The sequence below is a fragment of the Ixodes scapularis genome, unplaced genomic scaffold (genome assembly GCF_016920785.2).
Source record: "Ixodes scapularis isolate PalLabHiFi unplaced genomic scaffold, ASM1692078v2 PGA_scaffold11__112_contigs__length_91849675, whole genome shotgun sequence".
Classification (NCBI taxonomy): Eukaryota; Metazoa; Arthropoda; class Arachnida; order Ixodida; family Ixodidae; genus Ixodes; species Ixodes scapularis.
Window position 1 is genome coordinate 62,675,063 of NW_024609837.1, and position 72,089 is coordinate 62,747,151.

A 72,089-nucleotide genomic window follows, 5' to 3' on the forward strand; every position below is an offset into this window, starting at 1 on the left:
AAGGACAATGACACCGCCTGGTGGTGTTTGCAAAGAAAAGGGTCTATATACAGAGTTTGGTCAATGGGAGGAGCCACCGGGAGCCGAGGCGGAGCGGCGAATGCAGCGCCGCCATCGGCGCAGCATTTTCCCCCCGTAATGATCCTGTGTAGTAAAAAGAACCCGAGAGGACCTTAAAGGAGACGCGTACATCGGCTCAGGTAGTATTTCTTTCTGAATAAGGGTGAAAGTACACGAATGAATAACTGTAAGGTATTGATATCAATATACAGTTTAGGGGTGCTGAGTGCATTTACTGAGCAAGAAAAGGTGACATTGACGAGAACCGTTTACTGAAACATGAGGCAAAACTGTGAGCATCGGGTGCGCGTTCGGGTTCCGGGTCAAAATTCCCACAAAAACGAGTCCAGTGTTGTCCCTTTCCACTCGGATCAGCTTTATAAAACTGACCGAAGAAATATACAAAAAAGATTGGGTTGTGTGCATGTTTATACAGCCTAAAACTTCGTCTGCCTAGACGGGCGACGAGTCGCCCAGCTGTAGATGAGCAATTTAGTTAGTGCAGTACAACCGCTAACCTGGGGTTTTCAACGTGCATCACGCAGTAGTGATACAGGACCGCACGCCGGTACGATGCTCGTCCAGATCGAAACGGGCAGGGGTGGGCATTGAACCCAGGATCCCCGGGCTTTACAGCGCGAGCTTTCGCTCCACGTGCTCCAAGCTGGTGTGCGCTAGCCCACAGTTGGGTAACAACGACAAGTGGGCGGTTATGCATCTGGAAGTGTTTTTTAAAAGGGTGGTGCAACGATTTTCAGATTTTGGCCAATTAGCTGCGGAAATTAACCTGTGTCACCCATAGAACGAAGAACAGAAAACGGCATTTCCTTGCGAGCGCGAGTTTTTATGTAAACAAAGGAAACAAACCGAAGGTGAAAGTGCCTCTCAGCTCTCCACGTTGCCTTTCGTGTTACGTACTCTGGGGGATCACGTGGCTTCCCCTTGGGTTCTCTCTTTAGAGGCCCCAGCCGCTTCCTCCGCGATTATTGACTTTTAAAGAATTAGCATCGTCGAAGGTCGTGGCGAGTGATCGACACAAAAGACAGTACGCCACGGGGGTGATGACGAGTGTAGCAGCGGAGGGGGACAGGTTTTTGTTGACTTCCGCGTATCCCCCAGAGTACGTCATACATCAGTTCCGTTAACCACCACATGCGGCTGCAGATCGGCAAATATTTCGTTTTCTTCTTTATGATTACGCACAGGAACAGCAGTTTTTCGGGGCAGGGTGACGCGTTTTTGGTCACTTGTGCTTGGATAAACAACATAAAAAATACACACTGGCATTTCTTTCAACAGTAATATCCTTGCACTACCTTTTAAAAGCAAAGACGCAAAAGGTCTTTTGTACTTCCAGGGCTATTCTTGAGAGTATCACCTAGCAGCGTGACGTGGCCCCGTCCCTTCAGAATCAATTGCCTCCTTTTCACATCGCAGAGCCCTGTCGGGTTTCGAATCCTGAGGCGGTGGTGGACTTCCTGAAATGTGGGGAGTCTGGGAGTTGGTTGGCATTGAGTATAGATGTCGAACATATTGCAGGGATGAAAAGAAGAACGATGCCGGAGGTCGCGCGATGTGAGCGCTCGCGCAAGCAGTTGGAAGCGAGCAAGTAAATAAACCGGACGTCTTGTCCGGCCAGCAAACGCCTGGCAAGCGAAACCCGCTTCTTCTGGTATCAGAATTGGAGCTCCGCTCCTATCAACGCCTTCGCCGGAGCATGGAACCTGCTTCGGACCCTTAACGGGACCACACCAGCAATGCTACCGCCGTAAATGTGGCCCTGTCGGACCCGCAAGCTTCTCAACTCACGGTTTTAATCACAAAACACCTGGAGCAACTCCAAGCCTCGTAGGCCAAGCGGGAGAGCCACCTTCTTCAGAGCTCAACGACAATGTTTCAAAAAATGACCGCCTCCCTCACCGACCGTCTGGAATGCTTAGAAGCCCGGCTCCCCGCACTCGAGGAGCCTCTTACCGTTAGCGTTCCAACGCAGGCCCTCGTGGGGCTCGCAAGTCTGAGGCTAAAACCGTCAACATACGATGGTACCACTACTTGGGGATCTTACAAAACGCAATTGGGTGATTTCAGATAAGATCGACCAAAGGGTGGCTGGTCGACATTTTTAAATCAACTGATGTTTTTATATGACATTTTCTAGTGTCTGGTATAAACGAATCCACACTTAGTTTTGACCAGAAAAAAAATTTGCAGACAAGAAAAATCGTAAGGCAGGGAGAGGTGGACAGTTGCAATAACGCGCACTGATGGAGGGGGCAAGTTTGAAAGTGAATAATTAAAACAATAAAATTAGGAGAATTTTAAAACTTTTTACAAACAAACTATGGGTACAACTTGCTTGTAATATAAAGTAATAATATTTATTAAAAATTTATTTAGTTTTCTTAAAATTGCCAAACATGCCTGCTCGAACGACAAATGGCAAACTTTGGAAATCTGTATCTCATGAAATAATTTAATCATTATTACATAACTTGCATACATTATTTTACTAATATATGACTATTATTGAAAAAATAAATAAGGTATCTGAGTGACGCAATAGTTACAATATATTTAGGCAAACATGGGAAAAAAATCAAACAAAGAAAAATTTCAATGCGAATAAAAAAAAACACCACCTTAGATTTTTTAAATTTGGGTACCCTGTTATACTCTATTTCGGCATTCATTTCTATTAAAAACATGTTGCATCATTGCACTGTGAAAGAAGAAACAACTCCCCAAAGTAGGGTCCTTTTTCAAAGCCTACACTTAGCAGTGTCCTATATACAAGAAGTGACTCTGAGTTCCAGTTTCATGAAACTTGCACAAATCTTTTATATACATTTATTCAGATGAGGTCATTGATAACAAGAGCGATCGGTCACACAGTAAAAGGGAGGAGAAACTATATACAGCATTTTACATAAGCGTACAAAGTGGTATCATATTAGAGACTAATGATTTGAGAAAAGATGATGCAGTGTGAAGTTGTACCTTCCGGTATATTTTACATCTGGAGTAAAATAAATAACTTTACTTCCACACACAAAAACAAATATATAATAGTAAGATATTTAGGTTGGCTGTGTATTTACGATTACAAACAATTTCAGGTGACGGATGCCATAGTGCCTAACTGGAGCAGCTTCGATGCTCTCGGTGTATGAATGAATCGTGGCAAGCCGATATATTTTATCCTGCTCGAGGATAACATTTCGGTATTTTTTTTATAGTGATCAAATAAAAATTATTAGTAACCACCAACAAAAACAGTAGGTTAAATACCCCGTGAAGAAAAATGTGATAAATAAGATGTCCCTGCATTCAAAATGAGCAGTCCTTGGGAAATCAAATTCGGCACTTTACGCTAAGGTTTTCCTCGCTGTACCCATTTAATAAAGTTGCTTCCAAGCAGATCCGACTGTCCGTGCTACATATACGTCACAGGTCCCTTCTGTTGATGACTTGCTGAGCCGCCACGCGTGCCAAGACTGAATGCCAGGGAAGGCGCGCACCGTCAGCCACTCTTCTTTTTTTTGTTCACGATACCGAACAACCTCATCTTCGTCCAGATATACAAGATGCACGCCTTTCAGTTTCTTTGATAGAACGCTCACCATTGTCCTGGCCGTCTGAATTGCGCTTACTGAACGTTCTCTCAGGTTGTTCAGCGTGGCCTGGTGCTTCACGAGTCCGCCAACTCCGTCACATGCATTTTTCCCATGTCCAGATGCAGAAAATAGCCACTGGGCTTGTGGGCAATCGTCCTTTGCAAATTGGTGAAGCTGGTAGCGATTCTTGAAATGACTGGCGGCACCGTCACTTACGTACGTCACGTACGAGTATACCGCAACGTTGTCTTCAACCCACTCCTTCACTTTTTCTAGAGCCAAGCAAGCGTGAGCGGCGTCGTGACACAGGTCCTCACTGACGATGGCAAAGCTGTTTGTAGATTTTCTTGTCGTCACTACACATGTAAATATCGAAACTTGTTTTTTTTTTCCAGTGATATGCTTGTACTTCGTTAGGAAGCACGATGGTCCAGTTTTCAGCAAAGTCAAAATGAAAGACAATGCTCCCGCGTTGCATGCAGCTGCTTTACATCGTAGATCGCTTTACCTTGCGTTTGCCGGATATGGTTGTGAAGTACCCAACTTCCAACCGTCACTTGGATGACTTTTAGGAAAGTCTCAGGTTCCAAAGTTTTTTTCACAAGGTCGCCGGACTCCCATGTTGCAAGCACAATCTCTTCATCCTCCGGGATATCAAGTTCCTGGAGTGTAAGAAACTGGCCTTTTGGGCAGTGATCACAGTCGCCTTGAAGGCACAGTTCTGTTGCTGAGTCGCACAGAAATGCCGAGTTCATTTCACCAGTGTTGAATGTTGAGCCTGTAACGTTCTCTAGAGCGGCAATACAAAGATAATAATTGGCGCAGCGCACACAAACGCACACTTCCTGGTGTGGAATACATTGGACCCATCTAGGGCGCAACGAATAAAATTTCGTTAGCCCAACGCCGGAATCGGGATGCTTGTCTTTGTATATACGGAAGGCCTCTCGTATTGAGCGTGTCATGAAGCGCTTTGGCACGAACGTTTTCTCTCCGTTGAGCATGACAGAGATGACGTCCTTCTGGTTGGGACTTTGGCGCGAACATTGTAGCTCGTCTTTCGTGAAGTACTCTAGGGCAGCAGACAGGTTCTCAGGGCTCACCTTGCACCTCGTGTAAGGATCCGGCTCATACCACACGCCATGCTTTTACTTGAGTTTTCGGGATTTACTGATGAGGTACATTGAGGCCTGTGGAATCATCTTTTGAACCTCATTCTTCGTCAGTGTTGACGGCAGGAGTGTAAGCAGTTGACAACGTTCCCGGAGAGAGGTGGCGGTTTCAAAGGCCTGCCGAAAGTTGTCCACCCACTCAGTGCATGTGGAGCATGTTGGTTCGGACGACCCCGATGGTGCGTCCCTGTCGTACGCAATACGTAGCCTTGAGCGTATATTCTTGACAGCAACCTGCTCTAGTTCTGTCTGCTTTCTCTTGACATAGGCAGGCCTGTCCCACTTCTTACGACGCTTGGTTGTCTCAGCGGCGACACATCTGTAGGTAGTATGCTGCGATTTAGATCTTCAATTGCTTCTTCAGCTGGCACAAATATGTCAGGGCACTGCTCTGAGCTTCGCATCGAGATCTCCTTAGTGATGTGCATGAACCAATGGTAGCACAGGTAGTCCGTCGCACTCACTTTGGTGGAACAGTCAGGCGGAAGAATTTGCTTCAACGAGTTTAGGTCCAACTCGCCAACACTTCGAAAATTCCGCTGCTTTGGTATAGTCTTTTTGTGTTTGCAAAAGTAATCTGCACAAAACACTCGTTCGGAGCTCCAGGACGTCTTCATAATGTATACATAAATAATAGAAATTAAACCCCAACTGATGGCATATAATTGCCAAGTGAAAGAACTACTGGGTGCACAAGTGACAAGTCCGAGGCTGAGGAGCTCACTCACTGCAAACGTACATTTGAAAAGAGAGGTCACAACTGAGGCTGTCGGCAAAGCTTGATCCACGTCAAAGGAAGAAAGAGGGAAAGTCTCCAGACAAAAAATTGTGGTCAGCCGCCTTCGAAAAAGACTTTCCGGAATCGCACTGTCGTCCCTCCACGAGCTGATAGGAAAGCACCCGAGCTTCTACCACGTGGTTCATGACACAGCCTGAGCCATGTCGGCGACCGGCTCGCGTGGGGTTGGCGGTGGGGTTACGTTGATGGTCACTCGGATTAGCCCTTGCTGTACTGAGCTACCGCCTGCAGTGCCTTATCGCCGGCTGGTGTCAACAACGAGAACACACACACCCTGTCTACACCAAAACTACAAGCGTTCACCGCACACGCGTCGCCGCCGCTTTTAAGCTTTTGTGAAATTGCTTTCTTTTGCCGCGGAGAACCGCCTTATCTTAACTACGCGCCTGAAATCCTTCCAGGCGGGCGTACACAATATCAAGCGTTTCGAGAAATGCCCGTGGAGTAGAACTATGGCAAAATTCGGAGCCCGCGATGTCGATATCGTCGCCGTTGTGTTAGTACGCCGTCGCGTACTGCAGTCCCCCGTTGGGGGAGGGGGGGGGGCGGTCTTACTACGATAACATGGCGACAGCGTTTACACTCTATGTATTTACGCGAGGCTCGAGTATTTGGGGATAATGCTGCCGGCTGGTGTGCCCCTTTGTGCCTGATATTATCGCCCGTGACGCCAGCGAGTGAGATGGCGACAGGCTTGACTGCTCAGTAAACAGGCGTCGGCGGCCATGTTTTGCTGGTTGAAGCGAACCCCCTTGTCCTTGACAGCGAGCGGGGAAATGCGAAAAAAAGATTGTATCGGCCGTTTTGCCAGAACTAGCGACGAGTGTCGTCTGCGGTTTCCGGCAACTATTTTGCCATAATCGTGAGCTTAGCGAGGAAATGATTTTTGCTAGCCACAGAACACTACCACGCAGAAAGGGAATGCTTGAACATGTTTTTGTTCTGGATATATATCAGGGATATATATGAGAGAGAGAGAGAGAGATGAAGGTAGAGCGGAAGAGGGAATAGCATATAGTGTCGCAGGAGAATAAAGTAAACAATGTTCCTAGTGGCCGATGGCTGTATGATCTTTTCTCGGATCACTAGTCCGTAATATGATACCTCTTTGTACACAGTAGTTTCTTCTTAATTTAAGTGTGTGAACGATTTCTTTAGTTATCATTGGCCTCATCTGAATAAAAATAAATAAAAGATGAGTGTTGGTTTCATGAAACTGGAACTCAGAGTCAGTTCTTGTATAAAACACTGCTAAGTGTAGGCTTTGAAAAAGGACCCTATTTTGGGGAGTTGTATCTTCTTTCTCAATAAAATGATGCAACATGTTTTAATGGAAATTAATGCCGAAATAGAGTATAACAGGTTACCTAAATTAAAGAAAAATCGAGGGTGGTGTTTTATTTTTTATTCGCATCGAAATTTTTCTTTGTTTGATTTCTTTTCCATGTTTGACTAAATATATCCTAACTATTGTATCACACAGATACCTTAGTTATTTTTTAAATATTATCTATATATTAGTAGAATAATATCTGCAAATTATATCATAATGATTAAATTATTTCATGAGATACAGACCTCCAAAGTTTGCCATTTGTCGTTCGAGCAGGCATGTTTGTCAATTTTTAGAAAAATAAATAAATTTTAAATAAATATGATTACTTTATATTACAAGCAAGCTATACCCATAGTTTGCGCCTAAAACGTATTAGAGTTCTCCTAATGGTATCGCTTTAGTTATTCACTCTCAAAAGGGCCCCCTCCATCAGTGCGCGTTAATGCAACTGTCCACCACCTCATGCCTTACGATTTTTCCTGTCCCCAAGTATTTTTTCTAGTCAAAACTAAGTTTGGATTCGTTCATACCAGACACTAGACAATAACATATAAAAACATCAGTTGATTTGAAAATGTCGACTAGCCATCCTTTGGTCGATCTTATCTGAAATCACCCAATTCAACTTCATCGCAGAAGCGAACAATTGGGCTGACGCTTAAAACGCTCGAACCTTGGCCGCTCATCTTGCCCGATCAGCATTGAGTATATTGCTTCACCTGCCATCTGAAACTCGCCAATCCTACCAGGCCTTGGTCGCAGCATTGGACGAACGTTTCGAGGAAGCGCCGTTCCGCTTCTCCATCATGCGCAGCTTCGCAACCGTCCGCAGTCAACGGTTGAAACGAACTCTCAACTCGCCGATGACATCGAACGTCTCGCGCGTCTTGGCTTCCCCGGCTGCCCAGAGGACACAAATCAAGCAGTCGCCACCATGGCATTCATTGAAGCTGTCACGTCTGTCGACGAGCAAGACGCCGTTCACCTGGCACGCCCCCAGACTCTACAGGCCACACACACTTGTGCATTGGAGGTAGAAGCTGCCCTACAGGCCGCTCGATCCACGTCACTGCGACCCTTGATGCAACCACAGACGCCAGCTCTAAGATTGCAGGCGTCTCCAGCTTTCGTGTGCTGGAATAGCTACGAACCAGGTCACACGCGGGCACAATGTCCGAAGAACGACCCTCATCTTGCTAGCCAGACGCCAACAATTCCAATGCGAAGGAGAATAATAAGAACCTGTGCCTTGGCCTCATCCATGATATCTTTCTACCTCCAGAGTAATGTAGACGTTGTGCCCGTGCACTCACTCGTCGATACGGGGACAACAGCATCTGTCATCCCCCCTGAAGCTCTGCTGAAAGTGTACCGACTCGTCCGACCAAACTCCGAAAGATACGCTCTGAAAACCGCCACAGGGGAAATGGTAACTTCATTGGGCTGCACAACCGTGCTTTCTAGCGTGGGAAGCCTTCAAGTTACGCTGCCTGTTGTCTTCGCGGCTGCCGATGAGCAATGCATCCTCGGCGTCGATTTTATTAAGGCACACAAGTGTGTGTTCGACTTCAACGCTGCATTTGGGAACCGCTTCGTTTCCCTTGGGTGCTGCCACGGTAACGGTGCTCTGCGACAGCGGCATGCCAATGAATCCCACGTCCCCTTGTCCCTGCTTCCACGTATTATCTATCAATTTAGCTGCGCACTTGCTACCATCTACGAGAGGGCAACTTCTGGCCTGGACAGGACCAACGCTGATCAGCTTCGGCAGCTACTTGAACGATTTTCGAACCTTTTCAGCACAGACAATACAGATTTGGGGCTGACGTCAGCTGCAACACACCGAATCATGACAGGACACGCTGCCCCGGTACGGCAGTTTCAGCGCGTTCCTCTCGCTCAGCGGTCATGTGTCAACAACATGGTGAAAGCGATGCTACAGCAGGGCGTGATTCAGCCGGTATGTTCCCCTTGGTCTTCACCAGTTACACTAGCGAAAAAAACGACGGATCAATACGATTCTGCGTAGGCTATGGACGACTTAATGATGCCACAAAGAAAAATTATTTACCTTTGCACAAACCGATGACATCTAGGACGTTCTTGCAGGATGCACGTGGTTTTCTAAGCTTGACCTCAAGAGTGGATATTGGCAGGCCTCAGTACATCCTGCATTTACCACAGGTAATGGCTCATACCAATTCAGAGTGATGCCATTTGGACTCTGCAACGCTCCGGCTGCATTTCAGAGACTAATGGAATTTGTTCTGAACGGTCTTATTGGCACAATTTGTCCCGTATATCTTGATGTCGTCGTTGTCTTTGGCAAACCATTCTCGGACCATTTGGCGAACTTTGAGAGAATGTTTGCACGGCTGCAACATGCGAATCTGTAGCTGACACCAAAGAAATGTTCGTTGTTCATCAGACAAGTCGAATACCTCGGGCACATCATTTCAGTGGATGGGGATTCCACGGACCCTCGCAAACTATCTGCTCTGGCTGAGTGGCCGACACCGACATCCACCACTGACGTGCAGAGCTTCATCGGGTTGGCATTTCACTACCGAAGATTCATCCCCAGTTTCGGCATATTGCCAAGCGGTTGTATGCATTGACAGAAAAAAAAAAATTAAAAAATTTGTCTGGTGTCCGTAACGTCAGCACGCTTTTGAGGCACTAAAAACAGCACTCACGTTGCCGCCAATGCTGGCCTACCCAAAAGACACCACAGAGTTTATACTCGACACCGGTGCTAGCGCTTTGGCAGTTGGCGCAGTCTTATCGCAAGAACAGGGTGGGCAGGAACGATTCATCGCATATTATAGCAAAGTGTTCACCAAGCCGGAGAGAAACTACTTTACCACCTATCGCCGTGACGACGGCGTCACGCTCGCTGCCCTTTCAGTTACGAAGAGTCGCAAACTGCAACTGTAGCGTACTGAAATGAAATACTTGAATACATATTTACCTACATGTGCTGACTGAAAGGTATAAGTTAAGCTCATTGCCATTGCTAGGAGAATAATCGTGGCTACTGGTTGGTCACAAGACCTGTCAATCAACGCGCCCAAGGTCATTGAAACATTTTCGGCCAATTGCGTGCCCTTAGACTCGCCCTATTCCTGCCAATAAGGCTCTGCCCCTTCCGAGTCAGTTTTCCGACCGGCATCGTGAGCCGAAGTCCTAGCGGCATGTTGTGCACTTTTTGCTCCAAGAGCTTCAAAATCATTTGTAGTGTTTTGCAATGACTGATCTGAAGGAACAGCGTGCGACTGCGAAATTCTGTTTTATTTGAGGAAAAACTGCAACGGAAAGTCTTGTCACGCTGCAAACAGCTTTAAAAAAATGCCCTGAAAAAATAGGAGGTCTAGTTGTGGTTTTCTTGCTTCAAGGTCGGTGAATTATTGATCAACGCTCAAAGTCATTGAGGGCGATCGTCAACATCATCAATTGACGAAAACGTAGAAAAAATTCAGGATTTTGTCTTGGCAGACCGTCCACGTAGAATCGAAGAGCTTGTTGAACTAAATCGAGCGTCCTGGAGTTCGTGTAAACATGTTTTGATGGCAAATTTGAACATAAGACAGTTTCTGCAAAATTAGGGTTAGGTTTTTTTACTGCTTATCGGAGACATTACCGAGTGAACGCTTGCCAACAGCTGAAAGAATTCCTAAAAATTGGCCCAAACTTTTTTTTTTTTATTTATTACAGGTAACGAATGCTGGTGCTATAGGTACGACACAAATGCAAAGCAACAATCAAGTCAGTGGAAGATTTTAAGTTAGCCATGACCCAAAGAAACGTTTTATTTCAAGTCAAATGATAAACGGTGCTGAATTTTTTTTTTTAATTTATTGTTCACATTGAGCTCGTTCTTTCTGGTTAAACTCTTTATCAGGTGATATTCCTGGGGGACTTTCGAAGCTTGCGCAATTCAAAGAGCCAGAAACGCCCTGATTTGTAGGAAAGGGGGAGTGGCGGTTTTATGCCTACAATTTGTCAGCACACACAGCCCTGTCAGTACATCATTTTTTAACAAAAATGGCATGATACCAAAAATGGCTCGACCCCCTATTCACCGGACGTTGCCCCGTGTGACTTTATTTATATTCGCTCGCATGGAAAAAGTCCTGAAAGGAAAGTGTTTTGCAAGTGTAAAACTAATCAAACAAAAAACAACAAAAGACACACAAAAAAGCCGGAGGAATTGAAAGGCAATATTTTGAAAAAGTTCCTGATATTTCTTGGGAAGTGAAGAACACGTTTGGACAGACGTATTCAGACAAATGGAGACTGGTTTGAGGGTGATTGACGCGCCAAAGTCTACAAATAAACAAATGCCTTTTATTAGAAAATTCGGGTTATTTTTGGGTTTCCCCTTTTTTGTGGTTTAGCACAGCACTTGTTACATATGACTGGCACCTAATCATTTCCAGTTTTGACCTCAGTGCCAGAACCTGAAAACACGAGTGCCAGCAAACCGCCGACGCAGCGCTCGCTTCTTCACTAATTGGACACGAGTGCTAGCCGCGCGGTTTGCTGATTGGTTGCGAGTTACTCCCGCGGGCCACATCCCGTGTCACATAGTAGAGACGCCAGCGACGCGCTGAACACAAAGCGAGCTCTCTAGTAGTAAGGTGTATATTTGAGCTGGTTAGCGGTTGTTGTACCTGTCTTTAGTGTTCCTGCCGAGCGCCCGCGTTCTTTCTTAATTCTTTTTTTTTTTTTCTTTTTTTCTTTTTTATTTAGGTGCGCTTTCTAGAAAGGGCCGCTCGTAAGGAAGCCGCAGCGCGGAGCAAGTTTCTTTTATCTTGTCTCAAACACCCAGATAAAGAAGGGTAGCGACACAGTTAGGTACAGGCATATTATTCCTCTTTTTTTTTTTTTGGTTTGTCTTGAGGCGCAGCTGTATCGTCGGAAAGATCGCCAAGACGGCGGGGAAGACGGCGGACTGACCGCGGGAATGGGGGAGATGACGCCCTCAGGGGCGCCGTCTGCCTAATTGGGGAGCCGGGACAATGGGACGCACTCCCATGGGTGGCTGCCGTATGGGGCTTCTGGGGTTGTAAACCGCTCCGAACATGTCGGCTTTGCTTTGATTGTATGAGCGGGCTGGGTTGGTGGGTGCGCCCATCTTCACGGCGCCTTCTTGTAATGTCTGTCGAAAAAAACGTGGGGTCTTTGTGCGCTTTATTTTGGTTATTCGTTTAAGACAGCATGGTGCTGTTCTGCTTGTGGGCTTTTAGGACCGACCGTGTACCAGAAAGAAAATAGCGTGGGGAAATTGGGCGATTGGTTCGGGCGAGTAGGAGAAGGAACCTGACTCCGACTCTAAAACGGAGGGGCCAATGATGAGAGGGGCTTTATGAGACGGATCGAGGCGGGTTGCGGTTGGGTTCCTTGTTGGGATCTGGAGGACGGAAAGTGCCGGGCGGCGATGTCTGGTCGCGCCCATCACTGTAAATATACTGTGTTAAAGAAATCTATCTAAAGTAAAGTTTAAAACGACCCGAGTGAACTTCACTTCGCAACGTGTTCGCCATCAGGCCCCTAGTTGCAAGTGGCCGAACATCATCTACATCAGAATGGCAATCTGGGCTAGTTGGTTCATGATAACTTTCAGGGCGCCGAAAATACACAATGACAAGATACAAGAAAGGAGACGTGAACAAGGCGCACTCGCAACTAGCGTTTAGGAAAAAAACACTCTCTTATATGCTCATGGCAAACAACACAGTCATACTACACAGTCACAACACAACACAGTCCGGTGCAGCCTCCTTCTACGAAGGGGGCTACACCGGACGTAGTATGACTGTGTAGTATGACTGTGTTGTTTGTCATGAGTATATAAGAGAGTGGTTTTTTCATAAACGCTAGTTGCGAGTGCGCCTTGTTCACGTCTCCTTTCTTGTATGTTGTCCTCGTGTATTTTCGGCGCCCTGAAAGTTATCATCTACATCAACGACCTTTTATGTAACTGACACCTTCACCCTTGTCCTTTGGCGCGCACACTTTTTAGCTTCATGTTTTGCTCTTTCAACCTCGCACGTCGAAGGTAGCGCCGCCTGCTCAGCTTCAGAATCACAGGCGTCCTTCCATACTTCTTTTCAATCTGAGTCAGAACGTAGTCAAAGGCTGAAAGACACGAAAACACATACACCGAGACTAAAAAAATTAAAGACGTTTGCAAATCTCTGTAATGCAAAAATAGAGCGCAGCTCTTGAGAAGGAGGAGAAGGTGCGGAGAGGAGAGTATGCCACTCCTCCTCCTCCTCCGTACCTTCTGGCCCTCCCCCTCCTCTTCCTTCTCCTCTCCCCTGCTCCTTTTCCTCCCATCCTCTTCCTTCTCTCTCATCATCCACCTCCCCTACAATTACCTCCTCCTTTTCTCCTCCGCCTCCGCACTTTCCCCTCCCCCTGCGTACCCTCCCATATTCCTCCTCCGTACCCTCCCCCCCTCCTCTTCCGTACCCTCTCCTCCTCCCATAGTTTCCCTGCTAAATTTTGCTGAAAAACTGACGTCACGTGACCTCAACAGCAATTCAATTGCCTGCTGAATTGAATTGCTGTTGAGGTCACGTGACGCCAATTTTCCTTCTAAATTTAGCGGAAAAACTGAATTTGTTCATAGGTGGCGTCACACTAAGTCATGTGACGTCGTTTTCCCCACTAAATTAAACGGGGAATTAAATTGGTGTTAAGTTCACGTGACGTCAATTTTTCCGCTAAATTTAGCGCTGTTGCCCCGACGCCGACGCCGCGAAACCCGAAGACAGGCGTCTATACTTCGTTTCAGCTTCGGTCCGAGCGCGGCCGATGTTAAGAGCCGAAGGGCCAATCAAGCAGCCAAAGAGAGACAACGTCATGGCGTGCTCTCTGCAGTTGATAGGACCAGCCGGTATTCGCCGCGTCTCTGCGCGCTCCTCTGCCGGTTAGTCCTATCCTGCGCAGAGAGCACACCATTACGTTGTGCCTCTTCTCTGTTTGATAGGCTCTTCGGCTCATAACATCGGCCGCGCTCGGACCGAAGCTGAAACGAAGTATAAGAGTTGCGCTCTAAAACGCGCTGTCACGGAGTACCTTGCGCGTTCGGTTGGGTGAGTCGGATACAACATGCTCAAACAAAGAAGCTGTTGTTGTTAGCGTTGTAGGTTGGAAGAAAGAAAATAGACGCAATAGTATGGGTGGGGTCATAGGCCAGTCTGTCACTGCCTCGAAGAAAAAACGATGAAAGCGGTGACGTAGCGCTTTGAACATTACTTGTTCGGTGAAATGGGCTTGTAGTGTCCACTACGCTCTGACAGAATAGGCCTTCCTCTTCCATCCTTAGCCTCTGTGAACACTCTCATCTTTATGTTTGCTCTCTCGCACCCCGCGCGTCGACGGTAGCGCCGCCTCGATAGCTTCAAGACAGTAAGCGGCAGTCTCTAAAGTATGGCATTACTTTTCTGTTTATATGGTCTTTAACCTTTTTCGTTTCGTTAAGTCTCGTCCCTGGATTTATTCTTGCTGCGGCGACGGTAATGGCGGCGCTATGATCGCAAAAAGCTCGACGCTGCATGAAATTAATAGGGAAAATAAGTCCTTTTTTGCCTCAATTGGTGATTAGTGTAATATAGATTCTGCCTTCTTTCGCTTACTGTAAATAATCGCATCAAATAAAATTAAAATAAACGCTATGTGTAACTTTAGTCCCTGACATGAGTGTCCTGTCATCCTTGATCACGAGCTTATTTCCGAAGATATTTGTTTGTACCTTCTTCAACAGCCTAACAATTAATATTTTTTTATTATTACAAATGTGTACGCCACACATTTTATCATTCTGACGTAAAGTGGGCATCACGATTGTCAAGGACAAGAATATGATTGTTCCAATTCACGAGCGAAATGTTCCACAATAAAACTTCCCGGTAGAGGTCCTAATGAGCCAGTTACAGAAATCCAATCGCTGAGATTAGCAAATAATAAATCATAATAAACGTTTGAATCCGGAACTTTGATTTTGAGCTGGACATGGAGATGAAAATTTAGTTTTGCGCATCGAAAAATGCCGGTGTGACCTCGTAAATTTGGTATAATCGTGGCGCAAGTATTACAGTAAACTAGAAAGAGCTGGTCGAATTAGTGGCCTACAATTGTCTTAATCAACAAATTGGATCCGCCATGTGGCGCAGAGGAGGAACTGCCCCTTCTGAACCTCAGTTCTCAGTCTCATATTGTACTACATCTTTAGGTTGACACCTGTTTCATGTTGTTTTTTCCTGCCTATTCTACGAAAAGATCTCTCAGCATGAAGTTGGAGCTAAAACCTGCAGCTGCAACTTCACACTGATGCTTCCTCCATATCTCCGCGGAAAATTAGGCAAACGTTTGTTAGTTTTGCGTGCGTATGTCTCATAATTAAAATAATGTATTGGCCAGGCCATTACTTTGTCCCGTCATCCGTTACTTTCCTTTATTCATTGGCATCAGTACAAGGAGTGTAGAGAAACTTGCATTTCTTTTTATATATATGACATAGGATACCCCCCCCCCCTTTCCTCAAAAGAAAAGAAAAATATTCGCTCACACGTTTGAATCTTGACAAATGTTTTCGAGGGTAAACCAATATTTATCTCGTCATTTTCGCAGCCGCCTTAATAAACTCCAATAATTATTCCAACGTCGACTTCTTCCGTACGAGCGCGGAAAATAAAAGTGTAAACTCTTTCCATAAAAAAGAACGCCCGATCGTTCGCAAAATTATGAACTTACAGCGAAGGCTTTCTGTCACCGCACACCCTAATGTTCTCCTGAACATGACCTTCAGTACCTTGGCGATACTGTTTTCGAAAACGAGAACGCTCCTAAATTCTTACCCGTCGCCGTCCATCCTCTGCCAATTTGCAGCCGTTCGAAACGAAGCCATCTCCGCGCTTCCAGCCTTCTCTTCTACGTCCCTGCTTGCCGTCGCCGCTCTCTGCTCCTATATTCGTCAGCTCATGGGCAGGCTGTCACTTAGGGAGACTTAATTAAGGAAGCTGGGGGTTACAGTTAGCAATATTTTGCGTGTATTTTTTTTTTCTTTCCTGCCCACCTTAAATTTTTCTTATACATAATATTTAAGCTAGTCAGTGAGTTATTTCAAGGATCTGATTGCTTAATATCACTTCGCTCTAAATGTCGCTCGAATATGGATGAGGCCAAGCCGGCTACTGTCCAAACTTTTCTTCTGTGTGGTGAGGGCGTGATGACTGGGATGAAATTAAGTCACTCTGCAGCATCGCGAGGACCTACGTCTTAACGCTGATGGGCTTGCACAAGGCGTGAGTTGCGGCTAATTCTAAGTACCACGTTTTCGAGTTTGAGAATTTAGTGAAGAAATATATCGTGAGGGGAGATGACCTTTTAGTCCCATGTTATGAAGCTTACTACTCACCTAAAATTCGAAGAATATTTTAATGTTGCAGTTTCAAGGCTTTCATGCATTTACATTTTTTTTCTCGGTAGTGGTGTGTATTTTGAATACGCAAAACTAAGAAAAAACAAAAATGTTAGCTCAAAATTACGAATACGCAAGGGACACATCATTCGTTGTTTTGTATGATGTTTAAGATTGGTTTTGAGTGAAACATTTGACGGGCGAGCCCCTTGTGTGAGGAATACTAGACCAAACAATTTCCCATGCATATAAAAAGAAAGAAATTTTCGACTGGATCTATTTATAGGTGCATACATGCTCTCATTAAAACTTAGTTTGAAAAGAAATGAGCAGATTACGAAGGTCAAACATTTTGCAGCAGTGCGAATCCGACATGTATTTGACTCAAATACTGTGCTCAGGATATTGTCTTGCAAACACTTTTGGTAGTATTTTGGTATATCGCATATATATTTTATACAAACTGTTTCCTAGTCTATATTAATTCTGTTTGTCAATAGCTAAAACTCATTATCTCCAACTCGTTTGATGCTGCCACCAAACTAAAACACGACAGGCGCCATGTGTATATGGGTTCCCAATGTTCCGCGATTTTTTCGGCACTTAGTATGTTATATATAAAGATATACTTCAAATAAGTTTCGACTGCAGCATCCAAAAAGACCTCTCCACAGTCATAAAGTTCCGCACAGATTATGATTTACAGTGAGGTAATCACAAGAAAAGGATGGGTTCTTTACCATTTTATTTTTCTATAACTATCTCGCAACGTGCTTGCAAAATATTTCAATTACATTTTTAAAATATTTCTACTGTACAATAGTAACGATAAGAGCTATTTTTTTATGATAAATATATTAGTAGAGTAGTTCAATGCTAAAATATAGGAAATAAAGTTTGTGAAACAGTATTGTCGTCCATGCTAAAAAGGGTTATGATTACACGTTTCAATCTTCTTGTCACTTCTCTTGCACTTAGATGCCAGACACTGCTAAAACTTTAACAAAAATTTTAATTTTCAGCACGTTTTTTAGGTTCGTATTTGTTATAGCATGTCTGGTCCGCGCTCTTGGGCGGCCGCCTGTTATTGCTTGACCACCAAGACAGCCAAACACCAGACAGCTGCGGTGATACATACAGCATGTATTTATTCGAAATACACGTTCTTATATAGGCGCAGTGCACAACAACGAAAGCATAAAAAGGGGAGGGGGTGCGATAGTGACTCTTGTTTTATTAAGCTGAGTCAAGTACGGTTTTCAAGATGCAACAGTATTCTCTTTAAAGGTAACCATAACCATCGAATGCATTTCTTGTGTTTTTTTTAATAAACAAAAAAAAGAAAACGAATAGGTAACTTTTATGGAAACTACTTCCAATCTATAACACGTTTAAGCACTGCACACGCAGGTAGTCTGCTGTGTAAACGTTTGTGTAACTGAAATAAACAATCAATGGACGTGGTTGTGTGGGATCAATATCCTAACATAGCAAATAAAAGCGGCGATTTTGTAATATGTTACAGGCGAAGGATAACAGTACAAGAACCTCCTTCAATGCCCAGCATTCTTTGCACTTTAGCCTAGCGAACGGGGAAGAGAGGAGGCAGGTGAAGAAAAAGAAACCACCAATCATTGCAGGGAAGGGTTTGTTGGAGGCGCTTCTGCTATTCATCACCTACTTAACGGACTAGAGAACATATTTTCTGCATCGTGCTCACAGCCGCATCAGCCCAAAACAATTCTTGACTATATCGTATTTAAAATTTCTTGTTCCAAAGAATAAAACAAAACTCCACCAACAATGTTTTCTACGAAACCACCAAATCAAAAGAGGGTTACTAAGAACACCTGTAGTGTCACACTTGCAGTCGAGGTTCTCGTTGGAGCCGATGAATGTAGGTCTATTCGAGAAGGCATTTGTCGTATTTGTATGTAAATGCGGTCTACTATGCAGGAATGGGTGGACGAGTACCTGGTGTGGAACCCTTCTGATTATGGAAACTTGACCAAGCTACGAATTCCCTGCGACAAGATTTGGTTGCCAGACATCGTTCTCTACAACAAGTGAGCGCTGTTTCTTAGTATCTTTCCCTTGCCAAGAAAATCGACTAGAGACAATAGAAGTCGTGCGTAGAGTAACCTCACTTCATATCCTGTCTGTCTTGTGAGTGCCGCCATTTTGGTGCTTAGTGCAGACTGGGAAGAGCGGCGATGGTTGGAGAACAAACATTTTTGCTTTCGTGGACCAGCATATTTCTATACGTATGTTTGATGTTCCATAACATTATTATTTATTTTAATAAATGTAGGCTTGTTTTTCCAAATGTTGGTCCATCTTGGACTCTCGGACGCTTCCTTTTGGACAATGTGTAGCGTATTTTTGCTTGTATAGCGTTCCGCGCCCTTTATTGAAAAGAAGCTCTGTTCTTAGAACGCAGCTCTTAAGCGCACGTTGCCTGGTTTCGCGGCACGCCGCCGCCGTCGGCGTCACCGTTGGCGTAACCGCGCTAAATAAAGCGGGGAAAATGACGTCGCGTGACTTCAACACCATTGAATTTCCCGCTAAACTTAGCGGCGAAACCGACGTCACATAACTTGGTGTCACGTCACCTTTGAGCACATTCATTTTCTCCACTAGATTTAGCTGCAAAATTGACGTCACGTGACCTCAACAGCAATTCAGTTTACCAACTAAATTTAGCGGGGGCAATGACGTTATATGACTTGGCGTAACTCAGCTAAGAACAAATTCAGTTTCTCCGCTAGATTTAGCGGGAAAATTGACGTCGCATGACCTCAACAGCAGTACCTTTCCCGATAAATTTAGCGAAATCGTTGACATCACGTGACCTCAACACAAATTAAGTTTTCCCGCTAAATTTTGAAGGGAAAATGACGTCCCATAACCTGGGATCACGTCACGTATGAAATAATTTAGTTTCTCCGCTAGATTTAGCAGGAAAATTGACGGCAATGGTTTTGCATGACGTAATGATGTTGAGCTCCCATTCTTTCGTGACGGTTCTTCGTAACAGTTTTCCAGACTTCAGCTGATCAGCCGCATTTGGTGTTAAAAAAATTCAGATTGGAAATCTGACAAATAAATGTAATAGAACCACACACGTGGGAGCCCGTACATATTGCTATCCGATGTCGCAGTGCCGACGACTATACCCGGGGTTACTACCAGAGCCGTGCCATGCTCGATCCCGGCGGCAACGTCTTCTGGCCGCCGCCCACAAAGTTCCGGAGCACATGTCCCGTGGACGTCACCTACTTTCCCTTTGACGACCAGACGTGCATCATGAAACTAGGCTCCTGGATCTACGACGGGCTTCAGGTGAGCATCGTCCTCGTTAGAATGACTCAAGTTCTCTAACCAGTTTTGGACGCTTCATAAACTAGTTCAACTACCGTCCTTTTACTAATACCTGCTGTCCCCCAAAGCTGTCTTGCACACGTCATGAACTAGGCCCACTCCATCGACCTCTTGCTGGTAAGGGCCGTCTTCCGAAATAGTCTTCTCCTGGTGGACTAGTCCAGTCATTTTTGTCTTCTTGCTATAAACTTGAGTCCTCCCAAGCAGACATGTACACGCCGTGATCTAGTAAGACTACCTCGTCCTTCTCCTGGTAGCTTTCGTCCTCCAAAGTAGTCTCCTATAACTCGTGGAGCCGCCCAATAAGGTCAGTGCTTACCTTTGTTTTGTATCACTTAAATTCGAACAACAATGTGAAGTTGATTTATTGGATGTACTTGAAAATGAAATATCACCTAGATAGATTTTTTGTGATGAACCTAAATGTCTTCGAGTTTTGTTTTTGCATAGGAGTTTCAAAAAAGCAAGCTCTGAAATGCCACTGGTGGCATACATTGAAATTTTGTATCAGTTTTGTTTCGAGTTCCGTTCCTTAAAAATGGTTGACCCGCTCAAACTAGTATTTTTGTTTACAAGACAAAACAACTACTAAAACCTTTCTTTAACGAGATAGCACGTATTTCTATCATTGTAACTCAAATTTTAAAAGCGCAATTGACCACCTTCGTTCACCACCACCATCGTCCTCTACAATCGCCCATCCCCTGTATTGGTAAAGTTCCCTTAGATTCAGATTAGATTGAAGGGCTCGATATAGTCCGACGTCTTCGGCGCGGCTGCCAGCGGTGGTCGGCGCCAGCAATACTAGCCCCTCCTCTCCAGAGATGCGCCTCTCTCCAGTCCGCAGCTGTCGCTCCCCGGCTCCTTGACTCCGGGTGCTACTGCGCATGCGCGGCGAACCAAGGGTATGTATCGTATTTAAGGCACGAACCCACCACCACTGAGAGCTTGGAGATATAAGCTTTGTGTCGTTTTGTGCTATAGTGTTGATGATATTGCCGCGTTCGCGGCAGAGTTGGCAGCGCACACGGTTTTCACGCGAAGGAAGGGGTTTCGGATCCCCGTTGGACCCTTGTTCTTTTCTTTTATAATGCTGTACTCTTCTGGAAAATTCCAGCACAATTTCGGCTGTCATTGTGCGCTCATGTTCGGAATATTCCTGAGCTGACCACATGTATAAAAGCCGCAGTAACTTGCTGCTTCGGGTCAGTCGCCCTTCTGTCGCAGACGCAAATATATGTTTTATTTATTTTCAGTATGTAGGACTAGGAATGCCGCGAACTTTTTTCGAACCGAAGTTTCGATGATCTAATCAAGCAGTTGGAAAGGTTCGAAAGATTTCGAATTTTCGAACTTTCCATGTCGAGAAATTCGACTGCAGTCGAAGTTTCGAACTTATTAAACTAAGAAGTTCGACGCTTTTCGAATTTTTGACCTTATTACGCAGCAAAGTTCGACTCTTGTCGAACTTTCCAACTCTATAGACGAAAAAATTTGGTGATTTTCGAACTTTCGACCTTCTTGCACTAAAAAGTTCGAAGTTTTTTTTTAACTTTCGAATTTCCTACTCTAAGAAATTCGATAATTTTCGAACTTTCGAACCTATTAATCTAAAGACTTCAAAAATGGTCGAACTTTCGATTCCTGAAAAGTCAAAAGTTCGACGAACTTCGAACTTTTAGGGCAAAAGTTCGAAGTTCGTCGACCTTCGAAAGACCGGAGGGCGGTTTCATTTGAATTGAAGCACTGAGGTACATTCGTAATTTTTTTCGCCATTTTACATGCGGTGCCACATTCCTTGCGAAAGGCAATGCCGTTTATTTCAATCATCTGGCATGCTTGGTTTTGAAGAAATAGATTCCCGAAGGAGCGAGGAAGGACGACGGGTTTTTGACAGTTGTCATTTGTGCCATATTTGAAACGCGCTAGAGCCGAAGCTATTTATGGTAGAGATGTTAAACATTTTAAGAATGATATATGTATAGCCTAGGTCAGTGTCGTCTTAAGGTATGATTATGGTTGCTCAAGACGAGTTTCGAAGAAATATCCAAACATGTACCTACGGGCGATTATGCCCTAAACCTGGTAATTTCTTTCGCCTACATTGTTTTCGGTGTCGCATTTAAATTAACACCAGAGACAGTACATATCATTACCATCTGCAGAATTCAAAATAATGTATTTATTGCTTTTTTCACATTGAGGAAGAAATTAACTCATAGGGAAAGATTTCTAAAATTGTTCAAGTAGCGAACGTCATAAATATTTTTTTCTCATTTTACGTTCTTGGGACGTGTTTCTTTTGGCCTGTACAGATTTTGGTAGGAGAAACTTGTTTTATAGTTCTGGGCCCCTGAATACTATGCAAGAATTACAACACTTCCGGCAGATTCTTGATAGTTTTTTTCTTTCTCTCCAGCTTTTTATTTTTGCATTTATTGTTATGTTTATTTATTGATTAATTTTTACCAATGGCACAGTTATTTAGGTCAAAAAGATATAGCTTTGAACTTCGGAGCCGCCGAGCATGTGACGAGTAGTGCCTTCTGACAACTGTTTCTAACAATTACCATCTACACGATCTTTTATGCAGTGAAGAGTGACAGTAGCTATACATATGCATAAATAATTTCAGATTAAAATAAGCTCGACCATGCCCTCCTTCCCCGTATTGTTTTCTTTAACAGTTCGAAATATCTGGGAGGGGGGGAGAGACTGGAGCCCCCCCTCCCTCCCCTTCCCCCCGTTTTTCCTCTTCCGACGCCACTGGTGTGCTAGAACGCTCCTCGACCTGAAGTTGCGTCAGCTTCTGTGCTTTTTGCTTGGCGTTTCTTTTACCCCAGAAAATAAACCTCCGAAGCAATTACAAACAAAAAAATTGTCAAGGTGCAGGCGAGCTGGTGTATGTTGATCATGATGCAAAATCCCGAGACTGGGAATGAAATTCGAAAAAAATAGTGTAAGAAGAAAGAAAAAGGGGGACAGGACAACGTCTCAAACTCAACTGAGTTGAGTTCGAGACGTTGTACTGAGCTGAGTTTTCAGCTGAGTTGAGTTTGAGACGTTGCCCTGAGCTGAGTTTGAGACGTTGTCCTGTCCCGTTCTTTCTGTCTTCTTACACTTTTTCTTTCAAATTTCAATCCCAATCTCAGGATTTTGCAAGATGTGCAAACTAAACTTACTATATGCCAGCGTCAGTCGGGCGGCGTTCGATCGGATTACTACCAGCGTGCAAGGGGGTAGGGAGGCAGTTTGCCAGATCACTTCAAGGTTTTTCTGGGCCTCAACCACCTGCCTGCCCCTGGCCGTTTCGAACTGGAGGAGTATCGTTAAATAGCGCGTTCGTAGGATCACTACTTCGTGATGCACGTTAATGACCACCCCGGGCTGGCGGTCACAATTACTGATCTATTGTCAGACGTCGCTCTGCACTGGCAAATATTTCAGCACATCCGAGACACTCGTCGTCTAATTTAGTTGCCTGACCAACTTCGGCGCAGTCTAAATATCACACCCGAACTCTTCTAAACTTGATTTAATGAAAACCAGTGAGGCGTGAAAACGTTATTTGAAACTGAAACTGTTACAGAACATGAAAACCGGACTTCGAACTTTGCGCACTTGGACTTCATAAAAAATTTGAAACCTTGAAAGTTTTTTTTTTTCGAATTTAGTCCTAGAAGGGAATCGAAACCTTCGAACTTTTCAAACTTTATGTAGAAAGAAATTCAAAATCTTCGAATTTATCGAACCTTACGTCTTTAATAATTCGAACCGTTCGATTCTTTCGAAATTTAGATCCAAAGAAATTCGAAACATTCGAATTTCTCAAATTTCAAATTAGAAAAGTTCGAAATCTTCGAATTTATCGAACCTCAAGAAAAAAAAATGTTCAAAATAATCGAACCCGAACTTTTAGAAACCGTGAAAGCTTCGAACTTTTCGATTTCGAAACCCTACGATTTTGGAAAGCTGCGATTTTCCGAATTCGAGCCTCCGTACTGTCAAAAATATCGAAACCTTTCGAATTCGAACCTAGGGTGGTTCCCGGCATCCCCATGTAGGACCAAGTTCGCCCATAAAGGTTTATTTTTAGTTTTACGATTTTCTTCAATTTTAGTATGTGACAATATGTCCATGACAAAATGATGCATTGCATAAAATTTAATTAACGCCAAAAATGTGATGCATCCAAGTCATATTCTGTGAAAAATCCAGTCATCATTTTTGTGTCTCTTATTGATTGCTCGCGTGATTTATAATTACGGCTTAAAGGAATACATTTATTGGTTGACCTTTTTGTCGTACTCTTAGTACGCCTACTCAAAGTAAGTTCAACTATCGCTTTAATTGTTGTGTCTTACCCTCCGATTCCGGTATCCAGGCTTCAGCAACATCCCTAAGGGTCTTTTCAATAACTTGGGCCTCATAAGGTGTTTCTCCAATGCGTTCGTTCGGCCGAAAATACTTTACTTCGGTCCTTACTAGCTAGGATGCTGCAAAGTCCGTATTTTTTCATGCTCACCAGAGGCGCGCCAAAGTGATATGCGTGAGCCAGATGTTCGAGGTCAGCAAGTCGGTACTTATATTGTCACGAATGAAGGTGACGAAAAGCCGAACAGTGAACTGAAAATAAAGATTTAATGGGCGAACTTGTGCCAACCAAAAATAAGTAACGAAAGAGCGTCGGAGCAGCAGAAAAGCAGGCGGCGATTCGGCGGCGAATCAGAAAGCGCGAGCGAGACTGCGACTGACTCGACAAGGTCGCGGGAGCCGCTTATCTACCCTGCGTCACTATCTCGAAAGTTCGGCAAAGAAGGTTCGAGCGTCGCGCGCTCGGGGCGAGGATGAACTGGCACTTTCGAGAATAACTAAGCAGAAGGAAAGTTACGTCTGCTGCGAGAATGACAGGGAATCTTCTAGAAGACCGTGACCGAGCGTTGCCTTCTCGGCTCTGCGGGTGGCATTATCCCCCCTTTAAAAGTGCATCGCCCCGATGCAAAACGAAAGAAAAACGGAAATGGCTGAAACAATTACGGCGAAACAAAACAAACATGCAGTTTCACAATCCTAACGCGCGTAGAACGGCTTGAGTCGAACTACGTGGACGACTTCGGGTCGTGGCTGGCGGCGTCCTGATGGGCGAGTTCCGTCGGGGAGCACCTCGTAGTTCAAGTCCCCAAGGCGGCGGATGACCTTGTAGGGTCCGAAGTAGCGTTTTAACAGTTTCTCGCTGAGGCCGCGGCGGCGAATGGGCGTCCACACCCATACCCTGTCTCCGGGCTGGAACTCCACGTCGCGGCGGCGAAGGTTGTACCGGCCAGCGTCCACACGTTGCTGGTCCTTTATTCGAAGACGGGCTAGCTGGCGTACTTCTTCTGCTCGTTGGGTGACCAGCTGGGCGTCGTCAGCGCCGTCATCCGTCGGGTCGTGGGGCAGCATGGCGTCGAGCATCGTCGTCACCTTTCTGCCGTGCACCAGCTGAAAGGGTGTAACGCCGGTAGTTTCTTGAATCGCCGTGTTGTACGCAAACGTGACGTAGGGCAGCACTTCATCCCACGTCTTGTGTTCCACGTCCACGTACATAGAAATCATGTCGGAGATGGTCTTGTTTAGTCGCTCCGTCAGCCCGTTGGTCTGCGGGTGGTATGCCGTGGTCCGGCGGTGGTCGGTGTGGCTCAGGCGGAGTATCTCTTGTGTCAGTTGCGCCATGAACGAGGATCCTCGGTCCGTAATCAGGACTTGGGGAGCGCCGTGTCGGAGGACGATAGACTCCACGAAGAATTTGGCTACTTCCACGGCGGTCCCCGACGGGAGTGCTTTTGTCTCGGCGTACCTGGTGAGATAATCAGTTGCCACGATTATCCACCGGTTTCCCTGCGCCGACGGTGGGAAAGGTCCGAGAAGATCCATTCCAACCTGCTGGAATGGTGCAGTCGGGGGCGCGATCGGTTGCAAGAGACCTGCCGGCTTCGTCGGTGGTTTCTTGCGTCGTTGGCATTTGTGGCACGAACGGACGTAGAGGTGGACAGTCTTCGGAAGCTTGGGCCAGTAGTATTTTTCTCGGATTCGAGCAAGAGTCCTACTGTAGCCAAGGTGACCAGATGTTGGGTCGTCGTGGCAGGCTTGGAAGATCTCTTCTCGAAGACTAGCAGGAATCACTAACAACCACGTCGAGTTGTTGTCCCCGAAGTTTTCTTTATAGAGGATACCTCTCCGGACGGCGAATCTTGGCAGGTCACGTGAGAAGGCTCGGGGAATCGTACCCCCTCGTCCCTCCAAGTGGTCGATCAATGCACGCAGCTCAGGATCGTCCCGCTGGAGTGCTGCCATGCCGTGAATGCTCACCGCGCCAAGAAAGTGGTCGTCGTCGTCGTCTTTGGCACATCCGGCAGCTGACTCGACAGGGGCTCTGGACAGGCAGTCGGCGTCGCTGTGTTTTCGGCCTGACTTGTAGACCACGGTTACGTCGTACTCTTGCAGTCGTAGGCTCCATCGAGCGAGGCGTCCCGATGGGTCCTTCAGGCTCGCTAACCAACACAGCGAATGGTGGTCGGTGACCACCCGAAAAGGAGTCTCGTACAGGTATGGGCGGAATTTCGTGATGGCCCAGACGACGGCCAGACATTCCTTCTCGGTCGTTGAGTAATTGCGTTCCGCGTTCGACAGCGTCCGGCTAGCGTATGCGATCACGCGCTCCGCACCGTCTTGTCGTTGGACCAGTACCGCTCCGAGTCCTGTATTACTGGCGTCCGTGTGGACCTCCGTTTCGGCTGATTGGTCGAAGTGGCCGAGAATCGGTGGTGACTGGAGCCGTCGCTTTAGTTCGTCGAATGCCTGTTGTTGTTCTTCACCCCAGTCGAAGTTCACGGCGTCCTTCGTAAGGTGCGTTAGCGGCGCAGAAAGCTTGGCGAAATCCTGAACGAATCGCCGGTAGTATGCGCAAAGCCCAAGGAATCTTCGGACGGCAGTTTTGTCGGTGGGCGGTGGAAAGGCCGCTACGGCGCGAGTCTCCTCAGGGTCAGGACTTACACCTTCGTTGCTCACCACGTGGCCCAGGAACTTCAGTTCGCCGTAGGCAAACCGGCACTTCGTCGGCTTGAGGGTGAGTCCTGCGGTCCTGATTGCCTCTAAAACGGCCCGAAGGCGTCGCAAATGCTCGTCGAAGTTGGCCGAGAATACCACGACGTCATCGAGGTAAACGAGACAGCTCTGCCACTTGAGGCCTGCCAGGACGGTGTCCATGACACGTTGGAACGTTGCCGGCGCCGTGCACAGTCCGAAGGGCATCACCTTGAACTCAAACAGTCCGTCGGGCGTGACGAAGGCAGTCTTTTCTCGGTCCCGTTCGTCGACTTCGATCTGCCAGTAGCCACTCTTAAGGTCCATCGACGAAAAGTATCGGGAGTGGCGCAGCCGGTCCAGCGTGTCGTCGATGCGGGGGAGCGGATACACATCTTTCTTCGTGACCGCGTTGAGCCGCCGGTAGTCAACGCAGAATCGAAGCGTTCCGTCTTTCTTCTTTACCAGCACAACTGGAGAGGCCCACGGGCTGCTCGAAGGCTGAATGATGTCGTCGTTGAGCATCTCCTGTACTTGTTCATGAATGGCCTCTCGTTCCTTTGGGGAGACCCGGTACGGCGGCCGATGCACAGGGAGCGCGTCCTCGTTGGTAATGATGCGGTGTTTCGCAACTGTTGTCTGGCGCACCCTCGACGTCGTCGCAAAGCAGTCGCCGAACTCGGCGAGGAGGTCTCCGAGCTGTCGTCGTTCCGTGGCGCTGAGCTTGGGGTTAACGTCAAGCTGTTGCGGCACTGTACTGGACGGCTGACATGGCGAGGGCTCTTCGGAGATCGCGGCGATTTCGGCGTCGGCCCGGAGTTCCTCGACGTGTCCTATAGTGGCACCTTTCGTGAGATGCTGCGCCTCCGGTCGAAAGTTCGTCGCGAGGACCACACAACGTCCATCCTGCAGCTCTGCTACGCCCCTTGCGACGCCTATTCCTCTTCCGAGAAGCAGTTGGACGTTGCCTTCCAGAAGGACTTTCCCGCTGGCAACTGCGTCGGTAACGACGGGCACAAGAACACTCGACCGTGGCGGCAGGTTCACGTGGTCCGCAATGACTCGGACGGCGGCTGGCGACGTTTTGGATTCCTCCGGAGGTAGCACGGGCTTTCGCAGCGTCAACCTGTTTGCTCCAAGGTCGATCACGGCACCGTACTCACAAAGGAAGTCCATGCCAAGGATGACGTCTCTCGAACAGTCTTTGAGGACGACGAATTTGACGGGACAAGACTCTCCGTAGATGTCCACGCGCGCAGTACACCTTCCCACTGGTGTGATGAGATGTCCGCCGGCGGTTCGCATTTTTGGGCCATCCCAAGGCGTCATCACCCTCCAAAGGCGGCGAGTGAGCCTCCCACTTAAAACGGAATAGTCTGCTCCGGTGTCGACGAGTGCCTTCGCGTCGTGGCCGTCGATGGTAACGTCGAGGTTATTCGACACCGTCACAGAAGCGTTGTTCCTATCCGTTTTGTCGCTAGTGTGGGAGCCCTCCGACGTTTGTGGAGGATATTGGCGTCGTTCGTCATCGGCAATACCACCTCCCGGTATTGCCGCACTCAGTTTTCCCGGCGAGGCAAGGGGGACAGGCTTTCTCGGCGGGACCTACGATGAGGCGATGCAAGGCGTTGCGGTGATGGCGATCGGTAACCGCGGCGGGGAGACGGTCCTGGGGATGGCGAACGGCGGAGGTATTCGTCGATGTCCCTAGGTCGCTCTCCGTAGCGTGGTCGCGGGTCGTCGGGGTGGAAGCCTCGTAACCCCAGCTGCCGGTACAGGCAACGGCGGTAGACATGATCGGCTTCCCCGCAATGGTAACAAAGCGGGCGTCGGTCGGCCGTTCGCCACACGTCAGTTTTCCTGGGTGCTGGTTTTTCCGGGCGCACGTGCTGTCGTTCTTCGCGACGTTGGTAGTACTGTGGCGCTGGAGGTTGACGTCGTGGTGTCACCGTAGCTTGGCGGGGAGCTTGCGGCGGTCGTCTGGCCATGGCGGCGTAGGTCAGCCTCGGTTCCTCAGGGGCTTGCTCGTTGACGGGAGTTTCAGGCTGCAAGGCCCGCTGTACCTCGTCGCGCACGATCTCGGCGACTGACAGCGACGCCGGGCGCTCAGTAGCGGGGAGCAGCTTTCGGAGCTCCTCTCGGACGATGTCCCGGATAACGTCGCGTATGTCCCGGGTGCGGGCGCCGATGTCGGTGGAGGCAACGACGCCGGGATGTCGTTGGTAGTAGGAGGCGCGTGCTTGGAGGGCGCGCTCCATGTTCGTTGCTTCCGTGACAAACGCTTCGACGGTGGTCGGCGGGTAGCGGACGAGGCCCCCAAAGATGTCGTCCCTCACCCCGCGCATGAGGACACGCAGCTTCTTGTCATCAGTGGCTTGTGGGTCGGCACGCGCACTCAGCCGTAGGACGTCTTGAACGAAGCTGGTTACGCTTTCGTTGGGGCCTTGCGTCCTCGTCCGAAGGAGGTCTTCGGCTCTCTCCCTTCGGTGCTGACTGGCGAACGTCCCTCGGAGCTCTCCTTTCAGCTGGTCCCATGACGTAATCGAGGTTTCACGATTCTCGAACCAGTGTCGTGCCGTTCCCTCGAGGGAAAAATAGACGTTTTGCAGACGCTGTTCCGGAGTCCATTGGTTGTGCAGCGCCACCCGTTCGTATTGCTGCAACCAATCTTCGACGTCTTCGTAGATCTCGCCATGGAAGGACGTCGGTGTACGAGGGGCGACGGGCAGGTAGACGACGGGGACGGCGGTCAGAGTCTGTGACGACTGGGGGTCCATTGTCGGCTTCGTCGACTGGTTGGTCTTCTTCGGCAGTAGACCGAATTCCGGGGCAACCCTTGAATACGGCGGCTGGCTCGATGCTCCGAGTCTTCAACGGAAGGTCGTCGGGAAATGGGGCTTGCTGATCGAGTTCTTGTAGGGGTACGCTGCACGGGTTTTGTACCCCGCACCTCCACCAGAAATGTCACGAATGAAGGTGACGAAAAGCCGAACAGTGAACTGAAAATAAAGATTTAATGGGCGAACTTGTGCCAACCAAAAATAAGTAACGAAAGAGCGTCGGAGCAGCAGAAAAGCAGGCGGCGATTCGGCGGCGAATCAGAAAGCGCGAGCGAGACTGCGACTGACTCGACAAGGTCGCGGGAGCCGCTTATCTACCCTGCGTCACTATCTCGAAAGTTCGGCAAAGAAGGTTCGAGCGTCGCGCGCTCGGGGCGAGGATGAACTGGCACTTTCGAGAATAACTAAGCAGAAGGAAAGTTACGTCTGCTGCGAGAATGACAGGGAATCTTCTAGAAGACCGTGACCGAGCGTTGCCTTCTCGGCTCTGCGGGTGGCAATATAATTTTCCTGAGTGGAGCGGGCCATCATTCGTTTCAAAGAAAAAAAAAAATAATGTATCCGTCGATTTGTTTATTTTAAATTTATCTTCATTGTTTTAAGACAACATTGGTTATCTCATGCACCGAACAACCATCCATATTTTTCAAGCGGATCGAAAGTTCCATGTCGACAGTTTTGTTATAATTCAAATTCTTACCTTGCTGGTTTTACTCAACCCTGCTTATCGTTCTATACTCTTGAGCTCTTGAATTCTTATAGCCAAAGCTGTTAGTGTGAACCTCCCCAAAATATTGCAAAAAACATAATTTGAAGAAAAAAGAAGAAATATGTATGGCGTTATTAATCACGTTGTTCCTCCCAGAAGCCGCTGGGTTTATAAAAAAAAATGTTTATTGCTAAGCGTCTTTCCACAGAAGTTACCGATGGAACAATTCTGAATTAGTTTTTGGCTGTATACATTCAATATATTTCTGCCTTGAATAAGGCTTCTGCGTATTGTAAGCCTAAAACATGCGACGCCAAATCATCGCAAAAAAAAATACATTAAAATACACCAGGACTCAGTATGACGTCATGCCAAGCGACGCCGAAAAAATAACTTAATTCCATACTGTCTTGCGCACCGACGCTGCTCTCATCGTCTGTTAACCACTCGGTTATGGTGCCAGCTAGGTCGGCTACGTAAGGCTTAGGCTACGCCTGCTCCGTGCCTGTGGACTGCTTTGTCTGTCCGCTGTCACAGCTGGCTTACGATACGATCACTGCTATCAAAGATGTTTCGATGCGTACGCCCAATCATAACACGACGGAAAGAACGAACACGTGTAGGAAGCGGAGCTTTTACGGCAGTCTCAACCCGCTGCCGCTTTCAGCGTTCGCGCTTACGGCACCTCATATGCTCGCTTCCTAAAGCCGTGTTTAAGCGACTTGCTCTATACGCAACTCCAGCCCGTCTGCTTGCCCTCTCGCGGACGAACGAGGAAACAGAGGAGCGGGGATGGCGTCGGAGATGGTGAAAGGGATGTCGGCCTTGGCGCTGCTGTTACCGGATGGTTCTGGTCGGCGTGTTCGCGAATCATGCAGCCTTACCATGAAAAAAGCGAGTCTGTTAATATAGAAATTTTGCTCCGCTTTGGAACAGCATAGCACAAAGAAACGGGGATATACTGGGTGTATGAAGGAGTGACCAGGCTCTTTAAATATACCGCAAAATTCGATTTCTTGACATATCGCGCTACGATTTTGTGCAGCGTTGCCCTCAATTGGTGCTTTTTTTTTTTTTTTGCAAAAGTTGCAAAGAGAGCTACTATTAAAATCAGTTGTCGAGCACGGCTCAGTGTTTTATGTTCAAACGTTATTTATCCGTTTTTTCTTAAGGCGCCCGAATGCGAAAGGATACAAAAGGGAGGAGTTCGGGAGAGCCCATTTGAATATACCAAATTCTCATGGTAATGAGCTCGTTTCCCTGGTGCAACTGAGTGGGGAAAGCTGAAGCGACAAGTTTAGCGCCTTTTTTGACACAACACGTGCTCTTTCGTAAAGTTATGCGTTTTACACCGGCCGCTGTTAGTGGCCCGTCCCCCGGTTTCGCACCGACGTGAGCGTAAACGAAAATAAACAGTTTCCCCGCTAAATTTTGCGGGACAATCAATGCCACGTGACCTGACGACACGGGACTTGCGGATGAATTCAGGTTCCCCACTAAATTCAGCGGAAAAATATACGTCATGTCACGTATGAACAAATTCAGGTTCTTCGCTAAATTTGGCGGGAAAATTGATGTCACGTGACCTGATGTCACGGGACTTACAGACAAATTCAGGTTCCTCGCTCGGAAAAATTGACGTCACGTGACTTATGCACCAATTCTCTTTCCCCGCTAAATTTGGCGGGAAAACACATTGCCACCTTAAAATCATTCATTCGTCAACAGCGGATCTACGCTGAATGAACGCAACGTCATTTCAATATCAGATCACCGTATGACGCGCGATCACCGTCATATCGACGAATAACCAGCACAGCTTCCACTGTAGAAACGCAACGCGTCTTGTAATCGGCGCTCAATTTTTTTTTTTTTAGTTTCTTCGGCATTTGGATTATTTCGCAAGGGGCATGCTAATTAGCTAGCGTACCTTTTCAGTGCGGTTGAAGGGTGCAGTCCTGCGCGGCGTCCAAAGAGTTCGCGGCTGGTTGCGCTCCTGTCCGCTACGTATGGTGACATCTCGACATTTTTTTTTTTTTTTTTTTTTCACGAACGCTTTTTTTTTTTTTTGTCGAAACGCGTGAAAGAGTTTGTTGCTACACAAAAGCGCTTTTGGAGCTAACTATGCTTCGTCAATATTTTTTTCCTGCGATTTTCATTGTTTTTTGTGTTTTTTTTTGTTTTTGTTTCGTGAGCCCGTGCTCTCGGCATCGGGTACTACAAACGATGGCATCGCTCTACGTAGAAAGACACTGAGTATAGTCGCTGCGGCATCGAAGATGGCGGAGCTCACGCCTGTGTTTCCCGCGCGAGCAAGCGTGCAGACCGTGCGGAACAAAGTAAACATCACGTGACGGGCGGGTGCACCATGTTCGGCGGTCTTCTTTCGCGACCTGGGTGCGCTGGCTTTCGGGTGGGCCTGCCTCCACCACACCTTTGGGGAAATGTCCCAAGAAAAGAGTTCTCCAAAATCGCACCGGTAACACGTAACATGACAGATCTGCCAACAAGAAATCTATTTCCAGAGCAAACGTGGCATGTTTTATCTGTTTTACTAGAAAGAAGAGGAAAAACAGACCTCAACTAGAAGTATGTGAAGTCGTATACATTTACTGACTCGTACCGTCATGTCGGCCATGGAGCGTCTTGCCCTCGCGCGTGCTTTTTACAAAGGTTTTTTTTTGTTTTGACAAAAAGCTCTTAACTTATGGTGTTTTCTTTATTACTTTCGTATTTTTGTTTTCGTGTGCGGATGTTTAGTGCACGGTACGCTAGGGCTTCGAATTCCTACCGGGAGCTCGTGCCGTTTACTCAAAGCATGGATCGAGCACGCGCTCACTGCACCCCGCAATCCGCCAAAGTAGGGTCTTCTAAACTTTCTAATGATAGCGAATTACGCAAACGCCGAGCTGCTGTCGCTGTAACATAAGTTAGGCGGTAACGTAAACCCTCTCGATATATATATATTTTTTCAGCAGTCATTGCTTTATTTATAACAGCTCCTATAGTGTGTCAATGTAGAATATAACGGTTTCAATAGCTTGGGATTTTCGAAAGCGCAGTGTCTAAGAAAAACGGTAGACTTGAGAACCCTTTCTTCATATGTGGTATCAGCGGTCCACGTTGAGCGTGCAGTATACAGCTATAAGAAATTATATTCCTCTCAGTAGCTAGCAATAATATTTTCTGAACAAAATGCTCAACACTTTTCGCTCGGCTGACAACACACTCTAAGAAAACTCAGTTCTTAAACGGATTTATGGCTATGCATAGTCCGGCCATATTTTCTTCTATTTTTTTTCACACTTTGAAACAGGAAAAGGTAGGAAGTTTCGTTTTCAAGCGTTTGGAGATAAAAAAAAGAAACGGCTTCAAGACTTTGAGTGTTTCTTATGCAAACGTTTAAACTAACATTTCTGCGAAAAGAGATAAGCTCTGCATAACCCGAATTACTTCTTTCAATAACTGCGTTGCACTTCCTATTGCTGCCCATCTTTTTATTTTCTTTAATTCCCCACATCACCGTGAGATTTACTTCTCACACCGACCCCAATAGGAGTGAGGTGTGCTCTCAGCTTTCAAAGAGCGCGCAGAAAAACCGATAAATTGAGAAAAAAAAAAAAAGAAGGGAGAATCGATATTTTGGCAGTCAAAGAGCGCGTTCGCAACATATTTCGCTCCAAAGGTTCGCGGAAAAGTCAGACGAAATGGGATTATATCTTTGTTCATAAAGTCTTGGAGGTACCCAGAAGTCACGATCAAGATATGCGTAGTGCGTGTGCCTGCACTTCGTGCCCAGGTTACAAGGGTGCGTGAAACAGCTCTACAGTTTGAACCTTATGCCGCTACAGCTGAAACTTCTGAGAGGTATTTCGTATAAAACCAAAATTTATATATGTATATTAATATCAAACGGCTTTTCTAAGCCTTTCTACTTCCTCTCAATAGTTTTATCTTATATGTTGATGTATAAATATAAATTCAGGCTCGGTTTTGGGGTCAAATTCATAATACTATATTTGAAGGCATTCCTTAAATGAAAAAAAAAGCGGAAACGGCAAACTTTGTAATTTTTTTTTTCTCGTTGTCGGCGATTGCCTGTCTGATCGCTCGGTATTTTGTCCCTTCTCACACTACTGCACTAGAGCTGTTCTATGACACTCTATAAATAATAAATTTCATTACGCATAATGAATTTTGTTTTTAAATCTTGTATTTTAAAATAATTAAAAAAAAACTTTTTTGGAAAAGTCTGACAAGATGTAAGTGTGACCCATTTGAGATATTTCATTGACCTTAGTATCGCAACAAAGCTCAAACCCAGGAAGTTTGATTGCTCAAAAATGCATTAAAGTGTAAACTATAAAAAATGCATACACATTTTAGCGATTGTTTAAAGAATCACCAGATCTGGAAATAATTTTTTTCCAAAAACCTCATTTTTTTACTTGATTATTTTTATGAGTGTCAATGCACCGATAGTGGTCTATCCTAAAACATAGTGAAAATATATAGTATTTGGTTCATGACCCGAAATGGGAAGATTGCATTTTGTTAAATGTTCGTTGTAAAGCTCCAAGCTTTGTGGCGTATTAAAATACTTGCTCCGGATTGCCCTCTTCAATTGCCTATAAGCTTGCATGTTTTTAATCTATTAAGGTTACGTGCTCAACCTTATCCGTGCCTATATATTATCCAAAATATCCCCCACGAGAAAACCGAATAACAACACACAACTGACAATATTCGACGTTTAATCACGGTAATACAAACAAAATGGCATATATTATATACATATATTTGTGATAAACCACTATAAAGCCATGTTATTAATGAACATTAAATAAGTGAGAATAACATCTTTTTAGAATATCGTTTTTCAAATTTGGTACAGGTTCCAAACTTTCGCTTATTCAAACCTATATACAACATTTTATTTTGTACATATAATATTGAATATGTCCGGAATAAAAATAACTTCCCTTTGTTCATTTTGGTGATATTAGGGTCAATAAAACGTTGGTCGAAGCATAGATGTACTACGCTGCATACATTTTCGTAGAACTACGTGTGGGTGCCACAAGAAATGAGAGGCGGGTGATATATGACAGGCCTAGAGCCACTAAATGAGCTGCGCTTAGAGTATCGGTACTCCGTTCCCCGACATTGCTGTGGGCGCCGCCATTTTGGTGCTTGTGCAGAGCAGACGCAACTGCCGATCATCATGATTCAAAAGTGCGACTTCTTCACCATCAGATTCGGTGGTAAGAAGCTCGTGTAATACTGCTTTTCCCTGTCGCGAACTGTTTAAACATGTGTGGAGGGCACAACTGCGCTTCCTGTGATTTCAGATAAAGCTTCAGACAACTGGGAACCATGATTTTAAGCCACAAAATGGCCCGGTGTCGTTACTCTGAAGCGTAGCTTATTTAGTGGCACTAGACAGGCTGTGCCTCGTCCGCTCGTCTCGATGTGCTGTATGTGGCAGCTGGAGATGCCTTCACGGACTCATGTCGCATGACGGTGGCGGGTGCGCAAGAAGTCCATGCACGTGGCTCGGGTATAAGCGAAGTCACGTGACGTGACGTCACGGAGCCTACAGAGCAGTTCAGTTCCCCCCTAAAGTTAACGGTAAAGTAGATGTCACGTGAACTAGACACCAGTTAATTTCCCCGCTAAATTTGGCTGGAACATTAATGCCACGTGAACTCGATTTCATGTGACCTATTCACCAATTAGTTTTCTCCGCTAAATTTGACGGGAAAATTTAGTCCATGTGACCTGACGTCACATGGCCTTTGCGCCAATTCAGTTTCCTTGCAAAATTTGGCGGAAATATGATGCCACGTGACCAGCTAAATTTAGCGGGGAAACTAAATTTGGGTATAGTTCACGTGACGTCAGGTTATGTGACGTCGATTTCTCCGCCGAATGTAGGCGGGGAGCTGAATTGGTGTGTATATCACGTGATTCCATGTCACGCGACATAAATGTTCCTCCAAATGTAGCGGGGAAAGGGAATTGGTGGAAAGGTCACGTTGTCCCAGGTGATATATAACGTGGATTTTTCCGTCCACGTGGCGTAAGGCAACGGGACATTAATTGTCTCGCCACGTTTAGAGGGAAAACTGGATTGGTATATAAATCACGTAACCTCAGGTCGCGGGGCATCAATTGACGTCACATGACCGACGTCACCTGATATATACTCGAGAGAGACGTCACTTCCGTGACCAAGTTTTCGTTACATAAACTTGCAACTTTGCGCCCCTTTCAAAGCTCGGAGAAAGCCGTTGTCCTACATCAAAAACCTCAAATGGGTCACTCGAAAAAAACTTGACAAACATTGCCAAATATCATAAAAGAGACAGAGGTCGGCACTTTTTATTTAATATTAACCTTTTTTGTTAAATTCAATATATGTATTGAAATTGATCCCAAGAATGTGAGAGAAGTCCTAGCGCAGTAGTTTGAGGAGACAAATTATGGCGAGTGGTCAAACATGTGATTTTCAATACGTTGGAGATATGTGTGTTTTTGCCACGATTGCTTCAATATTCAATATCCTCAAAAAATTCTGACGTGCGACCCAGGGTTGTAAAACTTACTAAAAAAATGCACCTAAGATACAGATACAGTTACTCATACGAAAAAGGTACCTAGGTACTCGCTTAAAAATGTACCTAGGTACAGGTACAGTTACATTAAAGATACTTCATTTATTTTCCCCAGATTTGTCAGAAAATATTGAAAGTAAAGCTTTTTTTTATTCTAAGAATACACACAAAAACGAGTTCGATAAATGTGCTTTATTGATGTCAATGCGATGTTCACATCGCAGTTGAGTCATCACGTTCCCTTATCCCCACGCTTCAACTGGTTCACCGAGGCCACAGCTTGCACTGTTTACCATGTCACGCCGAAACTCGCTTGTTGATGATCTTGCCCTCAGAGACGGTGCTGACGTCGACGGGGCCCAGAAGACGTCGGCCGCATAAAGAAACGCATGGGTCGAGTGCTTAAGCACCTTACCTTCGTGACTACGAGGAAAAAACATCAAACTTCCTCGCTTTTTTTTATTTTTTTTTTAGGAAAATTAAATTTTATTTTTCTTTCGAAACTTTTTGTTAGTTTTAATAACTGCAAAATATGAGTCAAACTTATTGAGTGAAAACTGTAATATATACAAATTGTTACCTTGCTCTACGACTGTAATTATGATTTATTTTCAGTTACATTTTATATTATATTTATGGCAGAAGAAAGCTACCACCAGGACAAGATACAGGCAACAGCAACTGCGCACATCTTTCAAGTTATCTCCTCCCTTGTATAGCTGTCAGAGGAGCTTCAAACACGCAATGAAGTCGACTTCGGTTTGAGATGAAGGAAGCAGGCCACTATTTTCTCTAAACGAAGTTCCGAAGGGATTTGATACATTAGTGTCGCTAGAATGGCATCGCTAATCCACTGTTCGCTCATATGAACACCGTCATTCGCTAGTGTCGTTCAGTGAGATATCATGGGCGGGCATCGTTAGTTAAAACGTCGTTCGATCAAGTCAGTGCTTCCAAGGTCGTACCCAACTCAACGTTAATTACGGCCCATGGTAGTGTGTTAATACTTTAAGATTTATAGTTCCTACCATTTTGACGAAGTGAACAGAAAAGTACCTGTAAAAAGTAACTTCACTTAGTTACAAGTCACTGGAAAGTGTGCTACCTAAGACACAGATAATGCAATACCGAGAAATGAAAGCAGCTAGGTGTGTACCTCGGGTACAACAAAAGTACCTAGATATTGATTTCCAGTTATTTGTACCTGGGTACTTTACAAGCCTGCGTGTGACCGATTGACATCGTTTTTGTAGTGAGGTCACTCCACCCTGTGAGCAGTGCTGTGAATTGTTAACTGTATTGCACATTCTATGGCACTGCAAATTCTTTGATCGTGAAGGTCAAAAACGCTTCTTTCAAGTTTTGAAAGTAAACATATTCGACAGATATCTGCCTGGTTGGGTGAGAGTTAAAGTCTGAAAACATATCTCCAACCAAAAAATGAAAGGCAACCCGACGTTTCAAAACCAACACGGTTTCTTCTTCAGGGGTGACTGAAGGCGCGCGGACACAGCAGCAGCTCCCAACCTCTTCGTCTTCAAAAAAGGAAAGAAAAGAAAGAAAGAGAAAAGGAAAAATTAAAAAAGAGAAGCTAGGAAATTGGAAAAATTGTAAAATAACTTTAGTTATGAAGATGGTCATCTCTTCAGCTTTTCCGTCAGGTCACGGAGGCCATGTGCGCACACGGAGGGCAGAGCACCCAGCGACCTGTTTAGGTCGCTGGGTGCTCTGTCCTCCGTGAATAATATTTTGGCACACCTCAGCTCTATCAAGCCGGCCATTAAATTTACCGTAGAATATGAGACGGATGGCACCTTGCCGTTCCTTGATGTGCTGGTGAACCGACCAGGACAAGATCTGACGTTTGCGGTGTACCGAAAACCAACACACACCGGACGCTACCTCGATTTTGTCTCCAACGATCCAACGAGTCATAAGGCCTCAGTGGTTTCGACCCTGCTGCGTACGGCAACGACCATCTGCTCGTCGGAAACCGATAGAAAGAAGGAGAAGAAGACCATAATTGAAGACCTAAAGAAAAATGGTTATTCTAGTAGCTTTATTGAGCGCATCGCCCGACGGCAAGGTCTCGCCAGACAAAACCAGATGCCAGTAGAAGAACAACAGCCCCATCGAGTCGCGCGTATAAGCGTTCCCTACGTAAAGGGAACCAGCGAAGCGCTCGCACGAGTACTGGGAAAGGAAGGCATTCTGGTGGCCCACAAGCCCACGTCCACACTGGGAAGGTTTATGCCAAGACCGAAAGACCGTCCACCAGAAGAAAAAGCACAGGGCGTGGTTTACACCATTCCTTGCGCAGAGTGCCCCGCAACCTACATCGGCGAGACGAAGAACTTTCCCGAGCGTATCCGCCAACACAAGAACGACGTGCAGAAGTTTGACAGTGAGCGCAGCGCCATCGCCGAATATTACGATACGCTAGACCACCGCATTGACTTCGCGAACGCGTACGTGGTGGACACAGAGCCCAATTTTCAAAGAAGACTTTTCTTGGAATCGTGGCACATCCAGCACACGCCAGGAAACCTAAACAGGTCGCTGGGTGCTCTGCCCTCCATGTACGCACATGGCCTCCGTGACCTGACGGAAAAGCTGAAGAGATGACCATCTTCATAACTAACAAGTTATTTTACAATTTTTCCAATTTCCTAACTTCCCTTTTTTTAATTTTTCCCTCTCTCTTTCTTTCTTTTCTTTCCTTTTTTGAAGACGAAGAGGTTGGGAGCTGCTGCTGTGTCCGCGCGCCTTCAGTCACCCCTGAAGAAGAAACCATGTTGGTTTTGAAACGTCGGGTTGCCTTTCATTTTTTGGTAATTGGAGATATATTTTCAGACTTTTTCTTTCAAGTTTCCTTGTATCTTTTCTTTTTCAATTAAAGTTCATAATCCTCCCATTTCGACATGAAAAGGGGGGAGGCCGAGGAAAAAAAGCTGATCAAGTAGCTTGAGGTGGCCCTCGCCCCCCCCCCCCCCCCCACCCACCTTAGTGGGGGAGGGGTGTTTGGGAGGGGAGGGGGAGGGTATTCAGAACAGAGTTGTCGTTGCGAATAAAGTACTGCCTTCAGATCAAAGGAGAGCGTACACCCCCCCCCCCCCCCCCCCTTTAGGGGGTGTGTAGGGAGATCATTGAGGCAGACTACGCCACGAACTGAGAATATCCGTAATTAAACATGAGGAGATGCATCCAAGTCTTCGTTGTCCGTCTCCCCTTTCTATGTATCTTCCTCATGTTTGATTACTGTTACCAACGCGCTCGTTTTGTACTTAATTGAGAATATCCACAGCGAAACAAACCACAAAAAACAATGATTTGAAACATGGCAACGATAATGAAGAAATGAAGCGAGTTTACACTCAAATTGTATAAGAAAAAAATATAACTGGCACGTCACGATAAATTGCGTTTTAGTTGTTAAAAGACGGTATATGAATTGCAAAAAGTTGTGTGAAAATAATTTTGAAGTACCCGTAGTATAGATTCAGCAATGCAGTTTTTTAAGCAATAATATTGGACGAGAACCAGTTAAAATTCGACAACGAGGAAAACATACAGTAACGATACACGACAAAGCTAAGTGCATAATTTACATTGAACAACAGCAAACAAAAAAAAAAACGCCATTAAATCAGACACATTTTTGTTTTGTTTATGTCAAAGTATATAAATCTACCAAGTTTCTTAATTGTGCTTTGTGTATCTTTGTTGTTACTTGCTAGGCGATTTAACAGTTTTGGTAAAGTTTGCATCATCGTTTGATCGTCGTATCAGGGTTTATTAATGGTCACCCACCAATGTTTCAATTATAGGACTGCGTACCCAGGGGAACGTTTTGTCAAGTTTGAGAATACTGAAATCGTCTCAATATGCATGTTTGTTTTCTTTTGTAAGTAGAAAAAAGTCTATAGCTGCACAAGTAATGAACTGTCAATGCACAGAGTCGTCTAAACAATTTGTCCGTGTGTGAGTCGTATCGAGTATTGTCTATAAAGGGCAACATTTTTTATTCGAGTATAATTTCGTCTAGAGAATTTACCGTGGTCGTGCCCCAGGCGAGATGAGAGTAGCTGAGATACAAGGAAAATAACGACCTGTAAACGTAAAAAGGTAGGATGAGCCGATATCTGTGGGTTAATCTAATGACCCAGTTAATTTCGAGATGACATTAAGGACATGGAATCCTAAGACGTATGCTGATTGAATATATCACCTAAGGACGCGCACCTTGAACTTGATGCTTTTAATGCTAAAAATTTTGTTTTCTCAGGTCGATTATATATATATATATATATATATATATATCACGTACTATTAAAGGGTGTGAGACTAAAATAAGCATCGACATTTCGGTTTTCAATGGTTCTTTAATAGCTGTAGGTCTTAGCCAAAAGTTTGTAAAATGCTACAATCAGGGGAACTGAATAAGATTTAATAAAATTAAAGATTAAGAAATAATTTATTTGATGTATTATAACTCCACTACATATTGTTATAATATTCACCTGGCTATGCTTATAGGTGGTGCCTCTATATTTCCTGCATTCTTTTACCAATGAAATGCATTAACTAAAATCTCGTAAATTTAATTTATTAAAAAAAAATTGTATTAAAGGGAAACTGAAGCGGTTCTCTATTTGAGAAAAAACATTTCAATGGCCTTCATTCGACCTCCAGGATCAGGAATATCAAGATTATTTTTCAATTTGTTGCACGGAGGCTTCAGAAATTAATTTTTAAAGTACCGCCGAAGCCCCTCCTTCCCGGGGCGTGACGTCACACTAGGAGCGTTCGGAATATCTGCTCTCGCGCATCTTCAGCGCCTGTCAAAGCTATGCACGCGCACTCTTGCTATTTTCAGAAAGGTCAGAAAGAGACGTCACGACTGGTGTCAGTGCTGGGAAATATACCTGGCAAGCTTGCCGTTGCACGCGCTGAACACACGAGCGACACGCGCTTGGAGGCCCGAAGATCCTAGTATGACGTCACGACTGTTCGAATGTTTTTTCGCTTTTTCTCGCTTTTAGTTGCATCTTCGGGGAAAACAAAAGTGATATTCAGATTCACGGGATAAAAATACGCCAGAATTCACCTCTAACTCGTTTTTTTCAAGAAGTGTTTCAGCGTCCCTTTAATAGTAACAAACGTATCATCGCTAACAAATTCACCACAAGTCTAAAATGCAGCTTTATCCTTGCGCTCGTTTAAACTTCAGCGCATAGTGTAGTATGGGTAGAGGAATCAATATAGTTTCAATGCTATCAGGATCCAAATGATCCCAAGAAGGAACAACTTGCATGATCCTTCGTCAGACCTAGCTCCCTTTTGCCATATTCTATTTCAATAATATACCAAAAGTTAAGATATCTGAGCTAACCAGGTCGTTAACAACCTAGTATCGAGTTTCAGCCACGGCAGTTCTAACCAAAATCCAGTTATGTTAAGATTTTAATTGGATGGGACATTAAGGGGGTGGCTATTCCCCTTGTATCGGGTGAACAGAGTTTATGCCCTGCTCCAGCCAGAATTTACTACGCAGCAATTACGTCACTACCTTTTTTTATCTATACTTTGTCTCATCTTACGATGGACTAAAGGCCAAAGCCACGGGCCGCCAGGTCCTATCACGTTCCACGCTATACTATGGCACGCTTAGCATTGCTTAGGGGTGAAGGAATAATGCTCGAATCCAAAATCGCCGCTTCATTTCCATAGCTTCGACGCTGCAAAGAGCCTGTATGTCGTGGCTTTCTTCGCGACGTAAAATTGTTGAGTCTCTCAGTGATCTTCGATTCGAACCACTGTCCACCCGTCCCCTCATCAGTGATTCGAGACGAGGGCATCGATACGTGCATCGAAGCGAAATACCGCACAATTTCTAAGTGGCTCGTGATTGGATCTGGCGGTCCGTAGCTTTTGCCTCTTGTCTATCGTAGGGTGAGACGCAGTATGGAAAAAAAAGTCTTTATTTCGGTATAAAAGGTGCAGTTGTGACGAGGCGGTTCGGAAATTGCTGTCAGTTGGCAGCTTGACGCGTTCCAAAGCTTCAGAATCTTTGTCCAAGCGTTACGACAATAACATGTTCGTAGAGATGAATTAACGATCAGCGTGTAATAAGGTAACATTTGTTCATTAACTTTATAATTAGTTAAAATAAACATTGTTCCGATTAAAACCTGCTGAGCGTCATTGGAAACCACTAAATCAATACTTTTTAGTAATAAAGTTGAAAGCTGAGTTAGCTAGTAGTCGTTTTACATGGTGATCAAAAACTGCGCAAAAGACAAGGACAAATAAAAAAAGAAACATACACGACAGGACACCGCAGCCAGGGTTAGTTGGTTTTGCATGTTTTAGTACTTCACAGCGCATAAACATCTCACAAAAGCAGGCACCCACTCAATTACAAACACAAAGCATACACACAGCGTTCTGTGTGTGTTGTTGTGTCTGTAATTGAGTGAGTGCCTGCCTTTGTGAGGCGTTTATGCGCTGTGTAGTACTAAAATGACAGAACAGCCGCTGTCATGTACGCGTATACGGTACCTCTAACAAAAGTCATCGAGACGATTCTGAATTACGCCTTCAAATATTTTCTTGAAAATAATGACAATACTAAAATTAGGTTGTAGTTTCGAAGCATGTTTTCCCCTCCTTTGCATACCGGACTAATCCCTGCGACCTTCATTTCACCTGAGAAAATACCCGTTTCTATCATGCGGTTTATGGCCAATTCGTCTCGGCCCGCACCGCACCCGTCCAGTGCAGTACTCTTTCCACTTTAGTACACGAAAGGCTGGCGGGAAGAGAAGGAAGCTCCCTTCTCTCTTCTAGCCTTCCGTGTGCCACGAACCGCACTGCACCGGTGCGATGCGGGCCCAGATGAATTGGCCATTATTATATGGCAAACAATATTACCAATTATTGCCGATACAAACTGGGATATTTCCAGAAAATCTCAGAATTAGGAGCCTGAACGCAAAGGGATGTAGGGCTAGCGAACAGCCTCGGCACGGACTGCTCAAGCCCGTCGTCGTTGTCTTTATTCTCGCGATTCCCCGCACCGCGATACAAAACACAAACGTAATTGGAGTTGATTTAACGAAATATAATTTAGTTACAAAATATTGCTAAAGGTGTATTTAATTAGTGGTTACTTAAAAACAAATATGAACACAACTCAGAAATTGGAGCGACGTGAGCAGGCAATTCAGCGAAATAACGACAACAAATTTAAAAAAAAAGCATTGCGAAGAGGAGAATAACCGAAAATATTTTGTGTGTGTGTGACCGGTCACTGCATCCACTCGAAAAATGAGCGGTGCACATACAATGATGCGAAAAACAAAGATCAAGAACGTTCCATTTAACATAAGGGCGCTTGAACAATTGAACCTCCTACCTTGATCATGTACACCACTTGTGCACCCGCGTGCTCTGCGAGTCATGAATATGGCCTGTGTAAAGTAAAACATCGCTAAGGCAAACAATAATAATAACCTGTATTAGTGAGAGTAGTAGTAGTAGTCTGGGTGACTCAGTCACAAGGCGACACAAATAGGCAAAGACCCGTACATGCGACATCTGATAGTCAACCAAGCACAGCAAGATAGTTAAAATGACAAACAGTCAACAAAGGGGAAAACAACGGCGACTATGGGATGAGCAGGGTTCGGTCAATACCTCCAAGAAAATCTGGGCTCGCGCCTCAACCCCCACACCACGCACAGCAGGCCGTCGTGGGGCACAGGCCGTACGCGAGCAACACGACGACGTCCAGCTGGGATCGTACACGTCATCCCGCCAAACGCGGCGTCACACCGGCCACCAAACCAAGGCCGCGACGCCCTGCCGGATGCGGCGCAAATCCCCACAGCGCGCAGACCGGGAGTCCCGAGGTACTGGGCATACACATCCAAGGCGTTTATTCTAAGACCCGTATTCAGGTGTTTTACATCACAGAACAGTCTAGATCAACTTCAGACCGTGTGTGACAAACTCGCTGATCGCAAAGCGAATTTTCGAAACAATTTGACGTGCCTCTCTGCAGTGCTCCACTATCGCAGAACATTCACAGGATTCTTCAAGATGGAGGATAGCGGTCACGCAATTATGCAATAAAAACACACAAGTTTTTTTATTGCACAAGTGGCCGTGATCGTTTACACTAAAGGCAGACAGCATACCCAAGGACTGCGCCCGAGGTTTCAAAAGCCGCCGGCCAGAGAGACGAAATCGCGGAGACCGCCAATGTTAGCAGTTCAAAGCGTCGAAAGAAGTGAAATATCATATGAATTACGGCGTCAACATGCGCTACGTTGTTCGGAAGATCATCGAAAAAAATTTAGATATTCTTGTGGCATGCATTATGAATAAGAACCGGCGAAACTTACCTAAAATTCGATTAGATGCATGCACGATGAAGGAAAAGGCCCTTGTCTGCTGACCCATGGACGGACCAGAAACCGGAAGCTGTTTGTTACTTGGATTGTGGAATGGCATTAGATTAGGACGAAGCGATGGATCGACCACGAGAACTGAAGCATAGTGAACTGAATGTAACGCCGCAGCGAGCTGGTGAATATTGAGCTTGACACATAAGGCATAATTGAGACCTTATGTATGTGTCATTTTTACCCGAAATCTCGGGGCTTTGTCAAGCTGAAGCATATATATTTTCGGTTTAAACCACCTTCCATCACTATTTCGATTTCTGTGGCCGGTGTCATTAGCGTGGTCATTAATTACTGCAGTTATCGTGTTCTATGCGCACTTGAAGTATCCTTTTGGCCGAATTGACATGTCCCATGTGTTGCCCCGGTTATATGTTGCGTGATAACCTTTGTTTCCCGATTTAAAGGAACTTATCATTTTTAGAAATAGGGGGTGTACACGGGTACTCCCTTTGTCTCATATTTAACACCCAAAAGCTCCATCTGGACGTTCAGTCCACTGACGTCGAGCTGGCGATAACAACTTTCACGAGCGGTTTGGTAGGTGTTCGATATAACGTACTAAACAGATAATGTCCGTATAAAAGATTAAAAAAAAACTCAAAGGTTTTGCGATTGGCCCAAAAAAACCTTGATTGTCTTACTCTATGTAGCCTTTATTGCGTACTTTAGCTATTTTAGTACGTTGTATCGGTTGACTATCAAGCTGCTCTTGAAAGTTTGTATCTTCGGTTCATTGTCAGTGGACTGAACGCTGAATATTTGTTCTTGGGGGTGTTCTATATGGGACAAGGGATGTACCCCTATACGCCCCCTATTTCTTAACGTGTTATCAACCTGTGTACGTTTTCTCCCTCAAACATAGGTGGTCGACTTCTTCATTCAACTTGGTTTTCTATTTGTAAATACGTGTAATTGCATAATAAATCACTGAATATTTATCTAAGTTCATACTTTTTTTTGGTAGAAAACGTTTTTTCCACGGACCTTTTTTTCTTTTTTTGGTCTGAATGAGTTTTTTTAGAGTGTGGCCACGATCGTGACTCGCCCTCTCGAAATTCGCTCGAAACACTTTTGGGGGCTCGCCCCGTCGTCCACGCCAGCGCCTGGCGCGTTTCCCGACCTGTGTGCTTACGTGTGTTCTCTTCCGTCTTTCGCTGTCCTCAACGTGTTTTTCTGTCGTCCCTTCGCGTGCCTCGCTTCTTCGAAAAGGCCGAGGATGACCCTAAAAAATGAACAAAAGCCACTGTCAACGATACGGACGACCTCGTTCGTCTTTATACCTTCACAGGTAAATAGACCGCCGACGTCGCATCGATTCCTGCCGTCCACTCAAAATCACCCAATCGTCATTTCGGTGTCGCATCGTGCAAGCAACTGAAAAAGCTGCCGGCTTTCAAGGCAGAGTGTTATGTAAGAAATGTGATGGTGAACAGTTTCGATCCCGACCGGACTTTCCACCTTGTCCGGAGCTTGTGCGCTCCGTTTATCAGGCCAGGCCACTACAAACAGCTGATTTCGCTCTCCTCGAACGCCTACATTATACAAGCTTATTGCGCTCCGTTACTTCACCGTCGTGTGTACCGTGCAAGCGCTCGGAGCGGCGCCGTACCCGAGGCCGTGTAAACAAACTCGGACGGGTTGAAATCCGGGTCGTCTTGATTTGTGAAGGCTCGTCAAGAAGTAAGGAACGGTATGTTAGAGACAATCTATTTTCTTTTTTTTTTTCTAGTTCAGCACGTTTATGAACTTCCGACGAAGGAGGCCCTGTGAACGTTTAAGTTCACGCTTGATTGCCATGGCGTTTCGTCAGGGTTCTGTCGCAGTAGGGCTTGATCCATTACGCACACTTAAAATGTTTTGCCAGTGGCTAATACGTTCTCACTTTGTTTCTTCCTTCTTTTTTTTTTTTTTTACTTTTAACGTTGCGAGTTGTGAGTGTATATACCTCACGCCTGTAGAAGGGAGAGCTTTATACGGTTATTATTTACTTGAGTACCGTGTACGTCATGATTACGTTACACAACCTCACGTGCACACTTACTGTCTTTTAATAAAAGCTGTATGTCGGCCGTCGTCACGCTGACGATTCGGTCAACCCGGCCACCTAACATGGGGATTTCGCGTCATGGGCTTCTCAAACGGGGGCTTTTGAAAGCGGGGCAAAAAGGGCTGTGTGTTTGACATCGGGTACTTGCCTGCATCATCCGCAAAAGGCTATACAGTCTTACGTGTGAACCATTTTTGCAGCGATTTGTGAAACCTACAGTTGAGCAGTGGTGAGGCATGTCGGCCTTGAAGCCAAGCCGCGAGTATAGCGAAGGGTCTCAAGCCGAACCATTACTCTCCGAGCGACTGAGCGGACGAGAAAGCCTTCAGAAATGGCGCCTTTCCCTTTCCTCCTCTCTCTCAAAGTTGGCGCATGCGCCCAGCGATCTCGAAAACTGTCAAATACAAGGCGTGCTTCGCGGCTCATTCAAATTTTTAGGATCACGTACAACTACCAATAGACAAGTGATATAGTAGAGGGGAGGCGGGGGGAGGGGCGTTTAAAGTCAAACTCCCCCCTCCCCCCCCCCTCGCCCTTCGGAAAATATTCTTGCCTAAGTCGCTGCATAGGGGTATAAGAGAAGGACCACTACGCTTTTTGTCTCCTTAAACAACGAGCACATAGAGAAAACACACAAATTGAAGAAAGCGTGCATTGTGTGTTTGGAGTGGGATTTTCTGAGCACGTCTATCAGTTTTGAGATGAAGCGCGTTAGTCACCAATAGTTGGTGAAAGGTTAAGAGTAAAGTTAAAGCTCCTCCCAACTCTTTCCACTTTAGCAGGGAGAATGCTAAAGAGAAGGCGACCTCCTCTCCAGCGTTTGCTCTACGCGGAGCAAAAGTTCGTCTGCTTCTTTTGCAAGGGTTTCGGTGACGTCAGAACGTCGAGCTCTGATTGGTTCTGATTTGAGAACAACGGGTAAACCTCAATGCTAGCTGCCTCGGGGTCTACCCACTATCCTTCAATCGGAGCCAATCGGAGCTCGGCGCTTTGACGTCACCGCAACCCCTGCAAAAAAAGCAGACGAACTTGCGCTCCGCATTTAAAGGCCGACGACCAGATTCGAGATTCTGCAAGGCAGACAAACCTCCACACCATGGGGGAGGAGGAGACAGGCAATGGTGGACAGGGTAGAAGGGAGGAGAGGAGAAATTAGGAAAAAGTGGAAAGCGCGAACTGATCGTCGGCCTTTAAGTGGAAAGAGCCGGGGGGAGCTTCCACTCTACTCTTAACCTCTGACCGACTATAATGAGAATTTTTTTCGTTCACCTTCGTATTTGCTATACCTCGAAATGCAAACCGCGTTGTAATTCAGTTGTTCTGGGTGTGAAAACAGAAGAATTGTTTTCATTTTGAGCCATAGCTACATGCTGCAGTCAGCGTACCCGACCACCCAATTCAGAAAACTGACGAGATCAAGAGGTTTCGCGTTGCCTCTGATTTGCACGCGCTCGCGAAACTATTCGTAAGTTCAAGCCAATATAGGGGGCGCTTACATATTGAGGTATGTAGCGCACAAAGTAGAGAGAAGGACAGGACAGAAAAGACCGCCACCCACAACTATCTGTTTGCTGACAGGAAAAGAAAAAGAAAGGACGAGACAATGATTCACCACGGATACATGCATCTACCATTAGCCCCGCGAATGATAGTGGCTCGCTCATTCAGGCTCGTGTGGGGCATTCATTGCCTGTTGCAGGCATTCTCTTTTCTTTTTTGACAACGGCACGGATTCCGCACTAATACTGGCCCTGTCTCCACAGAGGATGGGGAAGGCCTCCAGCACCTCGCGGGTCAATTTGTCGTTGTTCCTCCCGAGGATGCTTGTCTCGTCGAATAAAGGTCGGCATTTACACTTCCTAGAATGGATTGGAAGATGTCTGCCCACTGTAGCCTTCAAGGATAATCATGTTTACAGAGTCATTTATTGAGGCGTCTGCCCGTTTGGCCTATACGTTGCTCTTGCGAAACGAAAGTGGTATCTTATATACGACGCGCGAAGCTAATGTAAGAAATTGCCGTGCATGCTTCTGCATAGAAGCAATTAATTCCATGCGCTTCAGTTCCAGTGGACCGCTCCACCAACTTAGCTCACCAGGAATTAGACGCCAGTAGAGCAAACGGGTTCAACAGCTTCCACCAGTCTAACACCAACAAGGGCGAACGGCATGTATATTAAGGTTATGATGATAGTGCAATTTATGCATTCGTGCAAGTGAGCTGGACAAGAATTACAGTAATATCCATGAAAAGGGTAAGAAGGGTACAAAGAATAGACGCAAATCTCCAAGCACAGCAGGGTTACTGGAGCGGGACTGAAAAAAATCCGCCTTGTCCTCCTACCGGACCAAGGACAGGTCCCTGGTTCGATACCAGGACCAGGTAGATTTGTTTTATGTGGTAAACGCTGATCGCCAACAAACCCTACAGTACAGAGGACGAGAAGCGGTCGAAACATTGCGTGAGACGAGCGAACGGACCTTGGTCAATATACTCCTTGGGTAAACGCCGAAAACGTTCGGAAACAATGAACCTGGCAAGTAGGCTAAGATCTCCTTGAGTTTACATAATTCAAATATTTATTTTGTTTACGCGCATATGACACTGCGATAGATCAAAATTGGGTAACTACATTCTAAATTTGCAAAAAGCGGTAGCTCTACAGAAGCTCCGGATCATTCGCGTGTTTTGCTCGGTATTACTGACATATGCACTACGCAAGGCCAAGCATCGCGCTCATGTGCAAGCTTTTTACACTCATTCAAAAATAACGAGGAATTAATATCTGAAAAATAACTTTTTTTGACGTACAACAGCATAATTTCAAGTCGCTATGGAGTTTATTAATGCCACGAATGCAGGGTCCGAGCCAACGGCAAAATAAACACGCGTGTTTAACGCCTCTTCAAGGTATGCAGCCTTAATCCAGCAGCATATTTTTCATATGATTTTTATGGAAGCGCTGACGAATGGCGATTGTTTTGTGTGTTCTGAAATAAACATCGCTCTCTGATGGAATGTGTTCTATGTCTCGTCTCATTTACACATTCAGTGCAACACTTCCGTATTTTAGGCGATTTGGTTAGATCAGAGCGGGCACGTAGCGAGGATTTTGTTTCGGAAGGGGGGCCCGCCCATGACAAAACGTTGTATAAGGGGGAGGGGGGAGAGGAGGTCCCAGCAAAATGGAAGATATCGGGGAGGGGCGGCAGGCCCCCCCCCCCTCCCCCCCCCCCCCCTGGCTACGTGCCTGGGTCAGAGATATGAAGCAGCTTTACAAACCTTGCTAGTGGCCGCAATGTACCATCGGTACGGGCGTGTCAATAGGGAGTTTTTGTAGGCCGCGCTGCCCCCTCCGCTAAGCGTTCCGCAACGAAGAAGTTGCTACTGCGCCTGCGCGCTGATATCCTTGACTGTGGAGTTCCCGCTATCCTAGCGGGTTGCGGAGGGCCTTGCGGGACGGCGAAAACGATCTACGAAAACTCCCTAATGAAGCCGGACGATTGATTCACGCAGACAAACGCAAGATTTCTCAAACAAATACAGGAAGCAACGGGTCCAGGCCAGAGGTACAAGCGCAAAGCCTAGAGCCGTAGTTATGTCACGGGCCTTTTGATAGTGGCTTTAGGTAAAGCCAAATTTAAGCACAATGTAAAATTAAATTTCAAGTCGATGCAAGCAAAAGTGACCGTATCGCGTACTTTAGTTTCCAATGAAAAGCAAGCAACAGCCAAGAAATAATGAACGGCGGTGATTTTCAGTCATTCTTTGGCGCACTGAATTTAGCAAACTTAAGGAACGACACATAGCACCCTTCCCTGGCAGTTTCGGAAATCCTGGGTCCAGTGAATACAGTGAAGCGCCACAAAACCTTCAATGTTGGTGGCCCCCTGTCTACCCTGGTCGGCTCGGACAGAGAAAAAACAAGGAACGACTAGGAAATCACTTCCCTGGCGGTTGCGTGGAGCCCTGCTTTTACAGAAATGATCAACCAGTTTCTATTGAGTTTCTCATGTATTCAAAAATGATCAATGAGTTTCTATTGAGTTTCCAATATGTTCATATAGAATACATTAGAAACTCAATAGAAACTCATTGACAATTTTTGTAAGAGTGGGGCCGACGAACAGAGTGGAGCGCCACTAAACCTTCAATGTTGGTGGCCCCCTGTCTACCCTGGTCGGCTCGGACCTAGAAAAAGCAAGGAACGTCAAGGGAATTCATTCCCAAGCAGTTCCGTGGAATTCCGGTGCCTGGAAAATACAGTGAGACGCCAGGCCGGCAGTTTACCAAATTCCATGAAACATATTTCTCCAGTCCAGTCAGTTACAAAAACAAGGGCTGCAGTGGTGACCCTTTTTTCCCTTGATTTTTCGAGGATAGCGAGTTTATTGCTACGTTGAATGAAACAAACGATAGCGTTCTGAATGTTTTTGTGTGGATGCACGGTGAAAAATGGCAATGCCTGCCGTCGTGAGACGTTCACTCACTTGCTCTCCAATCTTTGATACAATTTTTCATAGTGTTTAGAGAGGGTCATGCACGCGTGTCCAGTTGACATTTTTGTTTTTCATCGTATTTTCATTTGTTGCTGCCTAATGTCTGGAAGGAAAGGAATCACAAAAGGGTTCTGCGAAAAAATTTATTTCTCGAGAAAACAAAAAAAATATTACATCAAGACGGCAGACCCGTTTTGGCATTTTGGCATTTCAGCCAAGTTTGACGGCACGTAGTAGACAAAAACCAAACATTATAAAACTTACAATTTTTTCCTCGAATGGTAGTTTATAATGGCACTACATAAAACAATTTATACAATTTTAGAAAGTATATATCGTGCGTAAAGAATGCACAAACAGGGCTACTTTGACGTTTTAACGTTATGTTTGTGATTTGTCATCTCGTAGAGTTTTTAATATATATCTTTTAAATATGTTTCACGGGTTCTTTACATAAGGGTCTATTGTTTATATATAATGTGTCGCTCTGACTTATGAAAACAATATTTACAGTGCACGAAACACAGCTGAAAACGACAAGTCCCACAACTTCAACGTGCAATTTAAACAAAACATCTTCAATTTTTTTTCAGTAAGGCATTGTACACTATATCACCCTGTTTTCGCAATAAAACAAGTTGCATTATTTTCTCTCTGCCGGAAATACAACACTTCAAAGTGCAGCAATTTGGCTACTTTGACATTTTTAGTTCGCTGTTATCCCGTAAGATTTTCAAGCTTCACTATTTATTTTTTACTCGTATATTCTTCTCAAAAGGATCTATTATAGATGTACATTTTGTTGATCTTGCTTATAATTGAAAATAGCTAAAGTGCTTCAAGAAAGTTTTCCGAGCGAATTTCTATATTACAAGCATTTGACGTAAACCAATCGATAGATAGAGAAAAAACCGAAACAAAAAAGAACCCACCGCTGGGTGTGACGTCATACCCAGAGGTTTCAGCTGCTTTGCTGGTCCCCCTTGCGAGGGAACCTGTGCAGAGCTTCTATCTGCTGGGGTAAGGCTTGCAGAAAGCGCGGATGTGCTGATATCTCCGTATCATACGTCACGATTCCCTCCCCGCACCAAACGCGACGGGAAGGAGGGGCATCATCGCTATTTTGAAAGCGCTGCTGTGGCTTCTTGGCGCATCAATCTGAAATATACATTTGATGCTCGCCATCCTGAACATCAAATAAAACAATTTAAGTGTGTTTTTTTTTTTCTTAAACACAGAACCGCTTTAGTTTCTCTTTAACACACTAGTGCGCCGGCCCTATCAATTGAGTGGCACTGGAGCACTTCCAACCTGTGTATGCTTGTTTTTATTTTAAGCATTCTACTTTTACCTTGGGCTCAAAGTAATTTTCTCAATGATACAAGGAATTATTGCATATAAATATGGTGAAACGTTCACCTCGCAAACAATGAAATCTCTTTGGTCTAGTCTTATACAAGTAATAAGTGTTCCAGGTTTACCCGACTATTGCGGCGCTAGTATGCCAGCCAGTTGAGCAATTACAAGAGAAGGCAATGCATCCGAACGTAATTGAGAGAACACGCGTGAACCAGCCTTCAAAGGCAGGTGTGTGATCCCGCATTTAGTTCTTTGCCAATGAGCCCGATGTCGCAGGTCGACGTCCAGAACCGGACGACCGCGGTGGACCTGGCCAATTACGTGCCCAACGGCGAGTGGCAGCTGCTGGAAGCCCGCCTTGTGCGCAACGTGGTGGTGTACCCGTGCTGCCCGGACGAGCCGTTCCCTGACGTCACGGTAACGCTGGTGATCCGACGCAAGACCCTGTACTACATGTACAACGTGGTCATGCCCTGCATGATGATGTCAGTGCTCACCTTGCTCGTGTTCTGCCTGCCGCCGGACTCCGGCGAGAAGATCGCCCTGGGCGTCACGGTGCTCCTCGCCTTCTCCGTCTTCATGCTGGCCATAGCGGAGAAGATGCCAGAGACCTCGGAGTCCATACCCCTCCTAGGTAGGTGGCTATGGAGGGAGCCCGTTTGTTGTTGTTTTTTTGTTGTTTTTTTTCGTCACTGAGACTATACATTTTTATTAGAATACACTTCCCAACAACCCTATAATTGACTAAGCTAATTTAGGAAAAAAGGAATTTCTGATGTTCCGAGTGAACCAAGGGCAGTATACATTATAATACTCGTCTAAGAGCATTACAGCAAACGACCTGTGGGAGTCAATTAATTTATATTGGATCAACAGTGCGCCAATGAGAGCCTGTAATAAGAACCGTCCGACTGCGCAACTTAAAACAACTTGTGCGAGATCATAGACCCCTAATGCACAAAGTGCACCAAAGGAAGTACACATTAAGAAGTGTCTGAGAGCGCTAACTTAAAACGGCTTCTGAAAGACCATGCATACCTAATACACCAAAAGTGCACTGGTGAGAGTATACATTAATAACCATCCCAGAGCGTAACTTCAAACAGATTGTGCGGGACCGTACATCCCTAATGCACTAAGTGCGCCAAGGGTAGTGTACTACAAGACGCGTCTGAGAGAGTAACTTTAAATTCCTGTAGAAGATCATACATCACTGATGCTCCAAAAGTGCACCGATTAGAGTATACACTAAGAGCCGTCCGAGAGCGTAGCTTCAAATGACCTGTGGGACATCATGCATTTCAAATACACCACACTTACACACCCTGCAGGTATCTACCTGACAGCCGTCATGGCCATCACGTCCATTTCCGTCGTAATGACGGTCATTGTCCTCAACTTCCACTATCGGGGTCCCAGCCGAAAGGAAGTGCCACCCTGGCTTCGACAGCTCGTCCTTAACCGTTCCCTCACTACCTGCTGCGTGAGACCGCGCAAGAGACAGACCAGGGAACACCTTTACCCAGACCCCTCATATCTCAGAGACCAGGATGGCGAAGGTCGTCCGCTGGACGCCTTCAGACTCACCGTCGAGAGCTTGACCGCGGACGAGCGATCCAAGGTGGAACTGGTCGAGATCTCAAGCAACGAGTCCGTCAGCAACGTCCCAGAACCGACAAGAAACAACTCGTCGTCGACGGCAAGACACCGTCGATGCCGCGCTTCAGCGGGGAGTTCTTCCAGGCGCGTTCAGGAAGAAGTGATGCGGACGCTGCGGTACCTCCTGGAGAAGCAGGAGCGTGACGACCGGATGACTAGGACTGTGAACGAGTGGCGTCAGATGGCGCTGGTGATCGACCGCGTTCTTTTCTGGATCTTTCTGGTCGTGACGGCGGTGTCTTCCCTGTGCTTCCTGGTGTTCATACCGATTCAAAGACGCGGATACCAGCTGGGATGACTGGTACGCGTCATCAACGTGCTGTCGAAGACAAGCAGTTTCGAATCATATTGGGGCGCCTGCGAGCTGTGCAAAGCTGAGAGCCTTTAGTCTTGATTGGTATGTCTGCTTTATCGATCCTGTCGCATGTCCAACTGCTCATTTATTCAGTCAAATAACTTTTAGCTGCTAGTAACCAGCCGATGAGAATCAATGTATTATTTCAGTGATACAGCCGTCTCGTACTGCATGTACATGAATGCATTCCCTAACATGGGATACTGCGTTAAACGTTGGTTGACATTTTTGCTGATAGTAACGGAATGCTGAATTCAATACAGTAAAGAAAGTGGATTAAAAATATTAAATACAAAACAAATGACGTCTAATATTTATGCGTGCTGTGCCAACCGCAACGTTGTACATATGTATAGACATAAAGCAGATTTGCAAATGCATCTTAGGGGAAGGTCGTACTTAACTAGACAGAATGCTTTCTTGAACTTAAGTTCTTATTCAAGACTCACTGAACAATAGGTGTAAAAACAAGAACTACTGCTAGCACTCCAAGCCTTGTAAGCTATTTATAGTTCCCCGGTAATTGGATGATAGGTTCATTTCTGTTCAAGGCTTTGTAGATCAGAAATGTATACAGAAGTGCGTCACTGTATGCTCGGGCAGCAACGTTCAGGTCTGGTCAGTAAAGGTGACATGAAAGGTGGCTGCGAAATCAGTTAAGCTTTTAAACGAAAAGATGGAATGAACTGCTACAATTCCAATTGTCGCATTGTGCCAGTAGGTTTAGTGACGTGGGATGCAAGGACCCTCCCCCCCCCCCTCCCCCTCGGCCATGCGGCATTTAACCAACACCTCCTAGACAGGTTTCAAAGCCTGCGCGTCACGTGATATGACGTCACTTCCCGGAGGCTTGCACGGGTGCTGATTGGATTCGAGTGCCGCGTAAGCGTTCTTGTGGAAATCGTTTCCTATCATAGTCCTACGCGAAGGCTGACGCGGCACTCGCATCCAATCAGCGCTCGTGCAGGCCTCCGGGATGTGACGTCATATCACGTGACGCGCAGGCTTGAAAGCTGTCTAGGAGGTGTTGATTTAACCCCTTCGACTGGCGCTCGGATGTGCCAGCTCATAATGGCCCCGATTGTAGGTGCCTTGTGTAAAACATTAACATAAAAATGTCAGATCGCACCGCATGCGTAAGAATTACGCAAGTTTAGGATAAACGTGTGAAGTTCCAAAAATCATCACAGATAAACCGAAATGTGAAACTCCTAGCTACACCTTCGCGTAAAGCACGTATTTTATGGAACGTGTTATATTGATCACCCGTTAAAATTACGCAAGTATACAGGATCGCGAGAAATTGAACTAGAAACACCCAGACGAGTCACCGTAGATATCAACTAGTTAAACTGGTTAATAGAAGTGTCGATGCCGGCGCCACGCACATTTTCTTTAACGTTATATTACACTATAGGGGTAATATAAAAAATAACTATTAAACGAAAGAATATGCAATTAAAAATTTGACATTAGTGCCGAATTATTTTAATACTTAAGGCCTATTCCTAAGCCCCACACACCAAAATAGCCGATAAAATTTCGTCTTTTAAAAAAAATCACTAACAAAGTAATGCTTGTTAAACCCGACGACAAGCCAACAGCACGTAGTAGAATACAGGTATTTTTTCACAAAGTTTAGCTTCCGTCAAATTAAACAAGATGAAAATTCTCTCCAGTAATGGTCAACCAACGCCTACCATAAAGATGAAAGCCGCGAAAACTTCCTATGTGCAGAGGCACTATAGAAATACCCAGAAACAAAACAAAGAACTGGTAAAACGCAGTCTTTTTTTTTTTTTTTTTGGACAAGAAATGTTTGATCTATTCAGAGGGGTCATGCATTCTAATTATGATGATTGCGGCAGACAATAACAGCCTGGCATTGAGCGCCGAAAACGCCGGCTGTGAGGACGAAGGACACTGAGGAGCCACTGCGACAATTTCACTTTCATGCCTATTACGTTTGTGGCACATGTATTCAAGAAAAATGTTCTAGCTTAGACTTTGACAGACATCTATTGCATCCCTCATTTTTTCACGATTTCAACCGTTTATGAGCGTTAACCCGTATTTTACGTGTACAGTAATTATGATTCCGTTATTAACGTTGCTTTCCTGCTGAGTAAGAGAACCTAATATCATGAATCCACTTTGTTGGAACGTTCGAAGGACAGGAGCGGAACTGTCGTAAAAATAACTGTCGTGGACATGTTTTAGGCTTAGATAAATGGTGAGGACAGCATAACCAGTTACCTAATTGGAGCCCAAATTTCTAAAAAAGCGCTAATTCAGCCTTGTTTTTTTTTAGCCCTTCGGTGCCAATTTTCCAGCACTGGACATGAGGCACCTCTCAGCACATTTTTTGAGTACAAAGGTACTCAAGCTGGAATATGTTGAAGACTATACTAAAGCTCAAATATTAAGGACATAAAATGATTCCCAGAAGATATAATATTTGTATATTACGTCGCGGAGCCTTACGGATTTGGATATAGTGACTTAGTCATAATTCAAACTTTTGTAGCAAAAGTACTCGCAAAGAGTAAAACACTGGGGTCAAACTTTTTAAATATATATATATATATATATATATATATATATATATATATATATATATATATATATATATATGATTACAGTCCCCATGTTCATTATATGTGAAGTTCGAAGTGGAACGAAAAGTTGGTCGCTGCAGTTCAGTGAAAAATAACTGGGCTGATCTGTTTCAAAATTTGGAATGATATGTTGGGTATTCGCTTCATACGCGGTTAAGACTTCACAAGTTCTTTGTTCGTTTTTTAAATATTTTACGTACCTGCATCATGCGCTTATATCCATTCCAACACAAGAGGTGACAGTTTCTTGGAGACTCCACTGAGTTATCTTAAACACCGTTCTAGCTATGCCTAAGCAAAGCAGAGGCTGATCGAATTATCAAATGCACAAACTTCCCGTTTTGACGACCGCTTTGGTAAATAAGCTATTCAAGACTTGTATTCAGTTTTATTCATAATCTCAGATTATCACTTTCACTTTCTCCAATTTTAATGCTATGTTTGCACGAAAACACAAAGCATATAATATATATGAAACTCAAGAGCAGAATATTAATCTCCTTTTAGTTTGCTTTCTTTGAAACTTCGGTACTTATAGCATATCCAATATTTCGTTCATGTGTTTCATTAGACGTGCTCGACTACTTGTGACTCCCTCAAGTGTCTACATTGTTTTCTTCCCAGGGTTTTGTGATTGTAGGTTGGAGGCAAATCACTGCTAAGATTGGATTACGGACGAGGATCTTAGCAGTAGTTTGACTCCAACGTCAGTTTACCTCACTCTGTTGCGAGTGACAAGAGCAACCTGTGTTATTTTTACAGTAATATTCAAGATATTGAGCACCCAGGAGATTCATACAAGCAGACTGATTATTTCTGAGGCGCAACCGATTGATTTTAAAATGCAGCTTAAAAAGTGCAGCTTTTGTGAATTCGGGTAACCTATGTCTTTCTTCGAACCGAAGGGGATATGTATCAATCTTTGCGCATGGGCACCTGAAAACACGTTTTGCTTGGCTAACTTGTGCTATATTATACTTTCGTGTTGCTAGGCAAATATTTGCATGCTGGAATATAACATCTAACACCCGTTATGCTTACGGTAAACTTTAGCTAACACGTTTTGCTTGACTAACTCGTACTCTATTATACTTTACTTTCGTGTTGCTAGTCAAATATTTGCATGCTGGAATATAACATCTAACATCCGTTATGCTTACGGTAAAGTTTAGCTAACACGTTTTGCTTGACTAACTTGTGCTCGATTATACTTTCGTGTTGCTAGGCAAATATTTGCGTGCTGGAATATAACATCTAACATCCGTTATGCTTACGGTAAACTTTAGCTAACACGTTTTGCTTGGCTAAATTGTGCTCTATTATACTTTCGTGTTGCTAGGCAAATATTGGCATGCTGGAATATAACATCTAACATCCATTATGCTTGCGGTAAACTTCAGCTAACACGTTTTGCTTGACTAACTTGTACTCCATTATACTTTACTTTCGTGTTGCTAGGCAAATATTTGCATGCTGGAATATAACATCTAACATCCGTTATGCTTACGGTAAACTTTAGCTAACACGTCTTGCTTGACTAACTTGTGCTATATTATACATTCGTGTTGCTAGGCAAATATTTGCATGCTGGAATATAACATCTAACATCTGTTATGCTTGCGGTAAACTTTAGCTAACACGTTTTGCCTGACTAACTTGTACTCCATTATACTTTACTTTCGTGTTGCTAGGCAAATATTTGCATGCTGGAATATAACGTCTAACATTCGTTATGCTTACGGTAAACTTTAGCAACACTAAACCATGATTTGCAAATCATTTTTCTTTTTGTGTTGATAAAATTAATATATGAGTAGGAGGTACTCAAAGTAAAACAACCCTTATAGGTGGCAATTTACGTCCTGAATAAAACCAAAACGAACGCCCAAACAGGCATTAGGAACCTAATCTTTCCAGGCCTGCTCGGTCTTTTCTTCGGGGGTGACTATGGCAATGACCGTTGAGAAGCGGCGCATTTTAAATTTTTGTATTCTACAACGGCGGTGTATTTCTTTTCAAATTGGCGGTAATATGTGACTCAATGATCTACACCCGCAAGTTTTCGAAAAGCCTAGTAATTGTCTGCGTCTAATATATTGTTTGGCCATATGCCCCGCCGAAACCAGGAACATTCAGAAAACGCTGCCAGTACCGAAAACGACGTTCACAGTTTCTGTTACAAACGCAGCGCGATCACCGAACACTGCGACGGCAACGACCACCGCTTTGACTTTAAAAACATCTATATAATCGACGGTGCTAACCGCTTACAGAGGTTCTTCTTGAAATCATGGCAAATTCAGAGTACGCCAGCCAACATCAATAGGCCTCTCGAGGCTTCCCTTTCTGCCTCTGTCAACGGAATTCGCCATACATCATGCACCAACCTCAAAGGTGCACCACCGCAGAAACTGGCACGCTATAAGGACCGTTTCTTAACGGTCATGTATCAGCCATCCTTGAAGAAGAGGAAGAGAAGGCCTCGAAAGCTTGTGTACCTAATAAGGCTTTGTCGAACGTCATTTTTATTTAGTGTCTACTAAATATTCATGTTCATTAATGAAACATTCAAATATCCCGTCTCCATCGCGGAAATACGCGTCATTGGAGCTAGGAGTTATCTCAATGAATATATGTGACGCGTCTAAGTTGAATACATTGTGACTGGTAAGCTGCTCAAAAATGGTTAAAAAAAATAAAGTTTGTAGAATCTCCTCTTAAGTGTCTGTGTTTCATTGTCTAAGAAAATATATATATTTGCGGCATAAATCAAATACGTTAGTGAATGTAAGAGTGTTTATTGTATAAATTGATACTTTTATGACGTACCCACAGCCTGTCGAAATTTTGACCATAAGCTTGCATTTTAAGCTCCTAAAGCTTGCTGCAATATGTATATAAAACGGATGTGAGAATGATGATTCGAATAAAGCCTGGGCAATTTCTTACTTTATCGGTAATTATATCATAATGGCGTCCAATGTTGAACACAATATTATGCTTTACTTAATTTAACCTTCATCCGCCAGAAACCATTTATTCAGGAACTTCAAAAAGGACAAAGGAAATTTACTAAAATATATACAAAAACATGCACAGAAATATAAACACAAATATACAAGCCATAAAAAAACTTGAGTGTCGAGGAGAAATTCGCAACATAGAAAAAGTCACGCATTAAGTTCATTTAACCAAGATTTAAAAAAAAAAGTAATTCGAAAGCATTGAAATAAAATATAACAATCAGTGTGAGTGTTAGTATTACTAGTAATATTTATTTTGACTCATAAGAACTATATCACCGAAGAAAGTCAAGTACCCACATCAAAACGGTATTTGACCCAGGGTCTAATGACGATGCGATGAGCATAATACAGGTTATAAAGTGTCATCTTTGCGAATGACAAAATGTGCCGGCTGGTGATGTGAGATGCTGACTGAACCTGCAGTGCTGGGCCACATGTGCTAGCTCCCCAAGATCGTGTCGAATAAGGTAGGTCTTTGTACCCTCTTCCTTTTGTACGTTGAACCTTGACGTTCGCTGAAGCTTATATTTTGAACATGAAGAGCGAAAGAAACTAAAATGATTATCACGTTACGAAACATTAACATTTTAAGTTATCGATTCATTTTTGATGAGGTCACTGAGCTTCCAGCAGCTTAATAAAAATCAATCGCGTTTTCGTTTGTTTTTTTTCTGAGCTTTTTTACAACCAAGCGAATTTACTGTGCCCATTTTAACGAATAGCTTCTGAAAGCAGGAAACGACTCACTACACTTACCTTTGTGACACTGGTATTAAAACATGTAAACTTTCGGAAAAAATCATTTGTGGAATCTGCGGGGATGATTTAAGCCTTTATTTGATACAGTATACATGTCAAAGGAGCCTTTATTTGATAGAGTATACATGTCAAAAACCGCAAAATGCGCCAAGCAAAATAAAAAAAACAAGGAAACTGCAATTTATTGCGATTGTCCAGTATGTGCCTAGTATTGGTAAATATTTCTAAATATTGGAATAATCTTTGTATAGCTTGACAATATTATCCAGTATGAGCAAATATTGGTAAACTTTATTTATTCATTTATTCATACTGTTGGCCTACAGGCCGTTACAAGAGTGGGATATTGATAAAACAACCAATTATTTAACGCACAATTCCACGAACAATACACTTCATTATCGTTTCAGCGCACGAATGCTTTCGAAATATAGGCAAGCAAAGAAAACAGGAAACACACAAAAAAAATGATTACATACTATTTTGTTGGGCGAGACTTTTCAGGAGGGCTTCAAAACCCTCAACGGCGTGACCTTCAAAAACTTCTTGGGGCAGGCTGCTCCACTCATATTGAGATAACCATGGTATAGCTCTAAAATGTATGTGCCGAATATTGATTAATATTGGGACGATCTTGGTACATCTGGACAATATTACCGACATAATCCGGTATGTGCCCAAATATTGGTAAATATTGGGACAATCTAGGTGTATACCTTGCTAGCGGCACTCTCGAATGAATCAAATTACAACCCGCGTCCCTGGATTTGAGAGCGTACGTCAGCCTTGCCCGACTGCTCCGGGCTGTGGATTTTCTCGACAGTGGGCTGTGGCAACCTGCGTAGGCGCAATTCCGGACTCTGGTAGCGGCTTTATTAACGTGTTTTATTGTATATTTCGTGTTCTATGACAAATATATTTATAAACAAAAAAAGAGCATTGTACCATTTTTGGGGACAAAACAAACAAATAAAAGCCCTTTCCGGTGAGTCTGTGCGTGACAGTACAAATGCCACAAGAATGTTTGTTTCCTTCTATGTTGATTTTGTTTTTACAACGCCATTCAGGGAGCGCGTCAATCGACAAATGTCTTACACTGTCCAAAATATGCTACCGCACAGGACAGCCGAAAGGTATAGGTATTGCCCACTCACAGCATGAAATTCAACGAGTCTCATCAACCGAACAACATATGTTGTGAGTACCCCACGGTACCGGGTTATCTGAGCATGATATATTGGTTAGGGAGACCTGAAATAACACAGCATATCCAATATGCATTGTAAACGACAGTCACTTCACGACGATCTGACGGAATCCAGCTTGTTTTAGCACACGTTTTGAAGATTTCTTCTTTTTTGCACAGCACCAAAACAAAAGGCTGAATATGTATGTCCCCTCCCTTACCCAGGCTCCGATCGAATATTTTTCGCGAAGACCGGGAACATAGCCGGGAAGTCTCACAAAGCACCGTTTACTTAGTCGTCGAAACATTCGTATCTTGAGTGTCGCGTGCCAGGCTGCTTCAATGAACTGGTTGCCAAACTTAACACAGAGCACAAATGTCCCACTCAGTTGTGACATAAGCTTTCGGACGTAACGTAATGTAAGAAAACGGGGCTGTATGAACCAGCCTTAATGGGGCACGCGTCCGCACTTGGCCGGGCTCGGAGAGCAGCGGTTACTAAAGCTATCTACTCAAACTTTCTGCTTGTAGTCAGTAATGGAATATACATATAAGCCAACTAGTCACTGGCTCTTGTTCACAGTGCTCGAGCTACAGCGCTTCGGACTGATCCGCCCATGCTGTAGGTGAACGCGGCAGTTCTAAAGTGGGGAATTAGCGTTCACAAATCGCCTGCTTTAATCGAATACGGAACGAGCGACTTCCGGAATTTCATTTCAAGGAATCCACCAATCGAACTAGCGCTCGCGCAAAAACTGGTCGTAAGTGAGCAAAGCTAAAGACGTGCGCGAGCCTCGTGCCTTGATCATCTATCTTCAGTAGAAGACCATTTGCTATATTACCCAATTAAGCATCAAGGAGAATACAGGGATTGGTATTCCACGCGCCACACGCGCACGCCTTCCCCGTACGAAAAATTCGAAGTAAATAACCAAAATAAAGCCTTGACGACCGCGCGTGCAAGATGCCATTTGTTTTAGGTATTTGCTTTAGAAAAGTTACTACTGCTGAGGCCAGCACGTGCGGCGCGTAGAACAGCAATCCCTGCATTCTCCTTGATGCTTGGGTAATATAGCAATTAGTCTATTGACGACCGCCTCGCGATTGTAGCTTCCGCTCCGCTTGCACTTCCGATGAAAGGAAGTATAAAAAGACAGCTTTTTAACTTGAACCAGTTTAAGAAGCGCAGTCTCCATAATTTTATTTCGGTTCAACCCGCTTTATTGTTGCGTTTGAGTGAATCCGCCGCTTAAGATCTCTTAGATGGGCCCCGCGCGCACCCACTCTTTTTGCAGCTGAGTGTGAATTTTCAAACTCTGAGAGTACATTAATCACGTTGGACATTTTAATTCAGGTAATAGAGATTCATTAGACCCTAAACTTCGCAGATTGCGGGCACTAGCGGGAGCGGGGCCCAACACGTATGCTTCGAAGCTAAGGCACGAGTTCCCACTAGCAACGCCGAGAGGTAGTGTAAACACCTTTCCAATAACGGGCTTCTGGTCGGTGCAATTTCCAGAGCTCGTGCGTACGGCTCGTGTTTCGCTTGCTTTTCGGCGCTATGACCGTGTTCGTGCTGGGTTGTGACGGTACCACGTTGGACTGTGATTCTGTAAACATTGGAACGGTTTAGTCAGCAATATCCGTAGAAAGATGAATCCGTGGTGAATATTAGTAGCTCAGGCAGCTATATAAAGCGAGGAGATTTTTATTAATATTTTTTTACGAGACGCCCTGCGCTTTACATATACCCCGAAAGATATCTTGAAGCGCTCGTGTTAAGTTCCTAGCGAAAATTATAGAATTACAATTAATTATAGTCACACGCGACCATGGCGTCACGCGAACATGATCCCAGCCTACAGCGTGCGTTATAATCTACAAAATGTCTCTCACAGCCTCACAATAAAATAGTGCATTCGCGTGCGTTTTTAACGTTTCGTCGCATTACAATTACGTTGCTTTCTGGTGTTGAATCCTGCGGCGCCATTTTAGCAAGTCCAGCGCTTACCACATGTTTATGTGTGGTGTGAGAATTTATGTCGATTGTGAGTTGGAGGAAACTAGACACGTGCGACGGGGACCGGAGAAAGCAAAGTTGGCACGCAAGCGCTTGGAGCGACGATGAAGAGAGGGCGGTGCGAGCCCTCTCTGAGTTTTTGTTGACACACACGAAAAATCTACGGAGCCCTGGCTATAAACTGCTTCGCTGTAAAAATTACAATCTTTGCGTTCATTCCAAACCTGAAGGAACCCCCCATCGCTCGAATGCTTTTGGAGGTTAGGACTAATTCACTGCTGCCCTTGGCAAAGCGTCATTGTCGCAAAGGTCCTTCAGACACTCCTTCAACACGAGGTCATGAGGCAAAGAAGAAATGCACTAAATGCCTCCGACGTGTGCATTCTTAGAAAAAAGGGCACCAAAAGGAGGTAACAAACCTACTTTACCACCCTCCTCCCGGCCAGTGGCGAAGCGCTCCGCTTGTTACCTCCTCAAGCGCAGCAGACACTAGCAACCTCTATTAAGGATGCGTTGCTACAGGGTAAAGTTCGCCGCGAGGGAGCAGCAACGAGGTAATGTTACCTCCCAACGGGTGCACCTGTTTGGGGCCGCTGCGATTGGCTGTGGAAAGGCGCAAACGAGTTCGCTAATTGGTCTCCTCGTATGACACGTCATTCTTCGCGCATGCGTGGGCAAGCGCCTGCCCGGTGCCAAGCGCTTTCCCCGCCGGCGCTCTCCTCCGGTCATAACGATCTTTCTTCTCGAACGTTCGTCGGAGGTGTCCCACCGCAGGAACGTTCTTCATTGATTTGTTCGGCTCAGTCTCTTCTTACGAAGTCACCGAGAGCGCTGCATTGACTTCAGTCGAAGATCCAAGTCAAAGGAAAATGTTCTGCCCGGGCGACACTTGGCTTCGGTTATGACGGCCCCGGGAAGGCCACCCCCATCTTCCATAGACAAAGGGGTGGCGGACATGTTTTCGCGTTTGAAGGCGTCGAGCGTTCGGTGAAATTATTGTGAGGCGCGAACGCAAACGCGGTTTAGGCCGTCGATGTTCATAAAAACCAAGAACTAGAACGACAGTCGCTTGCACTAGCGCATATTTAGAAGATTGACATACGCTAACCAGTGGCGTAGCCAGGAGCTTTTCCCGGTGTATGTGTGTGCGGGTAGAGGAAGGGGAAGAGCGGCGGCCCGGCGAGCCTGGAGCCGGGCGGCGGGGTGACAAGACGCTTTGTGAATCGGGGGTCGCCTGCGTTTAAGGCGCGTTGACAACGGCGATACGATCTAGTCGCATCATCACTTTCATCGCAAAAGCGCCCATCGCGTGCAAAAAGCGACGCAATTCGAGGATCTAGTCTCGCAGCGGCTGAGCCAGCCAACGGCGTTGGGAGCGACAGTTTTCGAGAAAAGACTCGCCAACGAAGGCGTGGGACTCGCTCATCGCGCACACCAGTGTGACCATCTAATTCTTCTGCGATGCGAGCTAGTCGCATCGCGTGACTGCTTACATCGCCGGTGTGAATGCGCTTTTAGAGCGGGAGGGGGTAGGAGGTTTTTTTTGTCTTTTTTTTTTTCTTTTGGGGGCCTTTCGTTAACGTTGGACGCCACGTCCGATGTTAACTTGAGGATCTGATAAAATAGTCCAAAAATCACAAAAGATTGTTCTTGTTTTTTTTTGTTCGTTTTTTCGCAGAGCAGCGGCATGATTAATTCTCAACGTCGTTGATATTTGTAAAAGTCAGTGTTAAGCACTGATGTTTAATGTCAATGTTTTCTTTGTTTGTTTGTTTTAATTTACCGAGGTTCACAAGCATTTTTGTAAAACGTCACGTTACCTTGAAATACCGAATATAATGTATGAGCTAATTATTCGCGCCCTTCACAAATATTAATAGTAGTATATTACGGAATGAGTAAAGCTATACGCACTCCGGAGTGCACTTCGGACGGAAATGGCTGTACGCACTCCGCGGAGAGCTCATGCCGTTTGGGTCACCCTTTTCGAACGACGCGTGTATCACTGGGGAGCTCGTTTACACAGCCCCCCGCATGCGTTCACGCCGCTTCGCGGTGACAGTATGCGGCTGCTAATTACAAAACTTAACCAGTACACGCCGCTTCGCGGCGTCCAGCCGGCAACCCAAGCCCCGCTGTCCCCGATCGCACTTCCGGAAAGGGAGTCCCATACCATTTCCTTCTGCGAAGTTTCGTCGACAATGTTCGTTTTTTTTTTTTTTTTTTAGTGTTCGTCGCAAAAAAGAAATGTTGTAAATGTCGTCAAAAGCCTTGACAAAACAACATGTTCGAGAAAGAAAGAAAAAAAAAGTAGGCCTTCCGCAGTTCGAATTTGCGTCCGCTTGCGTATGAAGAGGACACATTAACCCCTCAGCTATACTACTTTTTTTCTTTATTGCGTGGTAGTTACAGCAACATTCCTGTCATTCTAACAAGTTGTACAAGTACAGGGTGTGTATTTGAACTGTGAACCTGAACCGGAGTGGACTAGTATTTTAAAATCACTCCTCAAAATGCGTGATTTTTAATACTAAGCTATGCCACCACCTAAAAAATTCGTTGTGACCATTCGTTTTATATGAGTTTAGTGGAGTGCGTATAGACATTTCCGTCTGAAGTGCACTCCGGAGTGCGTATAGCTTTACTCTTACGGAAGAGGGTCATGAAGTTGTTACCGGCAGCGAGACTAACAATTATATTGTTGTCTTGGCATTTTGCTTGCGTGTGACCCGGCATTTCTAAAAGTCCGATTATTCAGTAGGCGAGTTAGATTTGGCTCAAATTTGCATTATTTGAAGTTGATTGATTATATTTCTTTCGACCTGTGTCAACGTTGTAGGCAGATTTCGTCAAGGGCACTGGATGCCTGCTATCATGGACGCATCTCGTGAGAGTTCTTAACACTGTTTACTGCAGGTAAGCGTAGTCAGATATTTTATTTTGATGTTTTTGTTCGCATTTGGGCACTGGAAATGAGGCTCTTGATTTTTATATTTTCTTTGTGTCTGTGGTGTTCGTTTTTTTTCCAAAGAAAATTAAGGGTACACTTTGAATAAATAAATTAGAGGAAGACACGAGGCGCTTGAGAGTGTGTTTTTCGGTGTGTTCTTTTTCTGTGTTTTCGTCCTTGTTTACTGTTCTTTTTAAGTCAAAATAAAACATACATTCAATTTTAATATGGCAAAGCACTTCGGTAAAAGATATCTGTGTATTTGGCGAAGTTTGGCAGTTAGGGATGGCGGTCATGGGAGTCGGCTGTGGTGCTGAGTAGCTAATGTGGTGTAGCGCTCTGTGGTGTATATTCTTCCTCTATCCTTGTCTTCAAGCGCAATCATGTTTTTTTTTTTCAGGTACCGTAACAACTCGCCCAACAATCAGCACTTGTCACTAATAACCTGCTACAGTAGTTCTACCCCTTTGACTAAGATTTGTTAGTCACCTAAGTAAATCGCGGGGACAAATTTAAACATGACCGGTGAATACAAAGTGCTTACTAACCTACGATTACCACCCACCATGTGATAATTTTAGTCAATGGTGGTTATTCAGTAGTTAAACTGGTCACGTCTGGTAAGTATGGTTGATGCTTTTCAATGCCGGAATCAGTGTCCATCAAATAATCCGAATGTGTCTTAGGAAAATCTAATTTTTTTCCGTTTCTTTAAATTGGGGATGAAAGCTTTCAATTTCATATTACATGATTTCCACATTTTTTTTTTTTAGTTCCAGGCAGGCAGTGCAATCTACCCGGTGACTGTAAGCTCAAGGAGAATTAATCCTGAGGTGCCCAGCTTTATGGCACTGAAGAGAGACCTCGAAGCCGCGTCGCATGCTGAGGCAGTCCTGGTTGCATTCTGCCTCTACTTCATCGTTAACCTTGAGAACCATCACCAGTTCAGGTGCAGATTTATTGCATTGGAGTACTTAATTGCTCTGAAATTCTCAAATATGGAGTCACGTGAAACACATTGCTTTCAAAACCTAAAAGAAATGCCACAAAGTATTTCCTTATTTTAATGCCTTTTTATGCAGGTTTAAAATTTTTCTTTATGTCGTCTGTTTCTTTTTTTTGTTTTTTTTTTGTCTGACACAAGGCACGATGTTTGATTCTGAGAGTTACAGGAGGGCAATGATATTGCTTTATAGTCACATTTTTTGTAATTTCCAAAATCACTCCTTTTTTGCCTTGAGCAGCATTGGCGTACTTAATTTATTTCTTTTTACTTCATACTCGGTGCCAGAAAACATTCAAGGGTGGTGGTTTTATGTTCACAGAGATTTGTGCGTGCAAGGTTTCAATACAAGATGGTTTTTGATGGCTTGCAGGGTTTAAATACAAGATGGTCAAAACTGCTTTCTGCGATTCATTTGAAGTGGGTTAAATGCCTTTGGCCCTCGCGGTAGTTTGTTGTAGCTCATTAGCAGCAGGATATACGAGCCCTTTCTTCTTTCCACATTAGAAGAGCAAATCCCAGAGTCTGCTTTCCTCTACTCTAGCATTCATTCCATTACTGTGGATAGGACTGGTACAGTCTACTGCTGTCTTTGAGTTGCAACACACTAGTCATTAGTAGTCATGTCTTGGTTTGTATTGCTTCTTACAATATGTGTGATACTGAATGTATGTTATATCACAGCGCGTTCATTTTGATTCTAGTTTGTACAAGACTCCGTCATTTGAGTTGACCCTGATAAAGCTTCGCTATTCCAAGCAGTGTTTTAAGCATTCACTGTTATTTGCCGGATAGACACTGATTGTTTATGCACTTTTTTGTGATATGTTATTGACTGTCAAAAACTAGAGTCCCGAAAGTTTTCTTCCAAGTGCCTTCATTGCGCTTAGAACTTTTTTTAAGATGTCTAGTCATGCCATTTTGTTTGTGAGAGCCACAATAAAACATTGTCATTTACTATCAGAGTTTGTGCCCTCTTCATCTATTATAAGGCCCACCCTTCAAGCAGGTAGTATCAAACCCACAAAGGGCCATAGTACCTGCTTTAGGGGAAAAAAGTGATTCCATCAAGTGTACACTTAACCTGTAATAAGGTGGTGAACTGGGCCAGTTGGTTGATGCTATATGTAATGGGAAAAACAGCTCAGAAAGCACGGACTACGAAGAACAAACACCACAGGACAGTACTGTCCTGTCGTGTTTGTTGTTCGTAGTCCGCATTTTTGAGCTGTTTTCCTCATCGTGTACATTTAACCCCAAAGTGGATCATAGTTCCCTCCATAAGGGGGAAAACTTGAAAATAGGGGCGTGTACTAGTGCCCCGTAAATGTGGCAACTGTTCCCTATATATGAAGCGAAAACCAGCCCTCCAAAAAGAGGTAAAAGCAGCGCCCTCAAATATGTCGTCGTACTTCTCAAGGGTCTTGAAGTTTCCCCTAAAGGAGGTAAAAGATGACTTTGAAAGGATGCACTTTTGACCCCAAAACGGGCTAAGGTTCCCTCCAGAAGGAGGCAATGGTGCACCATTATCCAGGGGTAAGTTTGCACCCTCGTTGCAGGGGGTAACGTTACCTCCAGAAGGGGTTGCCCTGTGTGCAGATTTAGTTCCCGAATTCTCCAAGCTCTGTCTCTCTGTGAAGGTGCGCGCCCCTGACTGTCCTAACGTGGTGGCCTTGAGCAATTCACAGGCTCCGCGCTTCGAGGACGAGCGGGTGAGATGCGCCTCTTGCGGACACAGCAGGCATCGCTTAATAAAGTGTAGTGTAAAGAGGTCGGGCAGCTGCTCTACTGGGAGGGCCACGGAATCACTTCGATTTCGTTGACTGCCAGGGCAGCTGGTGCTTGGTGAATATCTGGATCATATTCTCAGCTACCTATTCATTCATACATTTTATTGTAGCAAAGCACGATCGTATCGCTTCTGTGGAGTACCTTCAGCTGCAGCTAAATTCGGGTTACGAATTCCGATGACTTTTCCGACACCAGTAAACTTAACCACCGAGGTCCACGTGCCTCCAGGAACGCCGGCTGAGACTTGTACATGAGGTTTGTGTCTTTTTTTAATTTTCGTCAAAATAATGAATAATCCCCCCCTTCTCTGGCCTCCGAACAAACAAGGAAAAAGAGTCTGGGCACTCTTATTTGGTTTTAGACTGAAGTTTACAGGCAATATTACTTTTACCCTTAACTCAAATTGTTAGCAAGGTACCCCAAATAGAAAATTTATTTGCGAAGTTTTGTTCCCCAGCCATTATTGTTGCATGTAAGCGATATACCCGAACGTGAACAAACGCTCGTGCATCAACGTTACTTGATCAAAGTAGGTTGACAAGCTTCCTATGCTCCGTTTTACTTTACGTATGATCGTCGCATGAATCTTCGTTGTTGATGGAGGCGCTGACGCCGGCAGTGCCAGGAATGCTATTCGCCCGCACTTGATCCCGTGCAGGCCACAAAGAAGAATAGATTTCGAAAGCTGCTCTTTTGTGGAGCTTGTTAAATGATAGATATATTGGATCTGGGATGAAAGGAACCAGCTCGAACGGCGTTTCGATTTGAACTGATTTTTGATATCGCGCACTGCGGAGGCATTTCTACCTCGTCGCCATCGTTAGTGCAACATTAGCAGGCCGTGCGTGTCTCTACAAGGCTCCTCCTTGTAGAGCCGCAGGCCTCGGGAGTGCCCATGTGATGGGCATTGGGCCGGTTGGGCGCATCGAAAGTGCAGACAGGGCAGCAGGGGTTGCAGCAGCAGCTGAAGAAGAGATGCCGACTAGATATGCCGGCTTGACGCGGTCGGCTGTGACTACGTCACGACGGCCGTTGATGTCGAGTGTAAACGTCTTGGCTTGGCGGTCAAGCAATCGGAACGGTTCGTCGTAGGCCGGTGCCAGAAGTCGACAGGCCTAGTCACGTCGCAAGAAAACATGCGAGCACGTCTCGAGGTCTTGGCTAACAAAGACGTGTCGATGGCTCCGTTGAGGTGGTAAAATGGGCCGGAGAAGACGAAAGGTTTGTCAAAGGTCGCCGACGTAGCCACCGGGATCTTCTCTTGACTCGGTTGAAGGTGGAGATAACAACTGGCCATGTAGACGCAGTGGAGTGCCATAGACTAAC

The 72,089-nt window shown here is 45.0% G+C and overlaps 1 protein-coding gene across 1 annotated transcript; it reads left to right on the plus strand.

Moving 5' to 3' along the window:
- The first annotated feature begins 18,361 nt into the window (after positions 1 to 18,361).
- On the plus strand, positions 18,362 to 55,353 carry LOC8030043 (acetylcholine receptor subunit alpha). Its single transcript, XM_002408757.5, has 4 exons — positions 18,362 to 18,477; positions 19,573 to 19,753; positions 53,673 to 54,030; positions 54,728 to 55,353. The coding sequence occupies exons 1-4, from the start codon at positions 18,362 to 18,364 to the stop codon at positions 55,351 to 55,353; spliced, it is 1,281 nt and encodes a 426-aa protein (XP_002408801.5).
- Positions 55,354 to 72,089: the final 16,736 nt, after the last annotated feature.

Excerpts from the sequence above, each read along its gene's own strand:
- LOC8030043 (XM_002408757.5), top strand. The coding sequence starts at position 18,362 with ATGCAGGAATGGGTGGACGAGTACCTGGTGTGGAACCCTTCTGATTAT. Across the intron at positions 18,478-19,572 it reads GACATCGTTCTCTACAACAA|TGCCGACGACTATACCCGGG; the intron begins GTGAGCGCTGTT and ends CCGATGTCGCAG. Across the intron at positions 19,754-53,672 it reads GGATCTACGACGGGCTTCAG|GTCGACGTCCAGAACCGGAC; the intron begins GTGAGCATCGTC and ends CCGATGTCGCAG.